At 37.6% G+C, this 72,089-nt stretch overlaps 2 protein-coding genes across 7 annotated transcripts in view; one reads left to right on the top strand and one right to left on the bottom strand.

The window, feature by feature from the left end:
• The first annotated feature begins 215 nt into the window (after positions 1–215).
• On the top strand, positions 216–51,273 carry ZBTB5 (zinc finger and BTB domain containing 5). 5 transcript variants are annotated; one of them, XM_072596772.1, is made up of 2 exons: positions 216–343; positions 48,853–51,273. In XM_072596772.1, the coding sequence occupies exon 2, from the start codon at positions 48,857–48,859 to the stop codon at positions 50,885–50,887; it is 2,031 nt and encodes a 676-aa protein (XP_072452873.1). In that variant the 5' UTR covers positions 216–343; positions 48,853–48,856; the 3' UTR covers positions 50,888–51,273. The 5 variants fall into 5 exon arrangements, with proteins under 5 accessions (XP_072452873.1, XP_072452877.1, XP_072452874.1 ...); XM_072596776.1 differs by lacking the exon at positions 216–343 and adding an exon at positions 469–591; XM_072596773.1 differs by lacking the exon at positions 216–343 and adding an exon at positions 722–910.
• A 9,705-nt stretch (positions 51,274–60,978) lies between these two features.
• Positions 60,979–72,089, bottom strand: part of GRHPR (glyoxylate and hydroxypyruvate reductase) — a 23,324-nt gene continuing 12,213 nt past the window's right edge. For both annotated transcript variants that reach the window (XM_072596778.1, XM_072596779.1), the window contains 3 exons: positions 67,978–68,113; positions 62,635–62,765; positions 60,979–61,403 (listed from right to left, as the gene is read on the bottom strand). In XM_072596778.1, the coding sequence (XP_072452879.1) occupies positions 61,282–61,403; positions 62,635–62,765; positions 67,978–68,113 (389 nt within the window). In that variant the 3' untranslated portion in view covers positions 60,979–61,281. The remainder of the gene's footprint in view (positions 61,404–62,634; positions 62,766–67,977; positions 68,114–72,089) is intronic.

Consider the following 72,089-nt stretch of genomic DNA (forward strand, 5'->3'; position numbering starts at 1 on the left):
GGTCCCGGGTCTAGCCCCGCCCAGGCCCCACCCTCTCCCTCCAGTGATTGGTTACCGCATGACCGGTGGGGGCGGGGGCACGAGACTGCTGAATGTCACTTCCTGTGGCCGCCGCCGCCTCAGTTTCACAACGCCGCAGAGAGAAGAGACTGGAGAGTGCTGGGGCGGGCGGGGGGAGGGCAGAACTGGGGAGGGGGGGTGGGTGGGTGGAGAAGACTCACCCACCCCTGAGGCCGCGGCCGGCCGAGTGACCGCCAGCCCCCCCTTCTTCCTTTACGGCCGTACGGAGTCCAAGCCGAGTCGCCGCCGACCAGCGGAGCATAAGGGGCGGGGCTCGGCTCAGGCAAGGCGACCCCCAGCCGCGGGAGGGGCGGGTGGGGGAGGAGGAAGGGGAGGAGGGTGGCCTCGCGCGCGGGGCGGGGGGGGGCGCGTTGGGGGGAGGCCGGGAGCGAGCTCGAGGCCGCTTCACGCGCGGGCGGGCTCGGTGTGTGCGCGGCGGTTAGACCGGGCTGGGAGAGCGCACAAGTGCCGGAGGGAGGCGCGCGGGCCGACGGACGGACTGCCTGGCTGTCAGTCGGGCTTTGTTCTGGCGTGAGTGCGGTTGTCGGCTTTGCACCCCGAGGGCTGCTCGGGTCCGGCGGGTGCCGCGACTGTGGGGCGGGAGGGAGGGAGGGAGCGAGCGACGGACGGTGCTTCTGCGCAAGCGCGGTGGGAAACAGACAGATTTGTGCTCAGACACTGGAGGTGGAGGGAGACGAGGACAGGGACCCTCCGGGGGAACCAGCGCTCCGTTCTCTTGGGGGTAGAGTGCCTTCTCCGCCCCCAGGGCTGCGGCCTTCAGGCTTCTCTGAGGGAGATCTGGTTAAAACAGAGATGTAGGAGAGAGCTTGGCATGGACCCTAGGCTGGCGGTGAGTGAAGGGTCCGCCTGGTTGGGTGTGGGCACGGCAGGTTGGCCCCTCGTCCTCCCCACCTAGCCTTGTGTTTACCATTGGTTTCTTCCCCGGTGGGAATATAGCGTAGAGTGGATCTTACTTGGTGAGGTTAAGCTCCGTTTTACTCCAAAAGGTGGAATGAAAAATATCCAGGAAGAGGACATTTTGAGGCTGTTGAATGGCCAGGCCAGTTCGTGGAAATGTATTATTATTTTTTAAGGTGTAGTACCTCTTGGATGATAATTTAAAAAAAAATTCATAGGTGTGAGGATAGTTCTTTCATTTGATAATATTTCTAAACCTATTATTGAGCACGGTCGGACTTTTATTTGAATATAGTACTTCTGTGCTGCAGCCCCGTGGGGAAATGAGCGATCTTTGGATTGATTGTTCTGAATGGTATTTTCTGACTTTGTATGAGGAGGAGCTAAGCCTGGAGGGATCCCTGAGGGTGGGAGCGGTTGGTGGTGTTGGTTCTGGGCTGGTGGGGTCCGTGAGTGGAGTGGGGGAGCAGCTGCTGCTGCCAGCTCCTCATTTTGTGACTCTCAGCCAAACTTGAGGGGGAGAACGTGGTATTGTCCAGTGTGGAAATCTGCCAGGGAAGTCTTGGAGCCCTTGGGAGGGGGAGCTCTGGTGGAAACTCCTGGCGTAGGGGTTTGGACTGAATGGGTGCTGATATCTGTAATGTCGGTATGCTTTCTTGTGATTTAGCGGAGCTTCAAGTCACACCTCTGAATACCTAATGTCTGAATGATTGTGGGAAAGTCAGCTTACTATTTCAGAGCTCTAAGGATGGACTTAAAGTTAGAAACTGCAGAGAACCTGGACTGGTAGAGAGTGAAATGCATTTTCCAGATTTAGCCCTATACCTATTGTTTTCAAATTTTAAATTCTTTTAGTTGCCTGGCATTTGTTTCTCTCCTCCCCTTTTTCCTATTGGGGAAAAAAAAGAAAAGAGAAAGAACACCTTCTTCATAAAGGTACAGAGAGTTACAAGTACAACGAATTCTGGCATCGACCTAATCCAGAAATGACTATATCATTCTGCATGTTGACTCCACCACCTGTCTCAAGAAGTAGGTAGCAGTCTTTCTCATCAGAACTCTGGAATCGTGGTTGGTCATTTCATTGATCAGAGTTCTTTAAGTCTTTCAAAATTGTTTGTTTTTACAATAGTTTTGTTATGTAAAATTATTCACCAGGTTCTGCTCGCTTCACTATCTGTTCATACAAGTCTTCCCAGGTTTCTCTGAAACTATCAATTTCATTACATTCATATGCCATCATTTGTTCAGCTGTTTCTTCAATAATGGGCACTCCCCTAATTTCCAGTTCTTTTCCACTTCAAAAATTGCTGTGTTTTTAGACATATACAGGTCCTTTTCCTTTTTCATTGGTTTTTTTGGGGATATCTGCGCAATAGTTATCCCTATTTTTATGGTATACCTTTTTCTCCTTGGAGCTGAATGGTCTCCCCAAAAGTCCATTTATTTGAATAGTCTTCAGGGTTCAGTTATACGTTATTCCTTGTCACTAACTTTATAATTTAGCCAAACTGCCCAATCTGCTGTTCTCCGAATAGGAAATTCTGTCTACTGAGATTGCCTTTGCAAAGACTGTCTGATCCTCACACAAAATATTCTCCCTCCTCACCTTTACCTCTTCAGATCCAGGGTTCTTTTCAAGGCTGAGCTCAAGTGCCACCTCCTTCACAAGGTCTTGTAACTCCAGTTGTTGGTTTCCTCCTCCCCTCTCATCGATGTTTGTTTCTTGTACTGAAGGGTTTGTGAACCTCTTATATTTCCCTGTAGAAATAAGATCTATTATATTGATATGTATTTGTTAGTTGATATATTTGGTTCCAGTTAATTGTATTAAGATCTGAAAGAAGTCTAAACTGCAATTCAAGAAAAAAAAATATATTTTGAGGTCAGTTCTTTCAAAAGGAAATGTTACAGAATGTTATCAGCATATAGAATAATAATAGTAACTTACTGTCGTATATAGTTTTCAGGTCACTTTTCTAGTAAATACTTGTATATTAAATTTCAGTCTCTTAATAATACTGAGGTAGATAGTAAAACTACTCTCCTAATTTTAAAAGTGAAGAAACAAAATAAAGTGACTTGCACTAGTTGATAAAGGTTTGAAATACTTCGTGGTTACTGAAACGTATGTAGAGTCTGATATTCAACGTACTTGCCATAGTGTGTAGTCTCAGATGTCCTAAGACTTGGTAAGATATATAAATGCCTCACATTCAGTGAGATACAGTATGACAAAGCTTTTTATATTGTTTGGGATTAAGTCTTGACTTTCTTTTTGCCTTCCAGTTTACTAAAAACTTCATAGTAATACTTTTTTCTTTGTTTTATCTAAATGATTCTACATCTTATAAATCACAAGTATTTTTCAGGTTTGGAATAACTAATTTGTGTTAGTGTAGCAGGTGGAATGAAATGTAACACTATACTGCACCTTTTGTTTAAGTATAAAATGAACTTCAAATGTGTTGAAAGACCAGCTGTCTCTGCAAAATGAACTATTGCCCTTTAACAGTTGTTTTCATTACTGAATTATATCTCTTGGGCCTGAGATTCAATTTTTATTTGATTAGGACAACCTTCTTCTAGCTACTAGTAGCCATTATAATTTCTCTAAATGTTCAAATTAGGAATAGTCAACACAAATTAGGTATGATAATAATAACTTATGTTTATAGTTCACTAAGTGCCTTCACATATTTTCTCATGGCACTTATATTTTCTGATTTGATCTTAAAACTATCGAATCAGCAAACATTTATTAAGCTCCTACTTTATTAGACATATTATCCTAAGCACTGTGGATAGAAAGATAAAAAATAAAACAACCCTTTTCTTCATGTAACTTACTTTCTATTGGAGAGAGCGTGCACATATATAAGTATAAAAAAAAATAAAAACAAGGCTGTTGAAGGTTTAGTCCCAGGGGGAAGGCACTAACATTTTCTGGAATTAAGAAAAGCTTCAATATAGAAGGTAGCATTTGAGTTGAACTTTAAAGGAAACTACAATTCTGAGAGGTAGAGATGAAGAAGGGTACATTCCGTGCATGGGAGAGGGCATGTGCAAAGGCAAAAAAGATGGGACATGGCACATTGGCTGTGAGTATCAGAAAGCTAGTTTGGCTGGAGTTCATGAAGGGGAGGAGAGAGACAGAGAGAGAGAGAGAGAGAGTGTGTGTGTGTGTGTGTGTGTGTGTGTGTGTGTGTGTGTGTGAAGATAGGTTGGAGCCAGGTTGTGAATATTCAGATGCCAAACAGAGCAGTTTTTATTTGACCCTAAAGTAAGCCAATAATAATAAATAATAATGATAAGCATTTCTATAGCATTCATTATGTGCCAGGCACTGCGCTGAACTCTTTTCATCTCATTTGATCTTCAGCAATATGTAGGCAAAGTGGGTGCGATTAGTATCCCCATTTTACAGTTGAGGAAACTGAGGCAATAAAAGGTTAAAGTGACTTATCCAGGGTCACACAACTACTAAGCATCTGAGGTTAAATTGAACTCAAGTCTTACTGATGCCACATTCCGTATTCTATCCACCCAGCTACCTAATGAATGTTTGAACAGAGAAATTAATATCTATGCTTTAGGAAAATTACTTTGGTAGCTGTGTTGAAGATAAATTGAAAAGAGGAGAGACTTGAGGCAACGAAAACAAGTGGCAATTGTAGTAGGCAAGGTGTGTACACTTTTATGGGGTGTGGAGTTCTCTGGGTTATCTGGGTGTGTAACAATGGAACATATGCTCTGGCAGGTTCTCTCAAAACAGAAGGGCTTCAAATATGTGTTTCCTGTGATTTGTGTCTGTAGGCTGAGAACCAGCCTCCCTCGTTTAGTGAAGCTTATCACTAGGTTGACTAATGAATTCCAGTCACAGCACTTCTTGAAGATTGTCTACTAAGCTAAGTAAGGTATACATGTGTGTTAAAAAAGAGATATATGTTATTGAAGGGGGTGTCCATGCTGATAAATTTTCAGATTCTTAAAATGTTAAAGTGAATAAAATAAAGTGAGAAAGATAGGTCCTGGGCCTTCTTTTCTTTCTCTATACCACATATCTTGGTAACTTCATTAATTTCCATGGGTTCAATTCTATTTTTATGCAAATGATTCTCAGATGTAGCTATTCAGGGCTTATTATGATCTTTAAACGTCTCCCTCATTAGACTGTGATTTCTTTGAGATCATAGAGTCTCTTTTACTTTTCCTTGTATCCTCAGTACCTGGCACATAGTAGGTACCTAATAAATGTTTACTGACTGACTGAATTGTCTTTTTTGAACACTAGTCCTGCTGAGCCAACACCCATTGTTTACTGGGCATTTCTACCTGGCTGGACCTTTGGAATCTCAAGCTGAGCATGTCCAAAGTAGAATTTCTCCCCCTAAACCTGTCCCAACTCCATGCTTACCTATTTCCATTGAGGATACCCTTACCTAGGTTGACTATCTTAGTCATTCTTGATTCTTCATTCACTTTCATTTCCCATATCTAGTCAGTTGCCAAATCTTGTTGATAATACTTTTATAGCATCCCTTCCCTTCTCATATGTGTCCTCTTTTTCTCCTTATATAGCTGTTAGCCGTGTTCAGCCTCCTTAATTGATCTCCTTATTTCCAGTTTCTTCCTTCATTCACCTACCAGAGTCTTCTTAAAACACAGGTCCCCCTGCTTGGGAATATGCAACTCCCCTATTCCCTTTAGGATGAAATTTGAATGTTTCCAGACTACGTTACTTCTCTTCATACACATTGTGCATTCCAGCCAAACTGAACTATTTGCTCTTTCCTGAATTTGGCATTCATTCCGTTGCCTGATTCTGCACTTTTGCGCAGGCTATTTTCCATACCTGAAATGTTCTTTCTTGTCCCCTATATTTGTTAGAATACTTAGAACCATCTACTAGAGGAAGCATTTCCTGACTCCCCCATCGGAGAAAAATGTTAATAGTGTAGTCTGAGTTTTCAGTACATCTGCCAGAAACTATTAATTTATCATTCTATCAAGCATGTTCTTAAGACATCCAGATCAGCTGAATCTCTTCGTGATCTAAGCACATGGCTTTAACACAAGACATTTCAGCATAACATTCATAGGAATTTTGAACAAGGAAAGAATCACAATATATAAAGCACAGTTTGGGCTTAATATTTTACTTCATCTAATACAGCAATTCTCAAAGTATGGTCTTGGGACCCCTGGTGATCCATGAGACCTTTTCAGGGGATGTGTGAGGACAAAACAATTTTCACAATAATACTAAGACATTGTTTGGTTTTTTCCCCCACATATTATTCTTTCATGAGTATACAGTACAGTTTTCTGAGGCATTATGACTTGTGAATTAAAGATTTAGCTATAAACATGAAGACTGAGTTAATATCTTGTGTGCAGAGTTGTACTTTTGTCTTATGAATGGATGTCAGGGCTGGCCTTGGAATATAGGAACTAACACATCATTGAAGCTCTTTCATTTGAATTGGCAACAAACACATGTGGTATTGAAATATTTAAAGTATTGAGTAACTTTTGAATTTCTTAGTTTAGTTTGACACTTTGTGAAACACTGTATTGACACTTGTACTGAAGGTGCAAAAGTGATGGTGGGTAAAACTACCAGCTAAGAAATCAAGGCAGTGGCATCAAACTGTACTGGTTGTTACATTCTTCATTGCCACATACTTTCAGTTAAAAAAAAAAAAGTTAGTTTCACTTAAGAATTTACTTGATTAAGTAATAAAAAAGATTGACTTTATTAAATATCAACCCTTGTACATACTGCCTTATTAATATTCTGTGTGATGAAATGACAAGTATGCATAAAGCACTTATGCTGCATAGCATAATGATTATTTTGAAGAACAGTATTTATTTGAGCTGTGAACTGAACTAACTGCTTTTTTAATAGAACACCATTTTTACTTGAAAGAATGACTTACAAACTATGATTATCTAATCTTGGGTATTAGGCAGATATTTTCCCAGGAATCAGCAGTCATCTTGTCATGGCAAGAAAAGAGTTGACAGTATTTGTTGCCAATGACAAAATTTGAATTTTCCAGGGAAAATTGGAATTTTGGAAAACTTACATTTGCCACTGTGAGCTTATTAACTTTTATAGAAAGACTTGTCTGATGATGTTTTACTCAGTAAAATGGTATTTTCCAAATGACCAATGCTTGGTGTTACAAAATGGGTAAAAGATCCATTAAAAGTACTAGATAGAGCAATGGATTTTACTGTAACAGTTTGAAAAGTTCATTGATATAGTGTTAGATTTCACATTGCAAGTAACCTTTAAGAAACTACCCCTTGTTCAGCTTTGGTGTAGTATCAAAGAATGATATCCATATTTATTTGAAAAAGACTTTTTTTGGGGAGTAATGGGGGTGGGAAGCAATTGGGGTTAAGTGATTTGCCCAGGGCCACACAGCTAGTAAGTGTCCGAGACTGGATTCGAACTCTGATCCTCCTGACCCCAGGGCTGGTGCTCTATGAAAAGACTATTAAAATACTCTCTTTTCCAACTTAAGTTGAATTTTCCTCATAGACTTTCAACCAATGCAGCATAACACAACACATTCAGTGCAGTAGCAGATACGAAAATTAAAGAATCTTCTATTAAACCAGACATCAAAGAGATATGAAAAAAATACATAAAACAAGGCAGCAGTGGACAAAGTTTGACTGTTGGGAAGGATTGGGTGAGGGTTTGCATTAGATCGTAGTTGGAAATAGGCTGCAAAGATAGGTTGGGGACAGATTGTATTGGCCTGATAATAATCTTTTCTCTAGGTTTTCAGCACACTGCTTTCCCCTGATTCTCCTCCTACTTACTTGACCTTCGTGTACTGTTTTCTTTGCTGAATCTTCATCCAAATCTTGCCTAAATGTTCCCAATGCTCTGTCCTAGGTAGGTACTCTTCTCTTTTCCTTCTGTACTGTTTACTTGATGATTTTATCAGCTCCTGTGGATTCAACTGATCTCAAAGCTGAAAATTCTCAGCTCTAATTATCTAGCCCAACCTTTCAGCTGAGTTCTGTTCTGGCCTCTCCAATTGCCTATGTGATCTCTTGAACTAGATGTTTGGTAGACACCTTATATTCAACATATCCAAACTGAATAGTTATCTTTTCCCATAAACGTTCCCTTCTTCCTACCTTCCCATCACTTTTGAGGGTACAACCATCCTCCCCAACTCTCCCAGGTTCACAAACCAAATGTCATCCTTGACTTTTCTTCTCATCCCCCAAATCTAATCTGGTGCAGGCCATTGTTAATTACCTCATGCCCCAACTATTTCAATAGCCTGATCTCCTTGCCTCAAGTTTTTCCTCACTCTAGTCCGTACTTCTCTCAGCTCCCATTGGGATCTTCTTTAAAGCATAGATCTATGTCATGCCCTCTACTTGATGAACTCCAGTGGCTCCCTGTCACCATCGGAATCAAATATAAAATATTGTGGTGTTCAGAGTCCTTCATAACCTGCCTCTCAGGCCCTAGAGTGACACAGCCTCCTTGATATTCCTCAAACAAGACACTTCATCTCCATACTTGGCATTTTTCCTGTCTGTCCCCCATGCCTGGAGTCCTTTTCCTTCTCTGCCTTCTGGCATTATGGGAGCACACTCCAGTGTTTGTTTGACTAAAGTGAAGGAAATGGATAAATTATTGACACAACAAAAGATAGACTTGTGATGAGGAATGTTATTACCTATTTGCTCATCTGCTGGACACTAAAAGACCTTTTGCTAAGTTCTTGATATACTTTATTTCTAATTCTGTCATTCCTTCTCATTTCCTGCCTCTCACAATCTCTGGTTTCCTTTCAAACTCAGCTCAAACTCTGCCTTCTCGACGGGGCCTTTCCTGAGCCACCCAATTGTTGGCATCTTCCCTCTCCCAGATTGCCTTATATCGTATAGATGTGCCTCTCTTCTGATAAATCAAGCTCCTCAGTAATCGAGACTGATTTTTCCTTTGTATTCCCAGTGCCAGGTGCAGTGCCTGGGATACGGTAAATGCTTACTAAATGCTTGTTTTCTTGATGACATGCGAGTGTACAGATTATGGGTAATAAAGACCTTGAGATAGTCACTCAAGGATACAAATATAACCACCTATCACTAGGTTTTGCTAGGAAGATTAATAACTAAAATATCACAATGGAAGGATATACTTTGTTAAAAAGTAACAAATTATATAGTTGGCATGGGAGACAACATGTCAAGAAGAGCTATATACCTTTATGTATCTTCACCCTGAGTGGGAGGTGGAATCATGGTGGAGAACATTTGGGTGAGGATAAATGGAAGGTGATAATAGACATGATATCGTTGGGAGAGAATAGTAAAGGTTGCCATTCACTACAGTGAAAGAAATGGATAAATTATTCACACAAGTGATAAAACTGACCGTCAAGATAAGTTTGTGAAGGGGGAATTGCAGTTATTTACTTGTTTATCTGATGGAAGCTTCTTATTACTGAAAGAACATTTGATATGTTCTTGACTTGCCTCATGTCTGTTTCTGCCTTTCAAAAGCTAGAGGGAAAGATGAGGGGTCCAGGATTGCTTCGGGGCTAAGTAAGCTTTTGAAGGCTGGCCTCAGAGGCCGTGTACATAGCATAGTAGAAGGAATACTAGAATTGGTATCATGAGACCGAGGTTCAGATTCCATCTTTGCTAGGAGTGGGCCTCATTTCTTTTCATTTGTAAAAGGAGGAGGTTGTGCTAGATGATTTCTAAGATCTCTTTTTTTCAGCTGTAGCATTTGATCCTGTGAACCTAATTGCTATTTATAACATAAATAAATGACTTAGAAATGTTCTTTTAGAATATAGTCTTTTGAGCTGCTACCTCCCCATTTGATTTATGTAATTGTTTTTATAGTTTGTCGAAACTTAAGCATCTCTTATATTTCTCATTTGCTTGGAATTGAACTTATTTTGTTATCTGTAAAATTGACAGTTAAATTTCCAAGTGGGCAAAAAATAAATTCAGTTATTGGTTTTTCTTCCAGGGTTTCGTTCTAGATTTAGACATGTGGAATGTCAAGTATGCATTGTTATTCAGCGTTTGGTAAGAGAAGGTTTTTGCAAGTAGCAAACCACATTAGCAGTGCTTAACAAACAAAAAGCAAACAAGTTGCTACATATAGAGGAGCTTTTGTATGGGTTATATGTTCTCTTGAAAAGTGTGTAGATTTGTTTTTTGAAATCAGATCTGTAAATGTAAAATGTAAATGTAAACTAGTGGAGCTTGGTATTTAAAGGATCTCTGAGTTATTTTGAAAAGGGAAAGAACTTTGAATAATCACTCCCTAGTTCATGTCTGTTGTAAATAGGGATTTTCATACTATATTTAAGTAAAAAGGGATTTGAAGGCAGATGATTGTAATACTTTTTCTTTGAAAATGTTGACTGTATTAAGTTTGTATTTATATATTTCTGCCTTAATTTTATATTCTGATTCAGTTTCTTAAAGTATCTTAAAGATTATGCAGAATGTAGACTGTATCTTAATTACTACTTTCTTTAAAATGATGTTCCCATATATGTAATGATATAATGTTCTTTGAAGTTTTGTAGAAAATTAACTGAATAAGTAAAGACACACCCAGGACCTCTTCCATTTGCTTTTAATTGGTGCATGCTCACAGAATGCCAACTGATTTTATATTTGGCCAAATAAAACACATTTAGATATGCTGGGAAAAAAAACTTATATAATCATCTTGTGATTATTCGTTTTAGTAGTGGAGGAGTAGCAAGAATATTTTTAAAAATCAGTTCTATTTAGTTTTAAAATGTGTTTTGTGTTTATTAGACTGTGTTTTAAAGCCCCTATCATTAGCATACTCCTTTCATCTTTTATTCTTCCTATCTAGGTAATACTGAACTCCGTGGTACTGAAGAAAAAACACCCTTCTTAGTCCTAGTTGTCTGATCTTTCTTTTTATCCACCTCAGCCTTACCCTCTGCTCCACAATCTCCTCCTCTTGTCATTATATCCTTTGGAACTCCTGTTCTATAATTAACAAAATTCTTTTCATTTTAGACCTCTTCCTCTCCTGTTCCTTCCATCTGGCACTCACTGAGACCTGGCTCCCCTGGATGATACCACATCCCTGATGGTGCTTTGTAGTACTGGTTAGTATTAGAGATTTTTTTCTTTTAAGTTACATGTTTTCTTTGCCGTTTAGAATATCTTGATATCAGAGACCGTTTTCACTTTTTCTTTGTATCTTAGCACAGTGCCTGGCACATAGTGAGCACTTAATAAATGCTTATTGATTTACTGATGAAATGATGTCCATCTTCAAAGGTTCTGTCCTTATCCTCTGTGTTTCATCATATCTTAGAAATTTCAATCTTTTCAGCCAAACTGACATTTTTTCTAACACTATATTTTCAAATGTTTGCTAGCATTGTTTATGCCAACTGTGTGTGTTGTGTGGGTTCAGAGAAGTAAATGAATGAATATCTAACTTGTTCTAGACTTTAGACCATGCATTATATCCCATCTCACAGCCGGCTATTTTCTTGCTTTCCACCCTGCCACACCTCCCTCTGGACCTTCTGAGACCAGAGCCCACTCAGCTTTGGAACCATCACAGTCTTGATTAGATAGCTAAGCAAGGCAAATGCACTGGACTTCAGACTGTGTATCACATCTCATCCAACTGTCCACCCTAACCATCTCCTTGCCATTTGCCATACTGGCTCTCCCCTTTTTATCCCTGGCTTTGGGAATAGTAATCAAATCAATATAACATTGTTCCAGGAAAGGGCATTTCATTGGACATCCAAAGGCATATATGTGGCTCCGCTCACCATCCTTGTGACTTTCTAAACCAAACACCATTCTTTGGCTATCACTCCTTTACATATGTTGTCTCCTCCTACTTGAATGTAAGCTTCTTGTGAATAGGGACAATTTTGCTCAGTGCTTGACACATAGCTTAATTTCATTTTCCTGTCTTTGTAAACTGAGCACCTAGCACAGTGCCTGGCACATGATAGTTTAATAAATGCCTTTTGAATTGATTGATGTTTTTCATTCATATATATAGTCTAGGGTAAGCAGTGGTAACAGCATCTAGTGTTTGGATTACAGGGCCTTTGTCAGGCAAGTGAGCTTAGATTAACAAAATTGTGTTCATCTTTCATTCTTGAAGAGGACCATGACTTTCAGATGATGACATGACTTGCAGTTGACTTTGATTTGAGTGAGGGAGGGCTGTGCAGGGTCACCAACCTCATTTTCTTCTCCTGAGCCATCTGAGTCCAGTATTCATCAGGAGGACTGGAGATGGTCCAGGTTGCAATGTGAGACCCTGGCCCTTTCAGGCTAAGGTCTTATCACATTCTCACTTTGACTGAGATACACCCATTCAATGAATAGGCTTCTTTAAGTTAGTCAAGGGATGGCCCCTTTAATAAAAAAAAAAAAAATCAAATTGGGAGGTGATGACCCTCAGGGTTCCTGGATAAATGAGAAATAATTACTATTTAGTTAATACATTCACTGTGTGCTAGGTGGGTGGGGACTTGTTGTCCAGTCTATGAGGTCCAGAGTGAACTGGGTTTAAAGCTTGATCTTTGAGCAAGAAATGTAGCTAGTAAACCCAAAGAAAAAAAAGGCAGCTTTTAGCCATGGAATTCAACTTCCCCTGGGCAGAACACCAGAGGAGTGGAGAAGAGAGGAGAGGAGCTACTACTCATTCACAGGTTCTGTTTGTCTTTCCTTCTGCCAAGGAGACCATGACATCAAGATGATGACATGACTTGCATTTGACTTTGATTTGAGTGAGGCAGGGCTGCGCAAGGTCACCAACCTCGCTTTCTTCTCCTGAGCCATCTGGGTCCAGTGACCTGATATTTACCAGAAGGACTGGAGATAGCCTAGGATGTAATGTGAGACCCTGGCCCTTTCAGGCTAAGGTCTTACCATATTCTCACTTTGACTGAGATATACCCATTCAATCAGATTAACAAAGTAAGTAGTGGTATAAGAGTCCCAAATAAAAATGGATCATTTTGTTCCCAGAAAAATTAAATCAGAATCTACGAGACTTGAGGAAGTCAGCAGTAAATTTGGGATAGGACATCTTTTAATAAACCCTCTGATTTTTGAGATGATTTCATGCTAGTTTAGATTATCATGATGTGGTGCTTTAAAAAACACTACTTAAAAGCCAAGTAAACTTGGTTTGCATTTTGAAAACAGGTAAGAAATTGTTTACTTGCTGTTTTTTAAATAATATTTTTTCCAATTATATGTAAAAATAATTTTAACATTCATTTTGAAAGATTTTGAGTTCCAAATTTTCTACCTTCCTTCTTTACCTCCTCTTTCCCTAAGATGGTAAGCAATTTGATGTAGGTTATATATGTGTAATCACATAAAACATTTCCATATTATTCACTTTGTGAAAGAAGAAACAGACTGAAAGGAAAAAAAAACAAAAATAAAAGAAACTGGAAAATATTATACTTTGATCTGCATTCACATTCTCTCAGTTCATTCTGTGGATATGAGTAGCATTTTTTTCATCATGAGTCCTTTGGAATTGTTTTGGATCATTATATTGCCAAGAATAGTTTAGTTATTCACAGTTGACCATCATACAGTATTGTTGTTACTTAGTATAGTGTTTTCCAGGTTCTGCTCTCTTCACTTTCATCAGTTTGTGTATGTCTTTCTAGCTCTTTCTGAAATCATCCACTTGTGATTTCTTATAGCACAGCAGTATTCCATCACAATCATATATCACAATTTTTTCAGCCATTCCTTAGTTGATGGATAGCTTCTGAAATTCCAATACTTTGCCACCACAAATAGAGCTGCTATAAATATATTTGTACAAATAGATGCTTTTCCTTTTTTTTTTTGATCTCTTTGAGATGCATACTTAAAAGTGGTATTGCTGGATCAAAGAGTATGTACAGTTGATTGCACTTTGGGCATCACTCCAAATTTCTCTCTAGAATGGTTGGATCAGTTCATAACTCCTATCAGCAGTGCATTAGTGTCCCAATTTTTCCATATCCCCTCCAACATTAATCATTTTCCTTTTCTGTCATATTGGTCAATCCAATAGGTAGTGAAGTGAGTTGTTTTAATCTGCATTTCTTTGATCTAGTGATTTAGAGCACTTTTTCATATGGCTATAGATAGCTTTGATTTTGTCATCTGAAAATTGCCTGCTTATATCCTTGACCATTTATCAATTGGAGAATGACTTCTATTCATATAAAATTGACTCATTTCTCTATATATTTGAGAAATGAGGCCATTGCCAGAGAAATTTGCTGCAAAAATTGTTTCTCTGCTTTCCTACTAATCTTGGTTGCATTGGTTTTATTTGTGCAAAACCTTTTAAACAATCAAAATGATCTGTTTTGCATCTTGTAATACTCTAACTTTTATTTGGAATCTGATATGTAAACTATTCCTTGCTCTCCTAATTTATTTGTGAATTCATCCTTTATATGCAAATCATGTGCCCATTTACCTTATCTTGGTATATGGTGTGAGATGTTGGTCTGTACCTAGTTTCTGCCATACTGTTTTCCAATTTTTCTAGCTGTTTTTATCAGATAGTGAGTCGTTGTTCCCAAAGCTGGGGTTTTTGAGTTTTATCAGACACTAGAATACTATGGTCTTTTACCACTGTTTATTGTCTTCCTAATCTGTTTGACTGATCTACCACTCTATTTTTTTAGCCAGATAGTTTTATCGATTACTGCTTTGTAATATAGTTTGAGATATGCTATGGCTAGACTGCCTTAATTCACATTTTTAGATGAATTTTGTTATTTTTTTTCTAATTCCATAAAATAATTTTTTGGTAGTTTGATGAGCAGTTATTTTTCTAGTTGTTTAGATCTGACTTTATTTTTGTGAAAAACATTTTTTAATTGTGTTTATATAATTCTGGAGTTTGTGTTGGCCTCACTTGCTCTTTTTGATGTAAGTAGGTTACTAAAAATAAATTTTATTGCTCTTTTGCTTTCATATTAACTACATTTAACAGTGTATCTCTATCCTAATCCCTTCCTGAGAGACATCTCTTATAAAAAAGGAGAAAAAACCCAAACCAACATATTGAAAAAAAGGCTGATGTTATATGCAGTGTTCCATAACCATATTCCATCACTTCTTCAAAGAAGGAAGGGAGGTGGGGGTTACCTTCCCATTTGTTTTCTTTAGGGGCACATGTGATCATTATAATTTTGTGACAGTTTGGATTTTTTTTTCTTCCATTTTACATTGGTAAGTTAATGAGTTATTTTGGTTCTGATTATTTTACTTTGCATCAATTTATCTCCACATTTCCCTACATACATGTATATTATATTCAGTGTTTCTTACAACTCAGTGGTATTCAGCTATCATAGCTTGTTGAGCCATTCTCTGTCGATGGGTTCTATTTCTAGTTCTTTGGTATTACAAAGAGTGCTACTGTAAATATTTTGCTATTTGCTATATTATATGGGGCCTTTTTTTGCCATTGACATCCATAGAGTATATGCATAGTAGTGGCATCTCTGGGTCATAAAGTCTTTGCCTATTTGAAAGTTGCTTTCCATAATGGTTGAACTAATTAGCTCAGTCAGCAATTTATTAGTGAACCTGTCTTTCTACAACTCCTCTGGTACTGGTTGTTCCTGTCTATCTTTTGCCATCTTTGTCAGTTTGCCAGATGTAAGGTAAACTCTGAGTTGTTTTCAGTGTTTCTCTTTTTAGTGATTTGGGCCATTCTTTCATATGGTTGTTAATAATTTACAATTCTTCCTTTGAGAACTATTTATTCATATCCTGTGACAGTTTATCTATTGGAGAATGGCTTTTGTGGTTTATAGATTTCTATTAACTGCCAATATATTTTGGCTATTAGAACCTTATCAGAGATGCAAAGTATTTTTACCCTCTAGTTGACCACGACTTCTAGTTGCATTAACTTTGTTCATGCAAACTCTTTTTAATTTTATGCAATTGAAATTGGCTGTATTTTCTTTTGTAACTGTCTTATCTCTTGTTTGGTTAAGAATTTACACTTAGTCATGGGTATGAGAGGTTCTTGATCTGGTTCTAATTTTTCATGCTATGAACTTTAATTTTATTCAGATCATATATCCATTTTTAGTTTCTTATTGTATATTATGTATCAGTCCAATCCCAATTTCTGTTAGAAGCAGTATACTTTTAAACGTAACTTTACCCATACAAAGTGCATTCTTTTAGTGGGTCATGAACTGGCAGCCAACACAATATACTGTAAGTGCCAATTATGGTATATTTGCTACAACTTATTTTGAAGATTCTAGGGCTGGTCACCCTTTTGATGTCTACGGGCCACCTTTTATTATTTGTCTGAGTTTTATAAAAGCTAGTTCTTCTATAAGTGCTGAGCCATTAAGAGGATTCAGATCTGTCCTAAGGGGTGTTACTGTATACTTGAAAGAATAGTACACATTACCCCTCCCTCCCCCAAAACAACCAAATAAGCACAAGGTAGCATATTCTAAGTGCCAAAAATGTACTGTAGTCCTTAGGTACTATGGGAGTTCTGAGGAGGGATTAGTCACCAAGAGCTGTGGTGATTGAATAATCTGTGAGTGAGGGTATCATTTCAGTTTGGTCTTGAAGTAAGGGTATATTTGCTAACTGGAGAGAATGTTGGTCTGTCTAGTAGGGGGACAGTGGACAAAAGCTTGAGTGTTGGGAAGGGTTAGGTGAGGGTTTGTGTTAGATCATAGATGGAAATAGGCTGCAAAGATAGGTTGGGGACAGATTGTATTGGCCTGGTATGCTAGCTTGGATTTTAACTTTATTGTTTGATAGAGCTTAATCAAGATTAACTAATCTTGATTAATCTGGTAAGCAGTTTAGCCAGACTAGATGATGAATAGAAGGTTATTGAAATAATACAGACATAAGATGATGAGGGCATAGAATAGGGCTTCAATTATGTAATATCAAGTAAATTTTTATCATTTGTTTTATAAAACTGAATTTTAAAGAGGATACCATATTGAAGTCTGATGCTATACTATTCAGTTTCTCTATGGCTTGTTTTATGGTAGTCAAATAAAGCAGTCATGTTTTCATTTTTTGTATTTCTGTCTTTGAATTTTGGTTCCAAAAGATGTGAAACACTTGATTAGGTAAACATCCCCCCCCAATTTCTTAATAAATTATTTTATTTTGCTTTTATGCATATATAAAAAGAGATCATAATTTAAAGATGTACTTACATTCTAAAATCAGCTTTTTGGTTTACTTGTTTAGTGGATAGGAAAGTAAGTTCAGTTAGCAGTGTCTGAATGCATTGTCTTAAACACCAACCTAAAAGAAATTCATAAGCTTAAGCAGGACTTTACTGTAATTTTTCTCTGAGGGATAATATTTCACTTTTTCCTTCATAGTTTTCTGTATTTTTAATCCTAATTTCTATGGTTTATGAATGCAAACTTTGATTTCTGTTTCCCCAGTACTTATTATTGATTATTATTTCTATGCTTTTGCCTATCCTTTCTCATTCTTAAAGCCCTTTTCTTGTTTCTTTGCTTATGCAAATTTAATCTTTTTTTGGCCTCTTAAAATTTTTCTTTTCTATTATGAACTTAAAAATAACCAACAATCATTTTAAGATAAAAACAAGAACAGCAAAGAAGACAGTAAAAGAACAAACCTGTTACAATTTTAAATTAATTACAAATTAAAAAAAATTTTTCAGTTCCAAATTTTCTTCCTTCTATCACCCCTCTCCCATACGTTGAGAAGGCAAGGAATAGGATGCCCATTATACATAGGAAATCATGTAAAACATTTCAACATTAGCCATGTTGCCAAAAAAAAAAAAAATAAGGAAGAAAATTAAACTGAAAAAATATACTTTACTCTGCCTTTAGAATATATCAGTTCTTTCTCTGGAGATGGATAGTATTTTTCATTATGAGTCTTTTGAAATTGTTGTGGATTCTTGTATTTGATCAGAATAGTGCTTAGTCTTTTGCAGGTGATTATTGTTTCAAAGTTGCTAACTACTTTTTGTGCATAAGAGCGTCCCCTCAATTTCTATTTCTTTGCCACTACTGAAAGAGCTGCTTTAAATATTTTTATGCAGATAGATCCTTTTTCTTGTTCTTTATGCTACAGCATTAGTGTACCTGTTTTCCCACTTCCCCTCCAGAATTTGTCATTTTCCTGTTCTGTCATGTTCACCAGTCTGATGTGTGTGATGTGATACTTTAGAATTGTTTTAGCTGGCATTTTTCTAATTATTTATTTATCTATCTTTTATTCACCTATTATTTATTTAATTATTTCTTCTTCCGAAAACTTCATATCCCCTGGCCATTTATCATTTGGAATGGCTCCTGTTGTTTTAAATTTAAATTAATTCTGTATATATCTTAGAAATGAGGGCTTTATCAGTGAAATTTGCCTCAAAGATCTAATTCCCTCCCAATTTTCTGCTTCTCTTCTAATTGTAGCTGAATTGGTTTTGCTTGAACACAAACTTCTTAATTTTAACTTAAGCTGTCCATTTTACCTCTTGTATGAATCTATCTTGTTTGGCCATGAACTCTTCCCTTATAGATCTGACAGGAAATTTTTTCTGTGGTCCCCTAATTTACTTATAGCACCTTTTATGTTTAAATCACGTAACCATTTTGACCTTATTTTGGTACAGGATATGAAATGTTGGTCTGTGCCTACCTTCTGCTAAACTGTTTTCCAGCAATTTTTGTCAAAAAGTGAGTTCTTACCCCCAAAGCTTGGATCTTTGAGTTTTTTAAACACTAAGTTACTGTGGTTATTTACATCTGTATATTGTGTACCTAATATGTTCCGTTGATGAAACCACTCTGTTTCTTAGCCAGTACCAAGTTGTTTTGCTCACTACCGATTTGTAGTGTAATTTGAGATCCTGGTACCTTTAGGCTGCCCTCTTTAACTTTTTTTATTGATTTACCTTGATATTCTTGATCTTTGTCTTTGGATGAATTTCATTATTTTTTCTAACTTTAAAATAATTTTTTGATAGTTTGATTGGTATGGCTCTGAATAAGTAAATTAATCTTGATAGTATTGGCATTTTTACTATATTGACTCGGCCTACCAATGAGCAATTAATATTTCTCCAGTTTCTTCAGTCTGACTTTATTTCGTGGAAAGTGTTTCGTTATTGTGTTCGTATGGTTGTTGGATGTGTCTTGGCGTGTAGGCTTCCAAGTATTTTAATACTATTTGCAGTCATTTTAAATGGAATTTTTCTTTCTTTTTCTGCTGGGTTTTGTTGGCAATATATGGAAATGCTCATGATTTGTGTGGGTGTATTTTATATCCTGCTACTTTGCCTAAGGTAATTGTTTTAGTTGTTTAGTTTTTTAGAGGGTACTTTCGGGTTCCCTAAGATGGTGTAATCATATCATCTGCAAAAAGAGATAGCTTTGCTTTCTTGTTGCCCGTCCCAGTTCCACCAGTGTCGTTTTCTTTGTCTTGTTGCTATAGGTAGCATTTCTAGTACAACATTGAATAGTAGTGGTGATGATGGGCATTCTTGCTGCATTCCAGTCCTATTGGGAAGGCTTCCCTTGTTTAGATACAACTTGTCCTAGGTTCTAGATAAAATGAAAGATGAACAATGATTTTAAGAAAAGCTCCATTTATTCCTATGCTTTCGCGTATTTTTAATAGCGGTGGATGTTGTATTTTGTCAAAGGGTCTTTCTGCATTTCTTTATCATGTTGTTGTTTTGTTATGGGTGTGGTTGATTGTCCTTGTAATTTTCTCACTACTGAAGCAGCCCTGCGTTGCTGGTGTAAGTCCCGTGTGGCGACAGTGTGTGATCTTTGCGATTTATTGCTGTAGTCTTTTAAACCAGGATTTGCAATTTTTTGCATCAGGCCTACAGTTTTTAAAAAAGATATTAAACTTAACAAAGTAGTAACAAAAATTACTCTATTTCTGTCCCCAGTACACTTTTTTTCTTTTTTGCATTAAAAATATTAGTGTTTTTTTTTTTCAAGCCATTATTCAGTATCTCTCTCTAACCCCAAGTGGAAGCCCTTCTTTGTAACAAATCTTAAAATTAAGTAAAACCAGTTAACACATTGATCATGTCTAAGAATGTTTCTCTAGTTCTCTACTTCTAATCCATCAGATTTCAGGAAAGAGGAAGATAAGCTTCATTATCATTCTTTGGATATAATTACTTGCTGCTTTTTTCAGTGCTTCAGTATCTTTAAAAGTTATTTTCCTTCTTAATATTATTGTAGTTATTAACATAATTTTCTCCTGATTCTATCCTTTTTACTTTGCATCATGTCACATAAATTGTTCTGATTCTACTAATTTCACTCTACTTCATTTCATACAAGTTTTTCTGTGTTTCTCTGAATCCATCTTTTTTTTTTAAATGACAGAATAAAATTCCTTTACATCTGTATACCATGTTTTGTTCATTTGTTACCCAGTTGGTAGGCCAGTTCTTTACCATGACAGAAGTTGTTAGTATACACGTTCTTATACAAATGCATCCTTTCTCTCTGTTCTTGACCTCTTGGGGGTACATGTGGCATTGCTGAATCAAAGGGTGCAACTTTTTTGGGTATAGTTCAGTTGTTTTTCAGATAGTTGAACTAATTCATGACTTCACTAGTGGTGCTTTAATGGCCGTCCTTCAGTAATTCCTCCAAAAGTTGCTACTTTCTCTTTTGTCGTTTTTGTCAGTCTGAGGAGCGTGAAGTAGAACCTTAGAATTGTTTTAATTTTTATTTCTCATTTTTAGTGAGTTTTTTTTCATACGTTCACACCTTTTTCATTTGAGGATTCTTTGTTCTTGTTTGACCATATATCATTGGGGGAAAAAATGGTTCTTGTTCTCATATATTTGTATCAGTACTTCTCATTTCTTGGATAGTATACCTTTTTTAGAGAAGTTTGCTGTGAAAATCTTTTTACAGTTAAGTTGCTTCCTTTCTAAGTCTAATTACTTTTATTTTGCTTTTGAAGATGCTTTTCAGTTTTATCAAATTGACCGTTTTATATTTTGTAATCACCTTTATCATTTGCTTTAAGTTAAGAATTCTTCCCCACCCACAGTTGTGAAGGGAGTCTTCTTTACCCCTTTAATTTGTTCATATATCCATTTTATATATGGCTTGTGTATCCATTTATTTTTTTTTTATGGTACATTGTTTAAGGGTTGGTCTAAAACTAATTTCTGCTGGACTGTTTTCCAATAGTCTTAGTAGTTTTTGTCAGGTAGTTGGAGCACAGGGCCTAGTATGTTGAGTTACTTTTGGATTTTGTTTTCGTATGTATCTGTTGTACCCCTTAGTTCTTCCTGTTATTTTCCTTGGGATTCCTGACCTTTTTCTCATCCAGATGAATTTTGGTTTTGTTGTCTACTTTTATAAAATAGTTCCTTGAGCATTTGGTTGTAATGACACTAATTTAGATAGCATCTTATTGTAGTCCAACTGAGAGCAATTAATCTCTCTCCAATTATTTATCTTCCTTTATTTTTGTAAAATTCTTTTGTAGTTACATTCATGTAAGTGCTAAATACAGTTTAGTAGTTGAACTTGCAATTATTTTACACAATTTGCGATTATTTTAAATTTCTTTTTCTACATCTTCCTGCTGGATTTTTTTGGGGGGGTAATATACATAAAGGGTGATGATTTTTGTGAATTTATTTTGTATCCTGCTGCTTTGTTGAAGTTGTTTCATTAGTTTTTTAGCTGAATTTCTAGGGTTCCGTCAATAAATTGTCATATCATCAGCAAAATGTGTTAATTTCATTTTCTTATTTTATTTTTGCCTATACTTGTTCTCAGTTTCCTTTTCTTGTATTACTGTTGTAGTGACAATGTATATCGGTGCCTTACCCCCTATTGGATTGGAAGTTGTCTTTATTACAGATGCTAATTCTTGATTTTAGATACTATATACAATGTAAAAGATAATTATTCCTATCCATTTTAGTGTTACTTACATGGGTATATCTTCTCAGAAGTATTTTCTGCATCTATTGATAGATATAATCATGTGACTTTTACTGTATTAGTATTTAATATTGACATATTCTGGTATGTTTGTATTGTTCCTAATATTAACTCAATCCTACGTTACTGGAGCAAATGGAACCTGATCATAGTGAAGATTTTAAAAAATATTTGTGATAGCTTCTTTACTAATATCTTATTTCAGTATTTTGCATTAAAATTCACTAGAGATATTGGTCTGTAGTTTTTTTCTTTTGATTCTCTCTAGATTTTGGGACCATACAAAGAAATTTGCTAGTATACCTTCTTTCTCTATTTTTGCAAACAATTCACGTACTGTTGGAGTTAATTGTTCTCTAAGTTTTTATAGAGTACATTTGAAAATCTGATCTGAATGTAGATTTTTTTTCTTTCTTTCAGAAGTTCCTTTATAGCTTTGTAGAGCAATTTTTTTCCTGGGTATTCAGTTGCTGTGGTTGCTGAAGAGATGGTAGCTGCAGCATCTGCAGAATCAGTTGCCAGGTCGCAGTTCCATAAGGATTGTTTTCTGGTATGGGAGTGGGGCAGGTTTAGAAGTAGAAGCTGGGGCATGAGGGACACTGGCATTCCTGGAGCTCTTGGGCTTATCTGTCAGTGGCATCTGGTCATGGTTTTGTGTTGGTGGTGATGAGGAAGAAGATGCTATACAGTGCTTGCTGGTTTTTGTGGCAGGACTCATTTCCTGATTCCTGTAGGTTTCTGGCTACCTTTTTGTGCACCTGAAATTGAATGAAGATCCTTGATTGTTTTTCAGTCTGGTTTTCTTTTTAGAGTTTTACTACACTACATTTGACAGCAGAGTTCCCCTGTAATCATTTGCACAGCCATCTTAATTGGAAATCCCCTGAATATCTTTTTCATTACCACGGCTAAGTAAATTTTATAACTGTAAGATGGTCTACAAATGTCTCTTTTTTCCGGTACCTATCCTGAACCACTAAACCATGCTAAGGCAGGCCTGGCCTAGAAAATATGCTCAAAAAGATGTGAATAGTTGGTAGTGGTATTTTGAACATATATAGGATATTTTAACCAGATATTAGTATTGTTTGGAGTATTTGGCCATCAATAAAATGACATATGACACATACTTTTTTGCCTTTCATTAATTTCTTTTCATCATCCATTTTATTAGTTAACTAAATAGAATTTCAAAGGTTAACTAATGGCTTGTTTTTAGTTAAGGATTCTATGAATTTTCTAATTGATTAACTTAATAGTACTGCTGTTGCATATTTCAGATTTCCCCTTTTCAAGTCATTTTATTAACATATTGATTCAGCATGTAAATACTTAAGAATTTTTAAAAAGAAAAGTGGCATAGTATTACCTAGAATAAAAGGTAGTTTTTAGCTAAATTAAACAAAATCTTTAGTTAGGTAAATTGTATAATTGTGATTTCTTTTTTTGTCCTACCCCTACATCGGTGGTTTGTTCTCAACTTTTCTAACTGCTCAGAGGATTTTTCTCATAGCTATTGCCTATGGACACTAAAGTTAATTTCCTTTGAATGCTTTCTTTTACAGCCTGATGCTGAAATATAATTCTCTAGAATTTTATTTCTCTCAGAACTTCCATTGGGATCCTTCTCTGTGTAGGGCCTATTAACAGCTCAAAACTGCCATGACTGATTTGTTTTTTTTCCTGCTCAGAAAGAAGTAATTTTCTATTGTACTCTAACAGATAAGAAACTTTTTATTTTTGCATTCCTCCATATAAACTTTTAAAACTTATATTTACTAGTGTAGACCTGAAAGTTTGGTTAAGAAAAAGGCAAACAGGCTAAATGCATACAGTTTATTCCCTTAAAGCTAGCTGTTACATGATCATGGAGCCAGAAAACTTCTGACTGACTGTTACAGGAATAATCAGGCTTAAATCTATTTAGGACAATTCAAGGTGGTCTATGTCCTTCAAATTTATGGTCTCCATGAGTGATTAACTAGACCATGAGAAAGGAGTTTCTTAATTGCATAGGTTGTAAATACAATAAGATAATAGAGTTGACAAACATCAAGACCCAGGATATCTGTGTTTTCTTTACCATTAGCATGCCATAACATAGTATATGTCCACAAAATATTAAGATATGGAAAAAGTCCCATTATTCAAGATAATGTCTTGGGTTAAGGCCCCATCTGACTTTGTTGACATAGGAAGAGGTATTCTGAGTTTACTTCAGAGAACAAAGAGATTGTTGGGTCCAGGCTCTTCTTAATTCAAGGTCTGGCCCTTATTAAAGTCCAAAATTTATATTAAATGATTATCATTCCCTCCTTCTGGTCAAAGGCAAGCCAAAGGCTTCGCCTGTAGACCAACAAAGGTATGGAAAACCCTCTAAACAACCAGTCCTGGGTATAGGGAGAGTTGTTCTTCATCAGGTTTGGTCCAGACTCTGGGGAAAGCTGTCTATGTCTGATGTTGTCTTTTTCAGGCTTCTTCAAAATTGGAAGGCAAAGTCTCCTGTGGGCTTAGATGTCCACTGAGGAGCAGGGACAGTGGATGTGACAGATGGATCTAAAAGTCTATGTAGTCAGAAAGACCTGACAGGGGCTCCCAGAAAAGATATGATTTGATAATTGAGAGGAGACAGTATAACATGGCTAAAGGCACATAGAAATAGTTCGGTTTCCCAGCCATGCAGGGCTAACTTCAAACAACACAATAAAGTTTTTCTCACAGTTCACAAAATTGCATTTTTACATTAAGTCAGGCACAGATTAAAACTTAGATGGCTCACAGTAGACTAGTTTTGAGAAGGGAGATTTACATGTCACCAATATAAACAAGAAAATTAAACGTGAACCATACAAATAAATGCAATTATTTCCAGCGTTAATGAACATTAAGTTTCTTGTATCCTAGCAATCCATTCTTAATGTTCATTTTAACATCACTTTTTTTTTTTTGAATCCCAGATGTCTCATGTAATTATTTGATGCCTAGATATCTTTTCTTTGACAATGGGTTTTATTCTTGGGACAGTTAAAAAGGGAATTCTGCTTCTCTGCTTCAGATCTAAGAGTTCCCAGATACTTCTGACAATATAAATTAGTACAGTTGCTTAAAATTTGTTCTCCATTTTTTTTGGAAACTTGAGAGAATTTCAGTTTATATTATTTGCTGTTTCTTTACCTAAATCCTGTACCTGGAATAAGAATTTTTTAAAATGTGAGGGTTTACCCATAAAATGAACTCAACCTTTTACCACTATTTTTTTTTGTGTGCAAATTTTTTTGTGTTTTTTTTGTGCAAATTTTTGTGCAGAAATCCAGATTTGAGATCTTTTTATCAAAAACATGATAAATTTTAGAAGCCAATCATATACATATGTATATAATTCTTAGAGGAATCAGTCTGATCCCGTTGCTTTTCCTCAAAATTTGCTATCCTATTTAATTAGACATCTGTCACCTTACATGTTTTGTCTTATAACTTTGTCTTAATCGTTTCCTCCTTTGGAAGATGTTATCTCTATATTATATTTATTTGGCCATGTTAAAGTTGTAAGCTATTCATTCTTGCATCCCATTATAGTTACTTAGAGATGTTCCAGTTTCCATTTATTATTTAATAGACTTAGTACTTTAATGTACTTGCAAAACTTCTTGATTACAGAGATTTACTATAAAAGAAAAAGAGGCGTTAATGGAAAGAAGGAACTTCTTTAGTTCTGTTTGATTCCGGGAATGAGCCATTATCTGACAGCCAATCATGTAATCACTAGGTGCTGAAAGCAGGGCTTAGGAATAATCGGGTGGAGAATTTCCATTTTCAGAAAGGAGATAGCACATTTGGGAAATAGAGTTAGGAAGATCCTACCTAGGTTGTGTCCAAGGTAGTCTTCAAAACCTTTCCAAGCATCCGCCATTCTCAGCCTGCAGCACATGCCAATTGGCTTTATGATAACTTAGACAACTGTTCCTGTAATCAGAGCTTCAGACAATAGTGAATTGCAGTGCCAGCCTTAGATAGCAAATAAGTATTGACTGGCATCCTTCAGATAGAGCCATCTCAAATTTGATTGACCTAGTAATTATCAAATCAAGTTACATAATTTTTCCTATCTTCTTAAAATAGTTCCCCACACTCTCTAAACACACTTAGGCCATCTGAAACTGACACAAAAGTATCCAGAACAACTACCTAGGAACAAGAGGGGTTTATATAACCCCCATCTGTTCCCAAAGCTTATTATCTGCCTTTCATATTTTTCAGTTGGAATTTAATTTATCTTTCCAGATCTCTCAATCCTATTCTTCAGATTATCCCACTTTCCTTTACATTTTAACCATAAGACAAGATAGCTCATAAGTTATTACTTTTCCTAACATAACTTGAACAAAGCAAAGAGGTTAATGACTAACCTTATAGTTTGATGGAATTATGTCTTTGTTTCACAAGTTTGTTATTCTTCCCTAATTATACTCACTCTGGGAGAATGAGATACTTCACAAATTAAGTCCTTAAATGATAAATTGTGATAAATTCCAACACAATTTTTAATTCTTGCTTAGGCCAGAGAATGACTACAAATTCAGACCAAAACAGCAAGATCTCTTCTGCTTTATAGCCTAATTTAACAGTAAATTATTTTGAAATTTTAGTAGACCTTCTAAAAATCACACAAGATTTCAAAACATTTCTTCTAAAAGTATTTCCCCTTCTTTAAAAACAGTTTAAAATTTATTCTGATGTTCAGTAAACTTTTATGAAGAAATTAGTTGAAAACTCTTAAAGTGATAGATCTCTTTCTTCCTCCTTAAAGCAAAAATAAATCTTTAAAATTGGAATTCATTAAAACTATGTTGTTATAAAAATGTCCTTAAGTAATATGAATTCCCAAAGTATTATAATGAACTAAATTCTTAGTTGTTGCAGATTCCCTAGAGATCACAAAATGCTTTAGTAAAAACAGTGTTGTAATGGAATCTCACATTGGTAACAGTAAGAGACTGATCACAGAGAAACACTACTGCTTTTAAAATCCTTTTAAACAGTGGAAACATCTTAAGGTGGGTCTCAAGTAGTTTATATAAATTTCTGCACATGTTCTAATTTCAGATAAAAACAATAGAAGATTACACGAAAGGGCTCACAAGTTTTGCTGGTCAATTGCTATTGATCATAGAAATTTGCTATAGAAAGAAAAAGCAGGGACATGTGACATACCCAATATGACAGGGTAAAACATCCTTGATTCTGTTTGAATTCAGATAAGAGTGAAAATCTCCAATCCTGCAGTATCTGTTTCATAGCCAGACTCAGGAATAGTCAGATGAGAAACATTCCTTTTTAAAGGAACACAATGGGGAAACTGACCAGGAGGATTCCATCCTAGATTGAGTCTAGAATTGTCCCTTTAGTGTTTCCTTTCTAGATACAAACTTCACCTGTTAATGGTGCAGGATCACATTCCCTCTGAGTAGCTTATAGCATTTCTCTCAGATACTGACTTAATGCAGACAAATATACCCAAATTCAGACTCAAAACAAAAATAGTTATGGTCCCAAATGCCTTTTACCTTAAACAGCAAGTCTCACTGATCACAGCTTAGAACCAGATACAGTTATTTCTATTCTCATGGAGTTGCAATAAGCAATAAAGATTTGCCAGGTCTCACACACATAAAGGATTCTATTTAACATTTTTCCTTATCAAATTTAAAACTTATCCTAATGTAAAAGCCAATTGTTAAAAATTCTATCTATTACAACTTCTGAGCAAGTCATATTCATTGTTTAGGAACTACATAAACCAAACAAGTTCCTTTCCTAGGGCTGATGACTTTGCTCTCATGGATGGTTTCCAGGGGCTTTAGCAATTTTACAAAATAAAAGGAATTGGCATGGACCCCAGGGAGAGGGCTGATGCTGCTGCCCTTGCCTGCCAACATACAGGAGGACTGTTCCGAATGAGCAGAACCAATCTAAATATCGTTTTCATTCAGTTCCCTCCTTTTCATACATAGTAATCAGTTAACAATTTTGCGTTGCAGCATTAAAGCAGTAATCCCAAATAACTTGGTTAACAATCTTACAACTTTCGTAAGTGATAGCCAGATTGTTTTAGCTTTATCCTTTTTAACAGGCAAGGGTGAAAATACCTCATTTTCTAAATGGCAATTACAAAACATTATAAGACAAGGTTAGCAGGACTAATAGAGTAACATAACTGGTTTTACACAATTTTCCTAACATCTTTTAGTTTCAACAAAATTCACATTAAACATTGCTTTGTCTGACACCGTTTCTGGATTTCAGTGGTCACTCAGTTTTTACAATCTAAGAGAAATTCAGAAATACAATACAGTTTTAGAAATAACAATAATAAATTCAGATGATATCATTTGCATTTCCAGAAATTATTGATTTTATTACTTTTGGTAATTAAAACCACTTCAAAGGTAACAATTACATTAGAGAGCTAATAATATTGTATGTAACATATACCAGTCATTATGTTAAACATTTTACAATCATTTTATCATTTTGATCCCATAGCAACAACCATAATTATTTTTCCTTTTACATATCATGGAATGGGTCAAACAGAGATAAAATACATTTTCTTTTTTCAGTTGGAACAGAGAAATGAAGTTTAACCAAGAGCAGAGAAGCTGGTGTCCCAGTGGGGATGATTCTTGTAGGCAGAGCTTAGTGAATATTACATCCTCTCCCTTCCCCCACAGCTGCAGAATTTACTAAGCCTGAGGCACTTTACAGCTGGTGGGATAGGGTGGGCAGAATGTATAGGACCTAGGTGACATTTCCAAATTTTTCCTAGAAGGGTGGGCTACAAGGTGCCCAAGGGCACAGGACTGTTAGAATCACTTCCAGTCTGTTAATTGCTGCCCCTAAACTTCCCCTACATTCTCCTCTCTATAATTAGATCTGAGATGAGAGGGGTTAACATGAACCCTTGTGGCTGTTAAAAATCCTCATTCTGAGATACTCTTTTAACTGTGAGAGTGAGTGGGGAATGCTCAGTGATCAAGATTGGGGAGGGTGTTTTAGCAAGGTGAGGTCCTAGAGCTACAGTCTTAGGAATTCTTTCTCAGGAATTTCAGATGATCAGTTCCTGAACTTTTTAATGATTATTCTCACAACATACAAATCTATTAAATGATTTTACGTAAGATGATTTAAATTTCCATTGTAATTCCAGGTTGGCCAGACAGGAGCAACAAGGAAAAGTCTTAAAGTTTTGTTTGTTTATTTCCCTAGCTGCAGCCCTTAAAAAGTCTCTGACTGCTTGCAAGATAACAAACTCACTATTCACAGCACACATGATAAAAACAGAGACATACACCAACAGATAAATTGACAATTAATGACAGGACAAATACAAACAGAGCTCACAATAAACAACAGAGAGAGGGGAAATCAGGAACTTGAGAGAAATCTTCATCATGAATTGGCTATTATTCTGAGGAAAGGGGGTTGTAAGGATTCAAGACCTGACAGAGTAAGGGTGGATCCTGCAACCTTTGCTCAGAGCACTCCTGTGATCCTTGGAGGGGTGGGAAGCCATGGTGCCTTGAAGTTTCTGACTAACTATCTTAGAGAAATAGACTCCGTGGGAACAGGTTCAGCTCTCTAATCTGCAGGTGGATTGTAACTGTCCTCTTCAAGACCAGAGCCCTGAAGGGGAGGCAATACAGGCTGAACAAAGTTGTCCTCCCCAGGGCTAAGGCAGGTAAGGAAAGGTGAGGAGGGAGGAGATAATGGCTAGGTGCCATCATCCTCCCCAGATCAGAGCCTTTAAGGGAAGGAGGAGGAAGGAAGGAGATGAGGAATAGGGCAGAAGGAGTAAAAGGGAAGGACAGGCTGGGGCCTTTGAGGTAGAAGGAGTTAGCTAGTACTGGACTGGTGCTGAAGCAGCTTTGGGAACCTTAAGGGAAGAGGCTTCTGCCTTTTGTTCTCCCTCAGCTGTGTCAACAAGCTCAAGATGAAACATTCCCACTGCTGGCTAGATGTTTTGTTGGCTTTTAAACTTCATTTGGTTTCAAGATAAGGTAACTTTGACCAGTCCAAAAGAGCCCTGTGGTGGCCAACATAATTTAGGGCTATCTTTAGTTAATTGACACTAGTGCTTAGCAATACTTGTGTTAATTTTTCCTGAGATCAGTCAGTACAGGGGATCTGTACAGAGCATTTGACCACAGACTTGCCCCCTGAGCTAGCTTTTAATTTTTACTTAGATTGATTATCAAAGAAATCTTAAGTAATACAAAACAATTTAACAGGCTTTGGTCCCTGCCCCCAGAGCTAGCTTAAAGAGAATTTGCAGACTTCAACCAAACTAGTGGGAGTCCTTTGGAAGCTGGGAATAGGAGAACTTACCCAACCTAGTTAAGGTTTCAGACTTAAGGAAAAAAGAATTCTGAGGTGCCTAAGTCTTTGGCTTTGGCGAGGTGGGGAGCTATGTTCCCTCCTAGTCCATCAGTTCCAATCCACATGTTACGGCACCATAACTATCGACCTGAAAGTTTGGTTAAGAAAAAGGCAAACAGGCTGAATGCGTACGGTTTATTCCCTTAAAGCTAGCTGTTACGTGATCATGGAGCCAGAAAACTTCTGACTGTTAAAGGAATGACCAGACTTAAATCTGTTTAGGACAATCCAAGGTGGTCTGTGTCCTTCAAATTTATGGTCTCCATGAGTGATTAACTAGACCATGAGGAAGGAATTTCTTAATTGCATAGGTTGTAAATACAATAAGATAACAGAGTTGACAAACTTTGAATTGAAATTATGACCCAGGATATCTGTGTTTTCTTTACCATTAGCATGCCATAACAGTATATGTCCACAAAATATTAAGATGTGGAAAAAGTTCTATTATTCAAGATAGTGTCTTGGGTTAAGGGTCTTGTAAGGAATACTTTTAGCTTTTAGCAAGACTTGGCACCAACTTATTTTTCCAGCTTCATTGTATGTTATCCTCTTTTCTATGTTCTGTGATCCAACCAAATTGAGCTTCTGTTTCTCACACATTTTCTTTTGAAGTATTGTACTCAATTTTGCTGGGTAGATGATTCTTTGTTTTAATCCTAGCTCCTCTGACCTCCGGAATATCATTCCAAGCCCTTTGATCCCTTAATTGTAGAAACTGCTACCTTATATTATGCTACATTATACTGATTGTATTTTCACAGTACTTGTTTCTTTCTGCTTGCAATATTTTCTCTTTGATACGGGAACTCTGGAATTTGGTTACAGTATTCCTAGGAGTTTCTCTTCTTGGATCTCTTTCAGAAGATGATAAGTGAATTCTTTCAGTATTTATTTTGCCCTCTGGCTCTAGACTGTCAGGGCAGTTTTCCTTGATAATTTCTTGAAAGATGATGTCTAGGCCTTTTTTTTCTTTTTTTGATCAAGGCTTTAAGGTAGTACAATAATTTTTATATTATCTCTCCTGGATCTATTTTCTAGGTCAGTGATTTTTCCACTGAGATATTCCACATTGTCTTCCATATTTTCATTCTTTTGGTTGTTTTATAATCTCCTGATTTCTCATAAAGTGACTAGCATCCATTTTAATTTTTAAGGAATTATTTTCTTCAGTGAGTTTTTGGACCTCTTTTTCCATTTGGTCACTTCTTTTTAAGACCTTCTCCTCATTGACTTTTTGGACTTCTTTTGACATTTGGAGTAGTCTGTTTTTTAAGGTGTTATTTTCTTAGTATTTTTTTGGGTCTCCTTTAGCAAGCTGTTGACGTGTTTTTCATGATTTTTTTGCATCACTCATTTCTCTTCCCAATTTGTCCTCTACTTCTCTTACTTGATTTTCAGAATCCTTTTTGAGTTCTTCTGTGACCTGTGACCAATTCATACTTTTCTTGGAGGCTTTGGATGTAGGAGCTTTGACTTTGCTGTCTTCTTCAAGTTGTATATTTTGATCTTCATTGTCACTAAAGTAGGATTCTACAGTCTGAGCTTTTTTTTATCCTGTTTGCTCATCTTCCCAACCAAATACTTGACTTTTTAACTTTTTGTCAAGGTTGGACTCTGCTTCCAATAGGGATGGGGGTAAGTGTACTGTCCCAGGCTTCAGGGGTTTTGTATCAGACACCCAGTCCCCCCCATATGTGGACCCAGAGCTCTGGATGCAGCTGCTGCTAATGCTGCCACCATCACCTACTTCCCCTGCCCCAGCCTGACTGCATCCCTCTTTCACCCAGGTCCCATGGAATTTTCTCACTGATCCTCTGTGCTGTTTTTGGTTTCTGTGGGTTGAGAAGTCTGGAAACTGCCACAGCTGCTAGTGATTCAGTCTCCTGAGGCCTGCTTCAACCCCTCCTCCCCTCCCAGCCTGGTGTGATATACCCTTCCTGTCAACCTTACTGGAGATTTGTTTGACTGTCATTTTGTGGTTCTGTAGCTCTAGAATTTATTTAGAGTCATTTTTTACAGGTATTTAGAAGGCTTTAGGAGAAAACTCATGGAAGTCCCTGCTTTTACTTGGCTCCACCCATCTTGGCTCCATTCCCCCCATCCTCCTCAATGATGAGATTTCTTAAGAGTCTGGCCAATATGGCAGATTTTTAATAAACTCTATTTTTTAACCTGACTGAAAGAAGACTTGGGTTGAATTCATTTGGGAAGGACCCATATGTCGCTACTTTGGGGTCCCAGTACCCCTAAACCTCAATATACCCACTGTGCCACCCACCTGCCTCTACTGTATATTTAAAAGGCTGTTGATTGCAAGAATTGAGATATTTTGTTTGGCTCATTGAAGAGGGAACGAACGCCAATACATGGGAATTACAGATATGTTTTGATTCAATATAAGAAAGTAATTCCAAACAATTAGAGCTCTCCATCAATAGTATAGCAGGAAAGAACTTTATTCTTATTGCATTTAATTTCTTTTGCTAGTCCAAATAATGATGAATTGTTAATGAATAAATAGTACTGAAATATAGTTAATGAAATTTTTGCTCAGAGGCATGAAATTGAGGAACTGTCTAGATGCACAATTTTATGCAGTATAGAAATAACTTTTTAGGTAACTGCAATTTGAAAGTAACCCAGGATGGTTTAACTTAGGAAACTTTTTGTAGCCCAGCCAGTCCCTCAAGTTTTCATCCTTTATCTTTTTTTTTAACTTTTTCACCCCTAGAAAGATTGAACTACACTGTGTGGCTTAATTTCATCACCACCTACTTACTCTTTACCACTTTTAATCTAGCTTTTCTCCCTACCACTTGACTAAAACTGCTTTCACCAGGGTTACCACTCATCTTATCACTATCACTACTAAATCCAGTGACCTTTTCTGAGTTCTCATATGACTTGAACTCTAGCTTCCATTGCTCTTGACCGTTTTCTCTTCATGAATATACTTTCCTTCCCTGGCTTCTATGACATTTTTCTCTTGGTTCTCTTCCTCCCTGTCATACTGTTCCATCTTTTGCTGGATTATCATCCATCTCTCTTCCAATAACTGACTTCCTCCTAAGGATCTATCCTGGGACTCTGATCTCATTAGCTCTTATGGTTTTAGATATTGTATCTTTGTATGACTCCCCAAACTTTATATCCAGTCTTATTCTCTCCTGAGTTCTAGGTCCACATTACTAATTGTCTCCTAGATATTTCTACATACATGGCTGAAATTCAACTCCAAAGAAGTTCATTTGATTTCTTCCTGAACCTCATCCACCTCTCCAAATTTCCCTAATTCTGTTGAAAGAGTCACCATTCTTTCAGTCACCTAGATTTGAATGCTTAGAGTAATGTTTGACTCTTTCCTTTCCCTCATTTCCCTTATTCCTCTGTATCACAGTCTCTTGCATCTTTTCCCTTCTCTTACATGGCCACTATCTTATCACCTCTTGAAAGACTGTTATTACCTCTTGCAACAGTCTCCTAATTGGTCTCCCTGCTTCCAGTTTTACCCCTTTTCAATCTTTCAGTAACATTCCTAAGACACAGATTTGACCTTGTTCAAAAATCTTCAGTCTAGGATTCTGTTGCTCCTGTAAATAAATAAAATAAATAAAAATACTTCAGCTTGGCATTTAATGCCCTTCATAGTATATGGCTCCTTACCAACCTTCCCATACATATTACTTCCCTTCGTATACTCTGTTCCTGCCAAATTGGCCAGCTAGCTGTTCACCAAATTTGCTGTCTTCCATCTTTGTGCTGCTGCACAGGGTATCTCCCATGCTTGGGCTGTACTTCCTCCTCACCTACACCACTTAAAATCTTTAGTTTCCTTTTAAGGCTAAGATTAGACATAATCCCCTACAGAAAGCCTTTCCTGATCCTAATGAGATGTAATCTCTCTTTTCTATAGTACTGTGCTTTGTACCTCTCAACCTTTGATTTCATTGGTGTAGGAAACTTCCTGATTAGAAAACTCGCTGTACCACTATAATCGCATAACTGTCATGCCACTTTACAGGCGTTGAGATTAACAATTAACTTTCTATTCCAAGAACACAGGATTTTCTCTGTTCTTACTACAGTACCATGTGACCTGCTCAGAATCACACAACCATTGTGTGTTAGAAATGGAATTTAAATTCAAGTTCTGTTGACTTGGAAACTGTTTCTATGTCCATGATGCCATGCTGCCTTAAAAAATCATTAAATTTAAAAAGTGTATGTGTGTGTGTGTGTGTGCGTGTGTGTGTGCGTGTGTGCATGTGTGTGGCATATATATCAGTTTGCTGCACTTCTAAAAGCCTGAGAATATACAGCATAACATATAATCTCAGAAACATCCAGTTCGGGAAAATCCTGAGGGTTATAGAATCAGAAAAAGAAACATCTAGGAATTAGGTTAGCATTAGAGGCTATGATAAGAGATCAAGTTAGAAGCCTAGGACAGACAGTATTGTAGGCTAGTGAGAAGTTAACTTGGTAATGGAGCCTCTGTCCTGAAGATATTGACTCTTTAGTTCCATACCACTTTTCTAACTGACTTGAAATGCCATCTTATTACAAGTCATCATTGCATTTTCTTCCTTAAAGAATCAACATTGGAAATGTTCCAGAATTTGGCAGTTTTAAGATCATAACTACTATTGTTGCTCTTGAAACTGAAAGGGATTTTTGTCATTTTGATGACTGATCCCTTTTAGAAGAGCCTACATTTTCATTTTGAAGGATAGATAGCTTTGCAATTAAATAAAAGGAAAGTTTTTTTTTTTTCAATTCACTTAAAAACTAGTTTCTTCTGATTGTTAAAGAGGTGCAGTCACTGGACAGAAGGTCAGTCTCATGCTTAAGATGGTCATTACTATCAGTAGTGTTGAATATTTTTAGTTTTAGAGTACCTCTTTTATTTCTGAATGGGTAGATAGAATAACTTTACAGTGATTCCTTTCCCCAAAGTAGAAGTCATACGACCAGCTTCTGGCACTTAGCTTCTTTTCACTTTAGCAACACTTAAAATTAGAAAATCATAAGGGTAGTTCTGCTGGGTAGATCTGAGATTTTTATATATCTCTCAGCCCTATTTCCCTACATAGTTATATCTTATTCCAAAGCGCAGAATTTCTCTTCTTCACCCCTGTTACCATCTAAGTTTCTTCCTGGCATTAGGTAGTTGTCCAGTAGCAGAGAGCACGAGAGAGATGATTTATTTACCCTTTGTTCTCTCTTTGCAAGGTTATGTGCCAGCATATGTATTTGAAAGATTCAGTGATACTACCTTTTAAGAATTCACATCTTATTTTAAAACATGGATTTTCAGTCTTTTTGTGAGGAAGAGGTAATTTTCATTTCTGCAGATATGAAGAATACTGTCATAAAGGACCTGAGGATTAGATATCCCTACTGGTTTGCTTCTCGTTGGGAATCTAGCCAGCTAAAGAAAGGGAGATCATTATGCTGGTAACCAGCCTGCTAATTGGGGATCTCTTTTTAAGGCATGATGCTTTGATATTAGAACGCTACCTTTTTTAACCAAATGTGTGTCAGTAACATACTTTGTCATCAGAAACTTTGGTAGTAGGGATAGAAATAATGTGGGGAATATCAAGATGTGTTCCAGGTATTTTGAAAATTTTTTTTGTTTTCAAAGATTTTTTTCAATTACATATAAAAATAGTTTATAACATCAAAACAATTTTTTTTAGCTCAAAATTCCTTCCTTTCCCTCCCTGCCATTGAAAAGGCATGCAATTTGATAATAGTCATGCAAAACATATTTCCATATTAGTCATGTTGTGAAAGAAAATATAGATTCCCCCCAAAAAAGACTCCCTATAAAAAAGTAAAAAATATTATGCTTCAGTCTGCATTCATACTCCATCAGTTTTTCCTCTGGAGTTGGATAGAACTTTTCATCATAAATCTTTCACAATTTTCTGTATCGCTGAGAATTGCTAAATCAATCAGTTGATCTTCATTGCAATTTTGCAGTGGCTGTGTACAATGTTCTCCTGATTCTGCTCACTTCACTTTGCATTAGTTCATATAAGTCTTCCTAGGTTTTCCAGAGAGAAATAATTAACTAATCTAACGTCACATGAATAGTCAGACACAGAATGCAAGATTTGAAGCTAGATCTTCTGATTTGAGGAGAATGAAAAAGGGATCAATGAATAGGGAAATATTAGAAAGAAAAAGGCCTAATTATATCTGCATGTGCGTTGAAGACTATAGCTATCTTTCAGTCTGATGTAATCAAAGTTAGGGTTTTTCCAGTAGCAATGTGTGGCTGTGAGGGTTGCATTATAAGTAAAGCTGAGCATTACAGAATTGATACTTTGGAATTGTGGTGCTAGAGAAGACTTTTGAAAGTTCCTTGGCCAGCAAGGAGATCAAATCAGTGAGTACTTGAAGAAATTAATTCAGAGTGTACAGTGGAAGGTCAGATACTGAAACTTAAAAACTTTGACCACATAAAACTTCCTTTTGTTTTAGCTCCCAAAGCCAGAGCCCACTGTTATCTTTTACCCCTGGATGTTATCCTTTTACTGTTACAGTTTAAAAAAAACAACACAGCTTTGGAAAGCCAAAGAACCTTTTAGCAAGATGTAGTTTTCCTGCTCATCTCTTTGAATTTGATCTATTTTTGCTTTTGTTTTCTTTGACATCATGATTGCTTCTACTTTTTTTTTTAAACTATAGCTGAAGCATGATAGGTTCTGTGCCAGCCCCTTATGTTTACTTTGTTTGTGTTTCTCTGCTTCAAGTGTGTTTCTTGTAAATAACATATTGTAAGATTCTAGTTTTTAACCCAGTCTACTATTTGCTTCCATTTTTGGGATAAGAGCGTTCTATTCACATTCACAATTATGATTATTGTACATTTCTCTCCACCCTGTTTTTCCCATTTATCTAATTCTTTCTCATTTCACTTTGTCCCTCCTCAAAAGCATTTTACTTCTGACCATCTCTTTCAATGTGCCCTCACTTTTATTAGCACTCCCTGCTTTTTCCCCACTTTTTAATCTCCTTCCTATCGTGCTTCCCTGTAGAGTAAGGTAGATGGCTATACCCTGCTGCGTGTGTATGTTATTCCATTTTTCAGCTACTTTTCATGAGAGTAAGGTTCGAGCATTGTCTGCCTCCTTCCCACCCCCCACACCCCCCATCTTCATCTCCACTGTAAAAACTTTCATGCCTCTTTTAGGTGAAATAATTTACCCTCTTTTACCTCTCTCCCATTCTCCCAGTGCATTCCCTAATTTTTCTTTTTTCTTAGATAGCATCCTATCATAGTCAATTCATACCCATGTCCTCTTTCTATATGTACTCCTTCTAACTGCCCTAATAGTGATAAAGTTCTTAGGAATTTAAAAGCATCATCTTCCCATGGAGGAATGTAAAGAGTTTAACTTTATTGATGAGTTCTCTTTCCTGTTTACCTTTTTATGCTTCTCTAGAGTCTGGTATTTGAAAGTCACATTTTCTGTTCAGTTCTGATCTTTTCATCAGGAATGCTTGTAAGTCTTTTATTTCATTATGTATCCATTTCCCCATGCTCAAGAATTATACTGTTTTTTGCTGGGTAAGTAATTTTTGCTTGTAATCCCAGCTCCTTTGCCCTTTGGAATATCCTATTACAAGCCCTCCAGTCCTTTAATGTAGAAGTTGCTAAGTCTTGTGTTACCCTGACTGTGGCACCATGATATTTAAATCATTTCTTTCTGGCTGCTAGCAGTATTTTTTCCTTGACCTGGGAGCTCTGGAATTTGGATATGTTATTCCTGGGAGTTTTCATTTTGGGGTCTTTTTCAGGATGTAATAGGTGATTCTTTCAATTTGTATTTTACCCTCTGGTTCTAGAATATTGAAGCAGTTTTCCTTGATAATATCTTGAATAATATCTCAAGACTTTTTTTTTAATAGCTTTCAGATAGTCCACTGATTATTAAATTATCTTTCCTTGATCTGTTTTTAAGGATGTTTCTTCAGTGAATTTTTGTATTTTTTTTGTGCTTCCTTTCCAAGCTGTTGACCCATTTTCATGATTCTCTTGCATCACTCTCATTTCTTTCCCCAGTTTTTCTTTTTTTTTTCTTTTTATTAATCTATTTAACTTTTAATTCATTTTCTCAAAATTTTGGTTTCCAAATTTTCTCCCCATTTGTCCCCTCCCTCCACCCCAAAACACTGAGCATTCTAATTGCACCTATCACCAATCTGTCCTCTCTTCTATCATCCCTCCCTTCCCTTGTCCCCATCTTCTCTTTTGTCCTGTAGGGCCAGATAACTTTCTATACCCCTTTGCCTGTATTTCTTATTTCCTAGTGGCAAGAACAGTACTCGACAGTTGTTCCTAATACTTTGAGTTCCAACTTCTCTTCATCCCTCCCTCCCTACCCCTTCCCTTTGGAAGGCAAGCAATTCGATATAGGCCATATCTGTGTAGTTTTGCAAATGACTTCCATAATAGTTGTGTTGTGTAAGACTAACTATATTTCCCTCCATCCTATCCTGCCTCCCATTGCTTCTATTCTCTCTTTTGATCCTGTCCCTCCCCAAGAGTGTTGGCTTCAAATTGCTCCCTCCTCCCATTGCCCTCCCTTCCATCATCCCCCCCACCCTGCTTATCCCCTTATCCCCCACTTTCCTGTATTGTAAGATAGGTTTTCATACCAAAATGGGTGTGCATTTTATTCCTTCCTTTAGTGGAATGTGATGAGAGTAAACTTCATGTTTTTCTCTTACCTCCTTTCTTTTTCCCTCCACTAAAAAGTCTTTTGCTTGCCTTTTTTTATGAGAGATAATTTGCCCCATTCCATTTCTCCCTTTTTCCTCCTGATATATTTCTCTCTCACCGCTTTATTTCTTTTTTTTAAGACATGATCCCATCCTATTCAATTCACTCTGTGCTGTGTGTGTGTGTGTGTGTGTGTGTGTGTGTATGTATGTGTGTGTAATCCCACCCACTACCCAGATACTGAAAAGTTTCAAGAGTTACAAATATTTACTTTCCATGTAGGAATGTAAACAGTTCAACTTTAGTAAGTCCCTTATGACTTCTCTTTGCTGTTTACCTTTTCATGCTTCTCTTTATTCTTGTGTTTGAAAGTCAAATTTTCTTTTCAGCTCTGGTCTTTTCATCAAGAATGCTTGAAAGTCCTCTATTTCATTTAAAGACCATTTCTTCCCCTGAAGTATTATACTCGGTTTTGCTGGGTAGGTGATTCTTGGTTTTAGTCCTAGTTCCTTTGACTTCTGGAATATCATATTCCACGCCCTTCGATCCCTTAATGTAGAAGCTGCTAGATCTTGTGTTATCCTGATTGTATTTCCACAATACTTGAATTGTTTCTTTCTAGCTGCTTACAATATTTTCTCCTTGACCAGGGAACTCTGGAATTTGGCCACAATGTTCCTAGGAAATTCTCTTTTTGGATCTCTTTCAGGAGGTGATCGGTGGATTCCCTGAATACTTATTTTGCCCTCTGGTTCTAGCATCTCAGGGCAGTTTTCCTTGATAATTTCATGAAAGATGATGTCTAGGCTCTTTTTCTGATCATGGCTTTCAGGTAGTCCCATAATTTTTAAATTGTCTCTCCTGGATCTATTTTCCAGGTGAGTTGTTTTTCCAATGAGATATTTCACATAATCTTCGATTTTTTCATTCTTGTGGTTTTGTTTTGTGATTTCTTGGTTTCTCATAAAGTCATTAGCCTCCATCTGCTCCGTTCTAACTTTGAAAGAACTATTTTGTTCAGTGAGCTTTTGAACCTCCTTTTCCATTTGGCTAAGACTTCTTTTTAAAGCATTCTTCTCCTCATTGCTTTTTGAACCTCTTTTGCCAATTGAGTTAGTCTATTTTTCAGGGTGTTATTTTCTTCAGCATGTTTTTGGGTCTCCTTTAGCAAGGTGTTGACCTGCTTTTCATGCTTTACCTGCATGTCACTCATTTCTCTTCCCAGTTTTTCCTCCACCTCTCTAACTTGATTTTCAAAATCCTTTTTGAGCTCTTCCATGGCCTGAGCCCATGGCATATTTATTTTGGATGTTTGGGATACATAAGCCTTGACTTCTGTGTCTTTCCCTGATGGTAAGCATTGTTCTTCCTCATCAGAAAGGAAGGGAGGAATTATCTGTTCACCAAGAAAGTAACCTTCTATAGTCTTATTTTTTTCCCCTTTTCTGGGCATTTTCCCAGCCAGTGACTTGACTTCTGAATGTCCTTTCCACACCCACCACACCTCCAGATCTGCCCAGCCAGTGGTTGGGGTCTGAGATCGAAATGTTGCTTCCCAGCCTCAGGGCTTTGGGCGGGGGCAGGGCTGCTATTCAGTGTGAGATTAAGTTCAGGTGCTCAGGTGGGGGTGGGGGCAGGGCCGCCACCCGGGACTCAGTTCCCTCAGGGGATTTATGTGGAGACCATCAACAATGGATCCGAGCTCCTGCTTGCTTGGGGAGCCCCTGTCTGCTGCCCCCCCTGCTGCTGCCCCCCCTGCTGCTGCCCCTGCTGCTGCCTCCCGAGGGGGCCTGAGCCATGGGGACACCCCACTCTCCTGTTGGCCACCCAAAAAGACTCTCTCACCGACCCTTGTCACCTGTGGGTGGAGGGACCTGCGCGGCCGCGGGAGATTCTGTCCCTGAAGCCTGCTGGGAACTGCTCCTCTCGGTGCCGCACGGCCAAGGCAGGGCTAGGCTCTGCTCCGGTCTGGTGCGCGACGGACCTTTCGCAGCAGGTTTTCAGGGCTCTCTGGAACAGAAATCTTGTCCACTCCGTTGTTCTGTGGCTTCTGCTGCTCCAGAATTTGTTGGGAGTTATTTACAGATATTTTATGGGCTGTGGGTTCGGAGCTAGCATATGTGAATCTTTCTACTCCGCCATCTTGGCTCCTCCCCCCAGTTTTTTCTTTACCTTTCATTTGATTTTTTTTGAGCTCTTCTAGGAACTGTTGTTCTTGGCATCACTTCACCTTTTTCTTTGGAGTTTGCATGTAGCCATTTTGACATGTTTATGTTTTGATCTTTCCTGTCACTACAGTAACTTTCTATGGTTGAGTTCTTTTTTGTTTGTTGTTGTTTGCTCATTTTTCCAGCCCATTTCTCGACTTAACTTTATGTTAAAGTTGGGCTCTGCTCCTGGGTTGGAGGGCACTGTTCTAAGCTTTAGTTTTTTTTTTGTAAAACTGTTTTCAGAGCTAATTCTGGGGACTTGTAAGTTTTCAGTTCTTAAAGGTGTAATGATCTAAGGAGAGGTGTGATCATTGCTTTCCTGGTCTGTGTGCTCTGGTCTCTGAGTAACTACAAATACCCTTTTCCACCCTGAAACTGTAACCAGTGTCCCTGCTCTCCTGTGGCTGTGAGCTCTAGTGTGCTAGTGCTTCTTCTCGCCCTGAGACTGTGACCTAGACCTGCAACCCAGATCCCAGTATGGGATTAATGCAATAGAGTCCTGTGCCCAGCACCAGCAACGGAGCCACTTTAATCTTAACAGTTGTCTAGCTAGTATACTCTCTGTGGGCTAATAGCTCTGGAAATCACTGTTTCTGATTAATTTGTGCCCCTCACTCCCTCCCACCCCCCAGGGCCACTTGTGCTGGGCTGTGCTTCACTCATATGCCAGTGAATCGGACCATTCTTGTTGACTTTCTAAGTTATCTTAGGCTGGAAAATTGTTTCACCCTGTCCTTTTATTGGTTCTGCTGCTCCAGAATTTATTTTGAAGCATTTTAAAGTTGTTTGGAGGGGAATTAGCGGGAGCTTCTCAGCTTTTACTCTGACATCTTGACTCTGCCTCTCAAGAATAGGAGTTTTCATTGCAAAATACTTTGGGGGGATATTTGTTTAAGGAAGTTCATTTTACATTTTAAGAGCCAAAGGAATAATTGGTAACAATCTTAAATGTCAAGAAATTATTTTTCTTTTCCTTCCTCCTGGAGGGCATGTAGAGTTGTGAAAAGCCTTTATAGATAACCATATGAATATCAGTTGAAAGCATTTGTCTAGCCTTGAAAAGAGAAAGCTTAGGAGGGAGAGGATAGTTGTCTTCAGATACTTCAAAGCCTTCGAATTAGACTTGTCCAATTTAGTCTCAAAGAGCATAGCAAAGGTGGAAGTTAGGAAGAGGCAGATTTAGGTTTGATATAAGAAGAAACTACCTAACACTGAAAGGTATTAAGTAGAAAGGGTTGCTTTGGGAGGGAGCTAATTCTCCCTTACAGAAGGTCAAACAAAGGCTGTAGGACTGCTCATTAACGTTGATGTATAGGGAATTCTTGGTTCAGAATAGGTTGGACTAGATTGCCTCTTAAGTTCCTTCCAATTCTGAAATTTGAAGCACTTTAACCTTTTTCCTAATCTAATGAAGAATTATAAACATTCAGAGTTAGAAGGTCTTCAGTAGTTGAATATTCCTGAAAAAAAAAATCCTCACTGCAAAAACACCTTGACGGATGGTTGCCCAGACCTTGCTTGAAGACCTGCAATGACGATTTTAATGGTATAGTGGCTATGGCCTGATTTTTGGTATTTAATGATTTGACATTGAGATAAAGGTTGGAAGGGCACAGTTTATTCAAATGAAGTGATTCTTTCGTTTTATTAGAGAGTGACTCTAGCTATTCATCCTTCACCTTTTTCCCTTGGATAGCATCTTTAAAAATGTTTTATTTGTATCTTGAAAGTTTAAAAAAAAAATATCATTTTCACTTCTCAATGGTCCACCACCTTACTTATAGTAAAGAAGCAAAATTAAAAGACACATCAGCCATGTTTGACAACATATATGGCATTGTGCATCCATGGCCCTTGAGTTTTTGATCCACAGAGTGAAGATAATTGAAGTGCCTCTCCAGTAATATTTGTAAGAAGAATTTTCTTATCTGGGAGTTCCTGTACGTGTGAAATCATGAGTCTAGTACCTACTAGGTTCCACTCTCTGGTCCTGCTTTACGGAAATATTTAGCGTTTAAATATTCACAAGTTGCTGTGGACTGAAAAGTAGATGAGACAAATAAACAAAGGCAACAATTAATAGGCAAAGGAATAAATTTTAGAAATAAGCAAGTGAAGGGACCAGAAAATCTGTTCAGTGAGTTTTGGTGTGATATATATTTAATCAAGTACTTTGTTTGTAAATATTACAATAGCAAATGCTCATATAAAATTTCTATAGCATTTCTCTGATATTTGTAGATAAATTGCCCTATTTTCAGTAATTTTTATGTATGATTCAAGAAAATATTTTTATTTTATCCAACTCATAGTGATTGTCCACCTCTCTTCCAGGGTGGTTGTGAATATAGTATTTTGTAAACTTTGTAGAACTACATAAGTATGAATAGTTATTGTCTTTTGTATACATTAACTTTTTATTCTTATGGCCTCTACTAATACTCATTTTAGAAATCTATACTTAATGGCTCAGTGATCTTAATGATTGACACAGGTACTCCAGAGTTGCAGATTTCTCCTTATCCTTGCCCTTGCCCTTCCAGCCTGTGTGATTGTTGGCTGTGTCTTCACATGAAACCTTCACCATAGGCCCATCCAGCATGCTGATAGCCTTCCTTTAATTCTTCAAGAATCCATGGAGGCAACTCTTGAGTTCTTGAAGGCTATGCCAGCAAACTTTGGCATGTTTTGCTATTTTGGAAGGACTTCAACAAGTACAGTCCCAAGGATAGGCTTTGTCAGCAGCATGAGGACCAACCTCTCTAGGAATGGAGATAACTGGTAGGCAGTGAGTTATTTGACCATGACAACCTGCAAAATAAAATTTCCAAATGGGTCTTGGACCTCTGGGGTTTTCTGCTTCTAAAATAACAAGTGGCAGAAAGGGAGGGGTAAAGGGTATGCTGAGACTCCCACTATTTTTAGACCATCATAAACATTAGCTTCCTTAATCATTTACTAGCTGTGTGACCCTGGGCAAATCTCTTAATCTACTGGAGAAGGAAATACAAACCACTCTAGTATCTTTGCTAAGAAAACCCCATGGACAGTAGTGATGTGCTGTGGTCAGCGGGGTCATAAAGAGTCAGACATGACTGAGCAACAACAGATATTAGCTTAACTATTATTACTCCAAATTAAAGATCCTTGTCCTCTTTAGATGTCTATTTAAGTAAAGTTTAGCTTTTACTTTTTGTCTTTGTTAATCATATTTAGATCCCGCTCTTATAATTGTTTAGTATAAAATCATTATTTAACTGTCAGTTTATAACCTTCTATAGAACTAGAATATTTACAGTTTATTCTTGGGGTTACTAATAATCACTGGTATCTCTCATTCTAATTTAGTGCTTACTTTTTCTGCAGAGCAGTTAATATAAATTTAGGTAAACCATTGCTTCCTTGTTCTAGCGGTTAAGTTTCATTTGGCAAATTCGCTGAGAACCTATCTCTGTTTACTAAGTCTGGTCCTTTGCCTCAGCCCAAAAGGTGATGTGGTTTATTCCCATAAAGGAGAGGGGAGTAATTGAGAAAATGAGAATAGGCAGGATGGGAATTGTGAGAATTCATTCTTGTGGGTCCTTTTTTTGGATTATTTTCCTTGTAAACACTTAAAGATGCATCACACATAAACACCGCTACCACTGTAGTGATTTTTTTAAAATTAATTTAACCATATCTTTGGTGAACTTTCATTTAGAAATCATGACATAGTAGCTACAACATGTGAATATTTGTATTGTGCTTATTTTTACACAGTAAGTATATGTAGAAGTTGTGCAGTCCCTAAGCCTCTTTGGCTTTTTGAGTTTCGCTGCTCAGTGTCTTGTGGATGCTTCTTTAATATTGCTACTTTCTTATTAGCTTATATGTTTTGTTAACTTTCTTTTAGGATTTTATCAAGGAGACTCCCAGGGTATTTGAAACAGGATTCTTTTTGAGACTTAATCCCAAACTAGAAAATCCATAGTTTATGCATACACTTGAGAAATCTTATTATCTTAATATAGTGTTAATTCAGAGTAAAGTCCGTAGTCTGTCTGTAGTTACAGAGGGCTTTTCTTCAGTGCTTATCTCTTGCTCTAATTTTAGACAGTAGCTGTTGACATGTTAAAATTATACCAGATTTCATTGTGTTCTACAAAAATATGTCAAAGGACACCATGTTGGAAATGGTTAAAGATACATTTCTAAGTTACAGTCACGACAGAACCGTTTTAAGACTGGGAACCATCAGGGAACTAATCTTAGGGCGAATGCATAGCTTAGGCATCCCTGTATGCCTGAAGGAAGAAAACATAGATTTTAGAGCTTTTGTCTTCTACCAGAAACCAAGGCTTTATATAGTCTCCAGAGGAGACCAGGTATTGTAGAAGAGAATTTTGGGCATTAGGGTAGACTAAAGAAAGGGTACCTTGAGTCATGATGCCTTTTGGCCTGGGACAATTTGATTTCCACAGGCACCCCCTACAGGACACAAAGTTACTTGGAGAGTGTTTAATTCCTTCTCTGCACTCTATAACTTGAAATAGGCATTTGGCCCAGAACATTGTTTGAAATGAAAGTGAATTAGCAACATTTGAGACAAATAGAAGAGAGAGTCCCTTTCCTTGAGAAGCTTTTAAATATTGGTTGATAGCATGGTTATCAGTTTTTCAGATGACACAGAGCTTGGAGGGAGAGTTGAGATATTAGATGAGAACAGTGAGCTGAATCTAATAATGAATTGTACTGGGGATAAATGCACATTCTTACATTTGTGTTTTTAAAAACCCATAGTTGCACAAAAGCAAAATAGGGAAGGCATGACTAGACACATAGTTCATGTGGAAAAGATCTGGGTCTTTTTGTAGCTCTGTATGAGTCAGCAGTGTTACCTGCTAGTTAATGGGATGTTAAGCTGCATTATCAAATTCGTTTCAACCAGCATCATTTGCTGCTATATTTAAGGCATTGTTTAGAACTAGGGAGGATATACTCAACTTTGATAAGACCACAGATGGATTTTTATATCTAATTTAGAGTTCCATGTTTTAAGAAAGGCAATGCCAGAATGGAAGATTTTGAGAGGACTAGAAATCATTTCATCTAGGTTTAAATCAAAGATTTAAAGATATTTAGACATCTTTTCAGGAGAAGAATTGAAAGGGGATGAGCGCTTATGTCAAGGATTTGACTTGTTCTGTTTGGCTAGGGAGCAGAACTATGAGCAATGAGTATAGGTTGGAAAGAAATAGATTTTAGCTCAACGTAAGTTAAAACTTTGCAATAAAAAGAACTGTCAAAAAGTAAAATGGGTTGCTTGAGTAAAGTAGTGAGTTCCCCATAATTAGTCTTCAGGCAGAGGCTGGATGACCAACCAGTGTGGGGGGAATGTCATAGAGGGGGATTTTCTCTTTAGATATATTTTGACCTCAGAGTTCCCTCTAAACTCTGAGGTTCCATGATTCCGTGTATATGTAACAAAAGCCATTAAGTGCCTAGTTTATTTCTGTTATAATAGGCTGTAAGTGATTCTTGTTGGGCAAGCTTTGTCTCTACTAGACCCAGTTTTTTCTACTTCCTGTTGCCTTTAGCTATCAGCTGGGAAAATGAACATGTGACAAAATAGGACCTAATGACCCATATCTTTGGTCTTTAAGCCTCTTGGGTTTCCTTCAGTATTTCAGTATTGATCATTGATCTGTTTGATGCAGGTATTCTTTCCATTAATGCAGTTTGCAACACCTTCATACTTTCTAATCCTTTGCCTTTCTTGTTCATATTCTCACATAGCTCTCCTTAGGGGCTGTACTTAATGTGTAGATTTTCTTGTATTTTGTGGGTAGCAGTGCATGTAGCACTGGGTGGTCTTAGCTCTTTGCTTGTTTTTACGACGTGACTAGCTTACCTCCTTTTTTGAGCATATATTTCCTTTGTGATTTTCCACATGCCTACTTTCTCATTTTTATGAGAATGATCTATACATAATAGCAAAAGGAGCAGAGAGAGGCAGACTTTCACACATGATTTTCTGCATTAGACCATGCACCTTTACCATTTCATAATTAACTGAAAGGTGGCAAGAATACAAGATCCTACTGTGTTTGTTGTTTGGTTAATAAAAATTTTTTTTTTTGGTTTGATAGCACAAAATTCAGCTTTAAAGGCTATCCGTCAAGAAGGCCTTTCTTATCCATGTTAGGATTATTCAAGTGTCCTTGATGAATGCAGCTTTAATGATAACTGTTCAACAACCCTCTTATTATTAATGTCAAATGAGGCATAAAACAGAGAGATGTATACTTGCCCTAGGTATTCACTACTGTCATAGAGTCTGTCCTGTGCAGAGGTCCAAATGGAAGAAGAATTCCCTTGAGTTTAATTAAAAAATAGTCTTGACTACTGTCTCAGCTGTGTAGTGTCATTATTTTCCATAAGCAATGAGACAGAGTCAAGCTTGTGCCTCTGTTTCTCTATTCCCTTGCCTTCACTCAGAAAAACTACAACAATGAGAAAGCTATAGAGGGTTAGAAACCTGCCAGATGTGTTTTTGTTCCATGATATTTTTGTCCTTTGTAGCTCCTCCCTGCTCTGGGGAGTCCCCACAGCTCCAAGAGCATTGGGGCAGAGAGTGTTGATGAAAAAGTACCTCTTTGGGGCTGCTTGGCCCCGTTTCCTAACTGTTTACCTCAGGAAGGTTCTGTTACTGAGCTGTATCCAAGGGCACAAAGACTTTGAATCAGCCAATCACAAAGTTCCTAGGAAAGGGGGAGGTTTCTGAGTACAGTATGCTCCAGTAATTTTCTGCTAAATTAAAGAGGTTAGAATCTACAGTTTTCTGGGCCTAAACTTGACATCATAAAACAGTCTTTTATTAAACAGCCCATATATGATTTATACAGTTAGTGTTAGGAACTGGTGGTTGTTCAAAACTTACTTGGTGAAAAGAATTGGAGAATTTGAATGTAAGGGATCTTTAGTCTGTCACTTGTTCTTTATCATCAAGTTTTGGTTCCTCTTTATTTTCCTTTTATTCAGTCGTAGGTTAGTAGAACGAATCTTAAATTTCTTAATCATTAACTCAGAGCCTAGATCTTGTCTTCAGAATATGCAATCTCTTTAACAAAGTCCTTTGGGTTTATTTATTGATTAAGTATAATTCTGATAGAAAATTTCCAACCTATAACTTATTTTAGAAACATAATATGGGAAGTGGGAGGTGATATTTGGGCAGCCTGTGGGTTTTATTCACCAGTATTTGCACACTTGACTAGACTGACAGCTAAATTAGTGTTTGTTCCTGATTTGATAGACTTTTAGTTTGTGGCACCTTCAACTATTCCAACACACTGAAATGAGACTGTGACTGGTGGTTTGTTTTTTGACTCTCACTTGCGACATTTATGCTTTATTCTCTCATTAAAACCATTCCAAATCTTAATGTTGGGTTTTTTTCTTCTAAATTATATAGGATCATGGATTTTCCTGGACACTTTGAACAAATCTTTCAACAACTAAACTACCAACGACTTCATGGCCAACTTTGTGATTGTGTCATTGTGGTGGGGAACAGACATTTTAAAGCACATCGTTCTGTTCTGGCAGCGTGCAGCACCCATTTTCGAGCCCTTTTTACTGTAGCTGAGGGAGATCAAACCATGAACATGATCCAGCTGGATAGTGAGGTGGTGACAGCAGAGGCCTTTGCTGCTTTGATTGATATGATGTATACGTCTACACTTATGCTTGGGGAGAGTAATGTTATGGATGTCTTGTTGGCAGCTTCTCATCTGCATTTGAACTCTGTTGTTAAGGCCTGTAAACATTATTTAACTACAAGGACGCTGCCTATGTCTCCCCCCAGTGACAGAGTGCAGGAACAAAATGCACGAATGCAGCGGTCTTTTATGCTTCAGCAACTGGGACTGAGTATAGTGAGCTCTGCATTAAATTCTAACCAGAGTACAGAAGAGCAGCAGACCACCATGAACTTGTCAATGAGGAGTAATATAGAACAGCGTACGACATTTCCAATAAGGCGCTTCCACAAGCGGAAGCAGTCTTCGGAAGATCGAGCCAGACAACGCATCAGACCTTCTTTAGATGAGTCCATGATTTCAGACGCAACTCCAGAGAATGGACAGACAGTGGTTCATTCTCGTGAGGAATTTTTTTCACCAGATTCTTTGAAAATTGTGGACAATTCTAAGTCGGACTCAGTAGCTGATAACCAGGAAGATAATGCTATCATGTTTGATCAGTCATTCAGTGGACAAGAAGATGCCCAAATGCCCAGTCAATCTGACAACAGTGCCGGGAACATTTCTCAGATGTCCATGGCATCTCAGGCAACTCAGGTGGAAACCAGTTTTGACCAGGAAGCTACTTCTGAAAAAAATGGTTTTCAGTGTGAAAATCCAGAGGTTGGCCTCAGTGAGAAAGACCACATGAGAGTAGTGGTTAAATCTGAACCTTTGAGCTCTCCTGAACCTCAGGATGAAGTGAGTGACGTTACCTCTCAAGCAGAAGGCAGTGAATCTGTGGAAGTGGAAGGGGGGGTGGTCAGTGCTGAAAAGATAGAGCTGAGTCCAGAAAGTAGTGATCGTAGTTTTTCAGATCCACAATCCAGCACTGACAGAGTAGGGGACATTCATATTTTGGAGGTTTCCAATAATCTGGAACACAAATCCACCTTTAGTATTTCAAATTTTCTAAACAAGAGCAGAAGTAGCACCTTTAGTGCCAATCAGAACAATGATGACAACATTCCAAACACTACCAGTGACTGCAGAATAGATAATGACACATCTTATTTAATAAGTCCAGAGTCAGGACCTACAAGTGCTCATTCCTCTGCTACTGTCTCTCATGTGGAGAATCCTTTCAGCGAACCTGCAGACTCACATTTTGTTAGACCTATGCAGGAAGTAATGGGCCTTCCCTGCGTGCAAACTTCTGGTTATCGAGCTGCAGAACAATTTGGGATGGATTTTCCCAGAACTGGTTTGGGAATACACTCACTGTCCAGGGCAATGATGGGTTCCTCTCGAGGGGGAGCCAGTAATTTTCCGGGCTACCGTCGTATAGCTCCAAAAATGCCAGTTGTAACCTCTGTTAGGAGCTCTCAAATACAAGATAATCCAACTAATTCCCAGTTGTTAGTGAATGGGCCTACTTCCTCCTTTGAAAATGGGCATCCTTCCCAGCCTGGTCCTCCTCAATTGACCAGAGCATCTGCTGATGTTCTATCAAAGTGTAAGAAGGCCTTATCAGAGCACAATGTCTTAGTTGTAGAGGGAGCTCGAAAATATGCCTGCAAAATCTGCTGTAAGACATTTCTGACCTTAACAGACTGTAAGAAGCACATTCGTGTACACACAGGTGAGAAACCCTATGCCTGCTTAAAGTGTGGCAAGAGGTTTAGCCAGTCAAGCCACCTGTATAAACATTCCAAAACTACCTGCCTCAGGTGGCAGAGCAGCAATCTACCTAGCACTCTGCTCTGATCCTGTTCTTCCCTCTGATCAAAATGAAGTCAATACCAATTGCAAAAGAATTTTTAACAGAACTGTTGGCAGAAACTTAACATTGTTCTGTTTTAGGTTTCAGGCTGAATGGTGGCTCTTATAAGTTGGGGAACTTGTGTAATTAAACACAGGCACTTGTGTGATGCAGATAGGTCTTTGAGAAAAATTCAGAACTTGGAGGAAAAGGGATGCAATTCCTGAAACCAAGTTTTTCTTTTAGGATTGAGTTAACAGGGAGAAGGTATTTAGTATCTTTTGATCCTAAAAGTGGCACGTTTTAAGAATGAAAAACTAAAGTGCAAATTTTTTTAAAGCAATTTTTGTAAAATTGTGTGAAGCATTTAAATAAAATACCTGTACATTTATGTTTGCTATATTATGTGTCTGAACAATGATGCAAAGAGCTCTTAACTGTTACTAATGGCGACTGTGTACCTGTATGGGGTGAAAGTCCTTCAGGATACCTTTGTCTGCCACAAAATGCTTTAAAGTATATTATGAAAATAGTTTTAGCGGTTCAGAATGTACTGTATTTTTTATTTTAGGTTGTCGCAGTAATAGACACTGCGCTATGATGGTGCTGAAATTGAGTCCATAGCAAGCATTCTTTTGGACTTTTAGATGTATATACTTATACAGCAAGATTATTTGGATGTTTGAGCAATTTTTCTTGTTTCACAACAAAATTGTATATACAGTATGTACTTGTATTGAGTGATAAGTGAAGTACTGTTTCTGTATGTGCTGTTAGCAGTATTTTAACCAATTTGTATTTCAGATGTTAAAATTCCATATATATATATGTATATAGTATATATATGGGAGTTTAAAAAGAATTAGTCTTTGTCTACTTCATTCTAATAACTTGTAATTATGTTTTGTGGAACTTTCTTTTTTTATCTGAAGATAACCTTTTTCAGATGTTAACAGTCAATCTAATCCCAACTACTGTGTAAGACGACTCTCCCTTTCTTTTTTTTTCCCCTTTCAGGCTTTGAGTTTCCATATATGAACCTTTCCAAAGGTGATATTATTTCTTAGTTATGCTCAAAAGTCAATTTAGTTTTTGTGGGAAGGAATATATAATTTGAGAAAAGAGCCAAAACTTCTCTTTCATTTTCCTTCAAAACCTCTTGGTCCCAAAGGGGCCAAGAGAATGTTTTAAAAAGATGTTTCCAATTTAGGTATAACCTTGTTTTAGAATTCACTCTTTCCCCAAACTTTGTTTTATAATTTGATATTTCTCAAACTCTAAATAAAGGTTAGGCGTCTTATGGCATAGCAACCATTAAGTGGTATGTGAGACACAGCATTCTGTCATTCACCAATCTCACTGATTACTTTTCTCCTTTGTCCTTACTTGGATTTTCTTTCTCTTATTTTCCCTGTTCTGTGCCTGTGCCTCAGGGCTACCAGCAGTAGCCATGGATATTGCTCAGCCCTAGTGACAACATTCAGAGCCAAAAAACACCACCTCTAGAGGATCACAGTGATCGTACTGTAGGGTTTCTTTATTTTATTCCCTAGAGGTATTTAATGCTTTAGTACTTTTTCAGGCAATGTATAGACAGGTGAGTTCAGCATATCAGGGTTTTTTTGAATAAATTAAATTGTGTATAATTTGGGCAAACACTTCAGAATCATTGTGTTCAGAATAGAGTGGATTGATTTAGGGGAACCCTGAAACAAGAGTCGGTCTGAATCTGGTGTATGTAATAAACTTCCATGCAGTTTAATGCACCTGAAGATATATCCTGGTTCTACTTAGAATGGATATTGACCTCTCCTAAATAAGAGCTTTGATTTCCATGAAGTAAAGGCAAAAATAAACCCATCTTTGCAGTAAACTTGCAACAGTTGTTAGTCTTAGAGGGTTAAACTGCCATACTGAGAAGAATGTGAACATTTCTTTCTGTGAATGACTATTAAGAAATGCAGCTGATCAGGTCTGCACTTAATTTTTGACTAAATTTCCTCTGTAAGTAGGATTAAAACTTAATGAATAAAACATTTCCAAAGATGGTAGACACAGTGTGCCAGATCATCAGGGTAATTATTTTCAGTTTTATCTTTTAAGGAGGGCAGGGATTGTATTAGAGATCCATTCTTTTACAAATCCCAAACATTTGAGAAGCAGGGTTTCATGTATGTATCCCTTATTGAACGTATATACTATATAGGGATTAAAAGTCTGTTAGTTTTCTTAATGAGCATTTTTGGAACTATTAGAAATGTTAGAGGGCTTTCCATTTGGATTTTTAAATGGCATAAGGAAATTATTCTGATTGGTTGGCCTTAATTATAGGTTAGCATAAAGAAGTAAAATGTTACATGTTTATTGAATCCTAAAAACGTGATTTTTATACCCAGTGATAAACTGGTGAAAATACAGTATTTTCAAATAAAATTAGCTTGTTATATTTAGGTAGCATGGTACAGTGGATAGAGTGCTGGTCTTGGTGTCAAGAAGACTTGGGTTTAAATCCCATCCCTGATATTTATCAGTTGTGTGATCATGGGCATTACAGTTCTTGGCAACTCCATAAGGTTTGCCTTGTGATCTTATGTGATCTAATTAGGTAGAGGGTATTCCTAACTCAAAACCAGACCTTTAGATAAATTGTAGCATTTTTATTTGCTTGAAGAGTTTTGAATTTTGTAGCCAAAACACTAATGGATAAATGGTATTACATATTTTTTTTTTTACCAGACTATCCTTGTAATATTAACTAAGCTAGCCCCAAACTCTTTCAAACCACTAGCATTAATATTTTCTTAGTTGTTTTGCTCAACAATTCCTGTTTTAGACTCTTGACTCCTTGTTCATCTAGGAGGTGTATGCCCAAATTTCTTAACTGTATTTTCAGAGGTCCTGCCTGCTGAGTCACATGTTTTATTTCATTGTCTTTTAATTTACCTGGCTTCAGGGTTTTGAAAAATCCATTTGCCACTTTGGCTTTGTGATGGGGGAGTGAAGTGTAGGCCTGGGTGCTTTCATGAGATTCTTAAAAACATATAGTTTTCTGCCGATTGACCAGTCTAGATAAAATTATTGAACAGTGGGTATGCCACTGGAATGGCTATAGAATGGAACTGGGTCCTTAGGAGAAAACCCAGTGAAAAATCTGAATATTGGGAGAAGAGATTGGACAGAAAAAACCAAGACACTGTGTTTTAAGCTTTGGTGCTGTTACTAATTTTAAAATAAATTTTTCAAACAATTCATGCCTACTTGGTTTCCTCTCTTTTTCTAAAAAGCTTTTTTCTTTAGAGGAGTATGTTTTCTTCTTTCTTTGCTTCTTTCTATTTTCCCTCCCCCCAAGGATGAAATGAGGTTCTTCCCTCTTCTTCCTTATAGTTTACAAGTTGATTTCATGTTAAGAGGATTGAATCTATCTTCAGACAAGTATCAGAAGAAAGAATGAATTTAGATATCACCAAGTGAGATTTAGAATTGACTTAAGGAATAAATTCCAGATTCTGAATTGTTCATATGTTCTAGTATATGTATCAAGGTAGGTGTTTTGGTTTCTCTATCTCCAGGAATGATGAAGGAACAGGTGGAAATGTTGGGAAGGTGAGAAGAAAATCACTGAATTTTTTTTAATCTTGGGTTTTTCTCTTTTAAAAGATTGGTTCTGGACAGACATTGCTTCATTTAGAGAATAATTCATTTTAGTAAACATATGAAGCACTTATCTTCTGTAAAGAAGGTGTTAAACCTTGGGGATACAGTGACAGATGAAAAGTGTCTGTCCTCAAGAAACTTACATTCTAGAGGGAGGGGTAGAAATAAAATACTTAAGAAGAAACATTTTTGTGCTGTATAGTTTCAGGGAGCACTAACAACTAGGTGCACACAGAAAGGTTCTTTTGGAGGTGGTACCTCAGTTGAACTTTACAGGAACCTAAGGATTCCAAGAAGCAAAGGTAAGTGGGAAATACACTCTGGGCACGTGGACAGTTATGTCCACACAAAAGTGGGAAAATGACTTTTGAGTCTTGGAAACAATGGGTGGGCCAGTTTGGCTGGTGTGTGGAATATGGGAAGGGGAATAATGTGCAGTCATTTTAGAAACAGCAGATCTAACAGGCTATTTAACATATTTAATCAGGGCTTTAAATGCCAAACTTGGGAGATTGCATTTTACCTTAGAGAAAATAGGGAGTCAGTGAAGATTTTAGAATTAGGCAGTGATCTCATAACTTTTAGGAACATTATTTTAGCAGCTTAGTGGAAGATAGATTTTAGAGGAGAGAGATTGGAAGCAGGGAGGTTGAGGTAGATGTAATTATGTGAACTCTAAAACTATTGAATTTATTATGTGTTTGAAGGCTTTCACAAGATTATTTTTAGGAATTTCTTAGAACTAAATCAACATACTTGCTAAGTTACCAGAGAACTATCCAACATTGAAAACATGAACCAATATGCCCCCAAATGCCCCAATTCAAGTAACTTGATAGGGCAAATGTATTTAACAATAAGAGTGGGGAGAGTTGGCTGTTGCAGAGTAGTTCAGTTAAGAGATGAGGAAGGCCTACAGTAATGTGAGTCAAAATGGGATGATTGGGGGTGAGGGAGAGAGAGACATAAAGGTAAAATTGACAAAATTGGGTTGGATAATAGGGGGTGTGACTTAAGGGTGACTGATGTTGCAAATCTGGGGGACTGATAGGGCTCCTTAATAGAAATGGGTAAGCTTAAGGTTTATGGAGGCAGATAATGAGTTCGGTTTTAGTTATGTTGAGTTTGAAATACAGATAATGTCTAGGGGGCAATTGGCAATCTGGATTAAGAGTCCTAAGAAAGATTAGGGAGATGGAAGGGTGTGAAACCCCCAGGAACACCGGAGGTTATCAGAGAAGAGAGAGAATGGTGCCCAGGATAGTCTTGGATATCTTGTCACACCCACATTAGTGGGTGGAATATGGATGATCGTGTTGGGAAGACTCAGGAGTTAGTCTGGTAGGAGAACTAAAAACGTTATGTCAGAAGTCAAGGGAAGAGAAGTGAAGATCTTTAAGCAAAAAGTGGTTAACCATTTTTTGAAGGGTTGAGATTCTTATTTGGGTGTAGGTTGGACTAGGTGATCTCTAAAATCCTTTCAGCTCTAGGATTCTATTGACAGTGTTGACTAAAAATGGGTTAAGTAGACTGGGGACAGGAAACTCCATTGGATTTAGACACTGAGCGACTGCTAATAATCTTGGAGAATGCAGTTCTAGTAGATTGGTGGGGTCAAAAGCCAGATTTCTGGGTCTGGCTTTAGAAGTGAGAGGTGAGGAATTAGAGGCAACCAATGTAGATGATGTAAGTTTGCATATGAAAGGAAATCTAGGGGTATGAAGGAAAGCTTGAAGGGATGGCAAGGTTAAGTGCATATTTTTAAGGATGGAGAAGACAGATTTGTAGGCAGCAAAGAAGAAAGTAGAGCAAGGTTGATAGAATAGGAAAAAAGATTTAGAGCAACTGGAAGTCTGAGAATAAAGAATAGATTTAAGGGGAGTATGGTAGGGGGAAATAAGAGGATTTGTGATGAGGGGAAACTTCAGAGTTAAGGATCTGGAAGTATAATAATGGGCTATGTGCAATTAACGTATATTTTTTCTATACTATATATTGCCTGAGCTACTCATAGTAATCTTGCCCAAGAAATAAATGAGGCTAATATGGCATGATTTGTTCTTGGTGAAACTTGTGCCAAATCATATTTTTTTTTCAAATTTAATTAGTTTGCAGTTTTCAATATTCACTTCCATAAGTTACAAATTTTTCTCTCCCCATCTCTCTGCCCTCCCTCCCCAAGACATCATGCAATCTTATATGGTCTCTACAGATACATTCCTATTTAAATACATTTACACACCAGTCATGTCGCATAGAAGAATTTATAACAAATGGGAGAAAACCTGAGAAAAACCACAAAGCACAATGAAACATTACAAAAAAGAAAAAAGTCTTTAATTCTGTGTTCCGACTCCATAGCTCTTTCTCTGGATATGGATGGCCAATTCATATTGATCATCGCTTCTCTTTTAGAGTGCTCATGAATCATCTTCTTCTAGAACTTTGCTAGAAATCAATGCTAGTAGACTGAAGAATCTACCTTCTCAATAATGAAAATCAAGAAATTTGCCCATTTCTCTTCTTGGTGTAACTTTTTTCCTGGTATCCATGATTCCTCAGAAATAGCAGTTTATTAATACAGGAATTTTCATTTTTTCAGAGAGATTAAGACCCTCAAGCTAGGTGATATGAATCTATTCAGTTAGGATATGTGTGAAGTACTTTGTAAACTAATAAATACCAGCTTGTCTTGTTCTTATCATTTTTTCACAAATTTCAGTTACATTATTAGCTTTAGTTATCCTGATATATTTGCAGGTCTATGCAATAATTTGTATTCATCCTCACTCCCATCCCTTTTGACATTGTTATTAGTTTATTTCTAGTCAATAATCAACCAGCATTTATTTTACCTACTATATATCAAGCACTCTTTTAGGGGTGCAGGTTTTACATTGATAAAAATGAAATAGTTTCTGCCTTCAGCTTACATGGTCACATATACGTATACAAAAAATAATTGCAAGGTAATTTTGGAGAGAGGTGGCTCCTGAATATTGAAGGGATCAAGAAAGGATTAGCATTTCTACATTTGAACTAAGTTTGGAAGGGAATGAGGGATCAAGTCTAAGATGGAAGTTAGAGGTAGTGCATTGAGTTTTAGGGGACAGCAAATGGAGACAAGGTGGAGTATTGTGTGTTTGAACAGAAAAGAGGACAGTTTGGGCTACACTATGCGAAGGTGAATGGTAAGGTTATGAAGGGCTTTAATAAATGACCCTAGAGACAACAGGAAGCCATTGAAGTCTGAAGTCACAGAGTCAGATTCAGATTCTTACCTCTGATGCATATTACCTATGTGACTTAAGGTAATCACTTAACCTTCCTTGTCCTAAGCTTCTCTCTCTAAAACAAATGCTGGAATAGAAAGCCTCTGAGGACCTTTGTAGACGCTGTTTGTTGAGCAGGAAAGTGACACAGATCTGTGCTTCAGGAAAATCATGTTAGCTGTGAGGATGGTTTGGAATGGAAAGACTTGAGGCAAAGATGTTATTATAAATAGTCCTGGTGAGATGTGATGAAGACCTGAAATCAGGCAGTAACCATCAAAGTAGAGAAGGAAGTAGATCTGAGACATGTAGAAGTTCAAATGGCAAGATCTGGCCATTGGTTGCATATATGGGGTGAAGGTGGGTGAGGAGCCAAGGATTGAACTTGCAAAACTGAGTGACTGGAAGGATGGTGGTGTCCTTGATGGAAACATGGAAGTGCAGAGGAGGAGGGTTTTGCCCTTAGCTTACCTGGAGAGGTCCTTGGACAGCCCTATTCTCTTTGGATGCTTCCTTTTCTTCCCCATTGGCACTACTTGTGCTTTGGGCTGACCTTCCTTTATACTCTAATCTGTTGTTAGAACTTCATGCTTTACAAAAGATCCCTAAACACCACGCCCCCCCCCCCCCCAAGAGACCTTTTCTTTCATTGTCACCAGGACAAAGAACAGAATGTCAAGTTTCACATGATTATTATACATTTTTCTAATTTAAAAAATTAAAATTGTTTTAAATTTTGTGCTACTATGGTATTATCTACCAAGTGCATAGATAGCCCCTGTTCTGGTTTCTGTGAAAGATAGAAGCAATTCTAATTCATGTTTCTTGCCTTCAAGGACATCAATAATCATAAAACCTTTATTAAGCACCGCGCGTCAAGAGTTAACACAAGATAGCAATACCAGAGGAGTTGTATGGGATTAAATATCAAATAACTACAGTTCTATTGCTTTACAATGACTCAAGTTTATTTTCATCTTTACTACTATGGTTACTACCTCATGCATGAAGCATAGTAACATCTCCATCCATTTATCATACACACTGCTACTTTTCTAGTTTTCTTATAACATGACCTTCTTGTTATTTTTCTGTTAAAAAACCTTGCAGTGTCTTTCAGTTGCATACAAATAAAGTCCTATAAGCATCTTAACTCAGAAGCATCACATGCATTGCCCTGAAGTTAGTTTTCATAAAACTTAGTTTACAACAAATTATTTTCTCATTCCATACCTGTTAGTGGTTCTTAGTTGCCTATGGGATTAACTCGATACTTTTTAGCTTGGTATCTATGGTTGTCCATAATCTAACTTAAGATTTCTACACTTCTCTTCCATTACTCCCTCACACGAACCATTTGCTTCAGACAAATCTTGTCATTTCCTGAAATGTCCCTCCTGTTTCATTTATGTTATGCCCTTGCCCAGAATGTCTATCTTTGTTCAAATCCTACCATTCCTTCAGTGCAGGTCCAAGTTTTAACTCATTACAGGTTGTCAGTACCATTCATGCATGATATTTATTGTATACCCCTTTGAGCTATAGGTATTCATGTCCTCAGTTAGAATGGAGGATCCTGGAAACCAGAGGCTATAACTTAAACAGAATACGCTAACAGAATACCTTGCAAATAATAAATATACAAGTTATATTAAGTCAATGAGTGAAAAAAAATTGAGTGACTTGGTAAGTAAATATGGGATTTCAAAGTGGGGAGGTAAATAAAGCTTCATGGAGGACTTAGGATGGAATGATTTCCTGAGGGAGCTGGGAGGAACCTTAGTGATCATCTAATAGTTTCTCCACTTTTCCATTAATGAACCTTAGGCATAATGAGATTAAACGACCTCCATGGTTCCACAGCTTTTTGTCCAGGATTCCTAACCTAGCCCAAATGCATTTTTCACTATGCCATCTGATAAATGAGATTTGGGTAGTTGGAAGGTATTGTCAACACATATGAAAAAAGAATTAGAGATGCAGGAAACAAGATGGCATGGCTGTCAAGACAATAAAGAATTTAAGGTGGGGAATTTTTTCTAACTGTCCAATACGGTGTTGAGGTTGAGGTGAATATTGAGAAAAAAGTCCTTTGAATGAATAAGTACATTAATACCTTCAAAATGATGACTGGCAAGAGCTGGAAAGAGCCTGAGATGATCTACTCCAACCTCCCATTTTATAGAGAAGAAACTGAGGGCCGGAGGGATGATTCGGGTTTTTTGTCCAAGATGATGTAAGTATTCACTAGCAGAAAGAGTAGTCAAGTCCCAAGACTTCTGATTCAAAGTCTTTGCTCTTTGCATTATGATCAGTTTTGGTAAAATGGCTTGATGTGAGAAACGTGGCAAACTGAATGGGAGGTGAAGAATTAGAAATCATTCGTGCAGGCCACTAGTTCATGCAATCCAAGTAAAAGTTTATTTTTACGTTAGGATGCTGTTGTTACTACAGCCCAGAGTTGGTCTACTTTTGGTCAGATTTTTTCAGAAATCATAAAGAAGTTAGTCTGTACTGCTTTGCCCTTAGAAATGAGGATGTGGGAGCTGCCATATAAAGTAAATCAGTGACTACTAAAGCTTAGTGACCAACATAAATTCATACTGAAACTCAGAGACGTGAATTGTGTTCTCTGATTTGTGTGTCCAGAAAAAATCTAACCAGGCTTGTGAAAACTGAAGTTCGTTGGATGTGAAGACTGAAGAAAGTAGGGTTATTTAGCCTAGAGAAGAAATCGGGGGGGGGGGGGGGGGGGGAGGTATGGAAGTTTCCCATTATGTAAAAGGCTGTCACTCAGAAGGTGAACTAAACTGGCTCTTCCTGGCTTCAGAGGATATTTAGCCAAGAGTAGTAGGTGTAGATTTCAGAGGCAAATTTGGCCTTCATGTGAGGAAAAATTCATACTGTTACCTAAAAGTCAAAGCTGTTGTCTTGGGTGACAATGGCAAGAGACAATGAAGGGAACTGTGCTGTGAGTGAGCACAACCCCGAAAAAGGGCATACACACATAAGTAGAGGTTTTCAAGGTAAAACTGGATGACTACGTTTGGGTGTTGGGGGACTTCTTTTTCAAATATGAATTTAGCAAGATGGACTCTGAAGATCCCTTTTAACCATGGGATTCTGTCATAAGAGGTATGCAAATATTCATATTTAATTAGACACACATATTAAGTAACTCAATGGTCATTTAATTATTGAAATTAAGACTAGATAACACTCATCAACAAAAGTTGCATACTCATTGACACCTTTGTTTCCTAAATTATTAGGATAACCACAAAGTAAATGTTACTCTTAAGCACTTTTCATGTAGTTTTGAGGGAAGTGTGGGGTGGTGGGTTCCCCACTGTTCTCTTTACGATAGGAGAAACATTCAGGTGAAAGTAACATGCTTCTGTTTAGCAGAAGTGAAAATATAATAATTATTTTATTCAATCTTACTCAATCGTAAGATTCTAATTGTTTAATCTTCACAGTTTGAATTCACTTGGCATTGGCTCCCCCTTTAGGCCAGCCAACAAGTTATTAACTGCAAGCACTGACATAGTGTTTCGGGTTCCATATGTGGCACTTCCAATATGTGGTAGAATCACTGTAAAGGAAAGGGAAGGTGATCAAAAAATGGCAGGAAGAAAGTGTAATGGCTCAGTATTTACGCAGAATTCAACTGAATAGATTTTCTGGCTAGTAAAATGAGAATCATGACAACTCCATATTTATTAATTTATTTTTGGCCTCACATCATTTCACCAACAACTGTCATGGTAACAGAAATTTAGTTTGGAGAAATGAACTAAATAATCTGGGAGCTATTAAATTTTCTAGGCCCAAATTCTCGACATAAGTTGATGGCTCCTTACCAAAGGGATGTCAGAAAGTCCAATGTAATTAGAACGCTTATGAAAAATTATACTCTTGGAATACACTCTTTTTCATTTTAAGGATTGATTCAAAGGCAGTACTGAACATAATGATGCTTGTAGCAAAAAGCATACATGTGAGTGTGGTACTTTTTAATAAACAGCTACTATTTAAGGCAGTGACCCTAAATGATAAAGAATGTTAATATTTGTATAGCACTTTAAATTTTCAAAATGCTTTTATGTATAGTCACTGGATCATATTTAAACCTACAGTCACTTCTTCACAACGTGGGCACTGATCTACTGAGCATCAGTCAACTGGGGCAAGATCTTTTTTGTTTTTATGGGATGGAGGGTAATACTTTCACCAACAGTTTAGCTGACAGATGGAGGCCATATCCAGTTGTCCTGATCTATATCTTGCCACTGGACCTAGGTGGCTGCAGAGGAGAAAGTGAGGCTGGTGACCATGCATAGTCCTCCCTCACTTAAATCCAATTCACTTGTAAGTCACGGCATCATCTTTCTGATGTCATGGTCTTCTTTGAGAATGAAGGGCAAACAACACAACAATAACTGCTGACAACTCCAAGAGCTTAAATACAACATAAGCTGTTGATTAGTTTGTTTTTTTTTAAAAGCAAAACATTACAAATGACAAACTTTCTGAGGAATAAGTTTTTGTTTAAAGAAACAGCTTCAGTCAGAGTTCAGAATAGAGTCTAGAAATTTGAACTTCAATAGTATTTTTAAAGGTAAAAAGTCACCTTAAATTTAAAGAAATTATTGATGTCTTTAAAAAAAAAACACTACTTTCCCATATTCCCTTAAGCAAAACTGGCCAATGATATGACTTTATTTGATGTGATACATACATCATTCTGTCCCTGCAGTCCCTTCCCCACCTCTCTACTTTGAGGAGTAAAGGTTAAGCTTAGATTTTAAAAACTCAAATCTTACCACAATTCTTCAGTGAAAGGAGAGGATGGTTTGTGGGCAGTGGTTCAGGGGTTGTGACATCTAGCCCAGCTGCTGCAATCTGACCATTAGCCAAAGCCTGATAAAGGTCTTCCTGGTTCACCACATCTCCCCTGGGAACCATAGCAATTAGAATGGTACTTTGGTATATCATCCAATAAAGGACATAACAGCCTCTTCTGAGTTTTGTTTAAAAAAGAAAACCAAAAAACAAACTCCATCTCCCCCGCAAAAAAACAATTCCCCACACATGTGAGGAGTCCATGCTAAGTATAACACTAAATTGTCTAGCTTTAAGAAAAAAATTTTTACATCAGTAATAGATATTTACATAAGACTTCAGTTTCCCGTTCTCAATTAAAATTTTAATAAGTGAGCCAGGTCCACTGGTTCACTTAAGCCACATCAAAGCTGTTAAGAGTGAAGACATCCCCATGAAACTAGCTTTCACTACATCTTTATCAGTATTTATCAAGGGATTGAAAACAATATATAATTTCCCCAGATTAATCCTGCCTGATCTATACAAGTCTGGATCTAACTCCCTACTATTTAAGATAAATGTATTAATGGAACACCTCAGTGAACTGTCCCTAAAATTACAGAGCATAGTTTGGACAATAAGGTACATTGTCAAAGGATGAATATTGAGCAGCCTTTCTGTAAAAGTGACAATTATCAGGACTGGCTGAGAGAAGATGGAACCAGAGCCATGGCCAATCATTCCTGATTATTCATGGATCAATGGACCAGCATACCATTTTCACTATCACCGAAAAATTTATCACAACCTGATAATGCCCGGTATTGATGTTACTCAGAGTTACTTGAAAGTACTTAAAACTTCAAAGTAATGAAAACCAGAGCTACTGGCTAATGTCTTCTAAACATCTGCATCCACTGACTACTTCATCCTGACTATTACTACTACTAGCTATCATTTATATATCACCTACTGTGTGCCAAGCACGGTGCTAAATCCCTTTCAGATATTAATCTCATTCAATCCTTGTAAGATAAGATAAATCCTGCAAGTTAAATGCTATTATCCCCACTTTACAGCTGAGGCAACTGAGGCAAACAGCAGTTAAGTGACTTGCTGAGGATCACACAGCTAGGAAGTGTCTGAGACCAGATTTGAACTTGGGTCTTTTTGACTCCAGTCCCAGTGCTCTAGCTTGTGCCACCTAGCTGTCTATGTGCCAGGCACTGTGTTAAGCAGTAGGGATACGAAAATGGGCAAGACAGTGTTGATTTGATTACTGTTATCAGGACAAGAATTAGGAAAGCAAGAGTAGGGGGAAGGAGGGTGTTTTGGTCTGTAATGGTGAATGGACTCGTAAAGTGTTTTTCCAGGAATGACTGTTCCCAGATTAAGAGATGGAGAGGAGTAGGGGTGGATAGAACAGGATAATTAGGGTATGCACATGTAAGGGAGACTGCTAGTGTGCATCACCAAAGTGGGTATGGAGATCTCTAGATACGATGAGCCAATCACTCAGGAATGCAGGTTCCAGGATGGCAAGAGGCTGGAGTGTAGCAACTTGGAAGGAATATGGTTAGAATACATTGTTATATATGAGGAAGACGGAACAGTGCAGTTTGAGATCACTGAAAGCAATACAGAATTTCGCCAAAATAACCCAGGCTGGTCTGTTGCAGATTTCTACACAGGTCTGGGCCTAACTCCCTATCTAAGATGTGTACCGATGCAATGTCCCAGGGGACTGTCCCTACAACTACATAGTAGTCTGAACAATAGGCATTCTTCATCCATTTAGTTTCTTTTTCCATGTGCACTGCACATAGTAAACATGGAATAAATGCTTTTCCATTCATTTAGGAGGCTTGGGAGTATTCTTGGCCTGGGTACAATCAACTCAATCTATGACTTCTGAAAACAGAAGCATCTGGAGAACCCTATTTTATATATTTATATGTAATATATATATGTATATATATATAAAATAAACATCTCTCAACACTCTTGACCTATGTTGGACATTGGCAGATACCTTTGGTAAGCATGTTTCCCTATTTCATAGGAATATCAATGATTAGAAGATTGAACAAATTATCCTTAGGATATTATCAAGGAATATTGTATGTTCTTAAAGAAAGTGGCAGAGCTGGCGTTAGTACCTGGGTTTCTGTATTTACCTCAAATATCCTCTGTATTTACTGTACATATATTTTCATGTTGTCTGTACCACAGAAGATAAGTTCGCTGAGGGCAGGTATAGATTCATTTTTTTTGTCTTTATATTTCTCTTTTCTTGACTGACTGAGAGATATCTTGTTGAAAGAGAGCAATTAAGGCTGTATCATATACTTAGGGCAGCTAGGTGGATCAGTGGATAGAGTCCTGGGCCTGTGGTCAGGAAGACTCATCTTCCTGAATTCAAATCTGGCCTCAGTCATTTACTAGCTATGTGACCCTCTGCAAGTCACTTAATCCTGTTTGCCTCCATTTCCTCATTGGTAAAATGAGTTGGAGAAGGAAATGGCAAACCATTCCATTATCTTTGCCAAGAAACCCCAAATGAGGTCCGACATAGTGTCAGACACAACTGAACAAAATAAACAGTAAATACGGAGATTTTACAGTCTCTGCTCCTTCTGGTCAACTGTGTGACCAATGAAGATGTGGTTTGTTTTAGAATATTAAATAGAAAAGGCTGTTCCTGTTCCATTCTTGTAGTTTTTTCACTGACATCCTTTAATTGTAATTCATCCTCATAAAGATTTTATAGAGAAAAGAAGGCACATTAGGTCAGTTTTTCATGTCTTCTAACCAGTCTTTCTTAGTTGTAATATCATTTATGACTTTCTTCTACTTGTTAAAAGTAGTTTTAACTCTTCTTAAAAACTGATTTCTCAGTGCTTTCAAAATTAATGTTTCTCCAGCACATATTTCCTCTATGGGTATAGTGGATCTTCTGGCCTTCTTTGGTGCCATTTTGGGGGGGGCGGGGAAGAGACTAGCAAGACTCTGTGGATGTGCAGGGGCCACTCATGGATCTCCAGCCTTACCTACCAGCACAAAAGCTCTACTCTTCCTTGAGCAGTCTGGTGGTTTTCCCCCTGAATTGGCTCACCATGTTGGCACCAGACTTCTTATTAGTGCACATACCCCATCGCTTTTAGCCCTACGGCAGCTCAGGACTCCTGAACTCAAAGACTCCACTATCCTCAGGTTCCCTAGTAGCAGAACTACAGCTATGTGCCAACACCCTCACCTTTTAGTACCAATGCTACTCCTTCCTTTAGCATGCTGCAGACTGAAAAATCAGAAACTAAATGTTGTAGTCCCATTGTTATTAAAGAAGAAAAAAATTTGTCTCAAAAACTATCCTCAGGCTTTTGCAAATGAGTTTATCTTCTAAATGGGTGTTGTTGGCCAACGCATCTCTGCTTGGCAAGGAGATCATTTCCTTGATGACTGAAGCAATTTCTGGGCTCTTTTGGCTTCCTTGGTGTCAATTCCTCTACATTGGTTAAATTTCCATGATGGTTCAAGTATAAACTCAGTCTGGCATTCAACTGCCTCCATCAAGTAGAATCCAAATCTTCCCACCAATACTTCTAAAGTATCTGCTTGTTCTCCTCACTGTCTTTCCTGAATTTTATATTCCTTACCTTGTACAAGTTCTTTATTCCTCTCCCTATTTAAATTCAATGCATCTCTTAAGGCTTTGATCAGGGGATTTTGGACCTTTTTTTAGTGACATAGATTCCTTTTTAGTAATCTTGGTGAAGCCTACGAACCTCTTCTCAGAAAAAACGTTTTTTTAACAAAATGAATCATTATCAAAGTATTTTTTTAAAGTTCAAAGTACCCAGGTTCAGAACCCTTAGCCTTGATGCACACCCTTGATGGACAATGAAGCCTTTCTCAACTACAATGTAGTTTCTCTGTGCCACTGCCATATTTAACTGCCATGCTACATAATTTATAACTGTTATATGCAGTCTTATATTGGTCTCTTGTTCACATGTGTTAGTTTTAGCTCTGTATAGGCCATAAGGACCTTGAAGGTAGGGACCATATCTTCTATGTCCCTTTCTTTCTCTCACAGCAGATAAAAGCGAAAAATTCACTTGATCGAATTCATAGGGATGCAAGACCCCAAAGACTCTATCATCAATACCAGCTATATCAGAAAGAATTAAAAAAAAGTTGGTTACCAGAGACAATCCTATAGGGTTATTTCGTACAGAAAAGGTACAAACAAAACCACCCACAGGAAATTTTTAATCTGAATAGGTTTCCAAGAAGGCAGATTAAAAATTAATTCTTTATTAGTGTTAAGTGCTAGATGGCACAGTGGATAGAGCAGTGGCCTGGAGTCAAGAAGACCTGAGTTCAAATCCTGCCTCAGCCATTTACTAGCTGCATGATAATAGGCATGTCACTTAACCCTGTTGGCCTCAGGTTCCTCATATGGAAAAAGAGCTGGAGAAGGAAATGGCAAACCATTCCAGTGTCTTTGCCAAGAAAACTCCAAATGGGGTCACAAGGAGTTGGACATGACTGAAATGACTCAACAACCAAAAGTTTCAGAGAACAGAACTCTGCAGTGAAGGGATTTGGAGCCTCTCTTGTGCACCTAACTTGGTAGATCCCTTGGTAGGCCAAGGGATTTCTGGAAGCCCAAGATCTTAGTTGCTAAATGATTGGCCATTTAATGAAAAGTAGCTGAAGACATTCTCTAACAGGCAACATTCCCCCTGGTGAAGAAAGCACGTTAGTCTTTCATCAAGCAATGCCAAGAATTGTCATCATCGCTCCTAGAAATGAGAATAATAGCTGGTGTTTAGCACTGTAAGATTTGAAAAGGAATTTTACATATATTGTTTCTACTGATTCTCACAGAAATTTTGTGAATTAGGGGCGGTTATCTTCTCTCTTTGACAGATGATAAATCTCTGGCTAAGAAGCAAGGTGATCTGCCCAAGGTCACACAGCTACTAAGTGTCTGAGGAGGAATTCAAACTCACCCTATTTTCTGTGCTACAAAATAACTGGCAAAAGAGTTTTGTCCTGTTTCGTTTCTGCTGAGACCAGCTGGATTATGCAAATATTTAAAGTCTACAGTTAAGGCTTCCTCCTTCCAGGGAGTATGATACATTCCAGTTGAGATTTAGTATTTTTTTCAAAATCAAACAGAGATCATGGTCTTCATTTTATTTCTGGTTTTCTCTGGCTTGGTTCAAAGAAAGACACACATGTTCAAACAGGGTTCAGTAGCACTGAAAATGTGAAATCAAAATCAGAAAAGCATAGTAGTGTCTATTTTTTTAAAAATCACCAGAAAGCCATACCTGCTTATGTTGACAAACACAGCTGTTTTCTTCATTTTCTGGAAGAAGTTCTTGTTACAGAGCAACTTAGTTTCAGGGGTTAGAGCACAAGACACCACCACAAAATCCGATTGGGCTGCCAGCTGCTCAAGAGGAACTTCAGAGAAGAATGGGGGGAGAGAGGAACAGAAGAGGTACAAGAGTGAAATCACTCCCCAAAAAATGGGGACCAATGCTTTGAGGCACTAATTCTTGGAATGGCCTAGTTTTCCTTTTTTAGAAATGATTACACCAGCCTTGAAAATTAAAATACAGTTTCCAGGACCTGGGGTGGGGGTGGAGAGAATCCAATAAGAGAATCAGTCTCAGGACAGCAAGGAGGTACAGTGGATACAGCACTGGCCCTGGAGTCAGGGGTTCCCGAGTTCAAATCCGGCCTCAGACACTTAGTAGTTATGTGCTGGCCAAGTCACCTAAACCCTGAGTGCCTCAAAAAAAAAAAAAAAGTCAGGCTAAAAGCAGGCGGTCAAGCAATTCAGAATTCTCACACAACTCTGGGCTGGCTGTGCATTGGGAAGCCAACCTAGCAGTGCTCATGGAGGCTGGGCAGAATGAGTCTCAAATCTATAAAGACCACCTTAGAACAACAGAAAATTATCAGAAGAGCATTTTCCTTAAAAGACTGGCAAGTGTGAAAAATGTTTAAAATTCTGTGAGAAATTGCACTTCATCACCCATTTGTATGTGCAACATTGTTACAAAGTGTCAGCTAAATTTGTTTTGTTTCATACAATTTATAAAAACTTGTAGCTGTGAAGAGGCAATTGAAATGTATTTTTGCCAGAACACAGAGGGAAGATATTTAGACACAGAGACCAAAAAGTAAAGGACGTGTTGGGGAAACAAAGAGATAGGAGACATTATGAAACAAGATGAATTTCAAAATGCTTTTGTGTTTAGAGGCTGAGAGAGCCAAAGTATGTGAAATAACTAAAAGATATGCTTCTTAAACATGTGATATAGCTGTATGAAACAAAACAAATTTAGCTGACACTTTGTAACAATGTCGCACATACAAATGGGTGATGAAGTGCAATTTCTCACAGAATTTTAAACATTTTTCATACTTGTCAATCTTTCAAGGAAAATGCTCTTCTGATAATTCTCTGTTGTTCTAAGGTAGTCTTTATAGATTTGAGACTCATTCTGCCCAGCCTCCATGAGCACTGCTAGGTTGGCTTCCCAACCTGAAAAAGGAGTGGAGTATTTGAAGCCAAAAGATCTGAGTTAAAATTATGCCCTGTGTGACCTTAGGCAAATCACTCATGTTCTCTGGGCCTCAGTTTCCATCTTTGTAAAAATGAATGACAGAAGTTGGGCTAAATATCCAAGATTCTGTCTTGCTCTAACATCTACTGATTTAATCATAATTTCATTTAACATTGAAGAGCCTAGGTTTCATGGGCATAGAATGACCTGGAATTAAAATACTATCAGGAAAATTCAGTAAAAGATAATTCTTTTTGATTGAAATTATCCAAAGATCTTAGACTTTAGCACCAGGCTGGAGTCAGGAAGACCTGAATACAAATCCAGTCTCAGACACTAATCAGTTGTATGATCCTGGGCAAATAACTTAACTTCTGTCTCAATCTCATTTGTAAAATGGGGATAATAAACCTATCTCCTAGGGTTGTTACGAGGATCAAATAAGATAATAATTTAAAAGTGCTTAGCATAGTGCCTGGTACACAGTAGATGTTTATTATAAATCTTAGCAATAATAATTAAACATTTTTAAATAACAAAAATTATATATAGTTATAATCAATAGAACAGTATTATTTTAATACATTGTTGTAATATATTATGATGATGATGCTAGATTTCTGGCTTCCTTCAAAACACAATTCAGGAGCTACCTCCCCCTCAAAGTCTTTGGCAGTCTTCGTTATTGAGTTAGCACCCTGTCCCGTTTGAAATTAATTGGTATAATATTGCACATACTTTGTATTTACTTACTTGCAGACACGTTGTATCCCCTCACAGAAGGTAAGCTCCTTGAGGGCAGAGACTATTTAATTCTATTTTTGTAATCCCAGCACCTGATAAAATGCTTTACACCTAGAGGGTTGTTGAACTGAATTTATAAGCATTTCCACCCCCAAAGGCAATTAAGAAGGGAATTCTTTACAGAATATTTCTCAGAACTATGATACGCCCGGCAGCATCTTTATCTATTTGTCTCAGAGGCTGAGGCATGGGCTGAAATATTCCTGGTAGTTGAGGCATGAGGAAAAAAAATGAACACACCAAACCTCAAAGCCAATCTAAACTAAAAGGATGGAATAAGGACAAAAATAAGTTAAAAAAAGACCCAAGCCGTCTGACAATTAGAATTCTTAAAATATCAGTAAGGGGGAAAAGGGCACCCTGAGTTTTCAAAGATGGGGCAGAGAAAGAGAATTCTAGCTTCTCAAATTTTACCTCAAAAACAGTCACTTCCCAAGGAGTGACACCCTATGGGCAACACACTGAAAAGGGCCTGCTTTCCTCTCTCTGTTCCTTCCTTATCAGTCAAAGTCATCTAGACTTTAGAGCAAGACGCAAGGTTAGAGAACACACCCTAGTTCAGCTGTCTCAGTTTGTTGTTCAGTTGTGTCTGACTCTTCATTCCCCCATTTGGGGTTTTCTTGGCAAAGACACTGGAATGGTTTCCCATTTTCTTCTCTAGATCATTTTACAGATGAGGAAACGGAGGCAAAGAGGATTAACTGACTTGCCCAGGGTCACACAACTAGTTAGTGTCTGAGGTTGGATTTGAATTGAGGTCCTCCTGACTCTAGAGCTGGTGCTCTCTATCCACTGTGCCACCCAGCTGCCCAGCCTCTACAGAGATGAAGAAAGGAGAGAGACTATGCAATGTAACCAGAGTCCCATGGATAGTAAAAGGCAGAGCTGGGAGTCTAGCCCAGGTCTTCCAATTCCAAATCCCGGGTTATTTTCATTTCTTCACACTGTTCTTTCATCTGGTTTGACACAGTACCGCGTTGGGAGCCAGTGCATGATGCCTGGCACATAGCAGGTACTTGATAAATGTTTCTTGGCTGTCTTTCTTGTTAATGAGCGCTGTGACCTTAGCCAAGGCCACCTCACCTGCCTGGATTTTTTGCATTTGTACTTTGTAATTACTTTAAAATCATTAATGCTATCTCACTGAATTTTAGAGGGAGAAGAAACTGGCTATCCAGGTCCCCTCTTTTTACAGATAAGATAAACGGGATGGAGATGGCTAATCCAGTTTTTCACCTGTGAAAGAGGGCATTAAATGAGATGATTGTGTCACTTCTAGTTCAAAAATTTCAGGATGATGAGAAAATGGAGGTCAAGGACAAAGAAATCAGCACATAAAGGTTTATTATGCTTTTGACACCATTAAAGTTACTCACAGCTAATCACAGGTCACAATTATATGATTTATAAAGTGCTTTCCTCACAACAGCTCTGCAAAGTAGGAGGTACAGTGTCTTCATTTTACAGATCAAGAAACAAAGGCTCAAACAGTGGCCCATGTCACATAGCTGGCACTAGGACTCAAACCGAAGTCTTTTGTACTTTATAGCAAATGCATTTCTTCCAAGTCCAGACTGGTGATATCACTGGCACAGGGAATTCTTTGGCATGGAAATACCCCCTTTTCAATGAAGACTGGCAACTGTTTCTGTCATGGAGAATGACTTGGGATGCTGGGAGTTTTGCTCCAGGATACTCAGCCTGGATATGGCAGAAGCAGGACATGAACCAGGTCTTCCCAGGTTTCTATCTACTATGGCCATGTTTACCTTTATTATACCATGCTTTTGTTTTTGTGAGGCAGCTGGTGTTAGGTGATTAGCCCAGGGTCACACAGCTAGTAAGTGTGAAGTATCAGAGGTTAGATTTGAACTCAGGTCCTCTTGATTCTAGGGCTGGTGCTCTATCCATTGCACCACTTAGCTGCCCTAGTGTGTTTTTTGGTCTTTTTTTAAAAAGGCCCCTGGAGCAAATGGCGAACAAAAGCAGACCCGAGTAATTCCCATTTGCAGGATTTATCATGACATAAAAAGCAGAAACAACCTAGCCTTGTTTTTTAA

The sequence above is a fragment of the Notamacropus eugenii genome, chromosome 3, assembly GCF_028372415.1.
Source record: "Notamacropus eugenii isolate mMacEug1 chromosome 3, mMacEug1.pri_v2, whole genome shotgun sequence".
NCBI classification, from domain to species: domain Eukaryota; kingdom Metazoa; phylum Chordata; class Mammalia; order Diprotodontia; family Macropodidae; genus Notamacropus; species Notamacropus eugenii.

Coding starts and splice junctions, on each gene's coding strand:
- ZBTB5 (XM_072596772.1), top strand. CDS start 48,857: ATGGATTTTCCTGGACACTTTGAACAAATCTTTCAACAACTAAACTAC.